The 70,805-nt window shown below is 46.1% G+C and overlaps 4 protein-coding genes and 1 long non-coding RNA gene across 5 annotated transcripts in view; all 5 read right to left on the bottom strand.

Moving 5' to 3' along the window:
- Positions 1–11,195, bottom strand: part of wnt10a (wingless-type MMTV integration site family, member 10a) — a 21,326-nt gene extending 10,131 nt beyond the window's left edge. The window contains exons 1-3 of the mRNA XM_052082641.1: positions 10,593–11,195; positions 7,589–7,854; positions 1,083–1,456 (exon numbers count right to left, since the gene is read on the bottom strand). Coding sequence (XP_051938601.1) covers positions 1,083–1,456; positions 7,589–7,854; positions 10,593–10,654 — 702 coding nt within the window. The 5' untranslated portion in view covers positions 10,655–11,195. The remainder of the gene's footprint in view (positions 1–1,082; positions 1,457–7,588; positions 7,855–10,592) is intronic.
- A 9,880-nt stretch (positions 11,196–21,075) lies between these two features.
- Positions 21,076–23,017, bottom strand: LOC127611880 (uncharacterized). Its single transcript, XR_007965495.1, has 2 exons — positions 22,619–23,017; positions 21,076–21,379 (listed from the first exon to the last, which is right to left on the bottom strand). It is a non-coding gene; the product is annotated as an uncharacterized LOC127611880 (long non-coding RNA).
- A 429-nt stretch (positions 23,018–23,446) lies between these two features.
- Positions 23,447–46,802, bottom strand: wnt6b (wingless-type MMTV integration site family, member 6b). Its single transcript, XM_052082643.1, is given in 5 exon segments — positions 23,447–23,863; positions 23,865–24,146; positions 26,581–26,900; positions 35,866–36,086; positions 45,983–46,802. Coding segments are annotated over 5 exon segments (1,083 nt in total). The 5' UTR covers positions 46,063–46,802; the 3' UTR covers positions 23,447–23,683.
- A 3,635-nt stretch (positions 46,803–50,437) lies between these two features.
- Positions 50,438–66,968, bottom strand: cfap65 (cilia and flagella associated protein 65). Its single transcript, XM_052082616.1, has 34 exons — positions 66,819–66,968; positions 66,217–66,299; positions 65,929–66,101; positions 65,735–65,837; positions 64,962–65,128; positions 64,671–64,879; positions 64,433–64,569; positions 63,342–63,567; positions 62,987–63,255; positions 62,707–62,883; positions 62,382–62,620; positions 62,142–62,295; positions 60,588–60,719; positions 59,762–60,019; positions 59,517–59,656; positions 59,336–59,420; positions 59,099–59,245; positions 58,840–59,005; positions 58,214–58,342; positions 57,935–58,148; positions 57,697–57,825; positions 55,947–56,037; positions 55,778–55,857; positions 55,118–55,184; positions 54,889–54,999; positions 54,201–54,392; positions 53,934–54,077; positions 53,675–53,800; positions 53,391–53,507; positions 52,371–52,505; positions 52,051–52,289; positions 51,697–51,825; positions 51,077–51,421; positions 50,438–50,782 (listed from the first exon to the last, which is right to left on the bottom strand). The coding sequence occupies exons 2-34, from the start codon at positions 66,295–66,297 to the stop codon at positions 50,668–50,670; spliced, it is 5,226 nt and encodes a 1,741-aa protein (XP_051938576.1). The 5' UTR covers positions 66,298–66,299; positions 66,819–66,968; the 3' UTR covers positions 50,438–50,667.
- A 664-nt stretch (positions 66,969–67,632) lies between these two features.
- On the bottom strand, positions 67,633–70,322 carry LOC127611856 (motor neuron and pancreas homeobox protein 1-like). Its single transcript, XM_052082647.1, has 3 exons — positions 69,749–70,322; positions 68,726–68,886; positions 67,633–68,091 (listed from the first exon to the last, which is right to left on the bottom strand). The coding sequence occupies exons 1-3, from the start codon at positions 70,212–70,214 to the stop codon at positions 67,780–67,782; spliced, it is 939 nt and encodes a 312-aa protein (XP_051938607.1). The 5' UTR covers positions 70,215–70,322; the 3' UTR covers positions 67,633–67,779.
- Positions 70,323–70,805: the final 483 nt, after the last annotated feature.

Here is a 70,805-nt window from a genome sequence, read left to right as displayed (position 1 = left end):
ACCCAACATGACAGATGAAGCCTGGGGCGCCGCATTTCAAGCGGAATGAATGACAGCGGAATCGTGGAGAATTCCCTCGGCTTTTTTTGTGGTCTCATTTGCACAGCGCACTATGCACGGATAACTTTTCCGCAACGGCATACAATGAATGAATTACAGGGGCTCGCCAGCCTAAGCTTTATGTACACACGCGCAGCCTAAATAAACTTTTTTTTTTTTTTTTTTTTGGTGGCGCTTCATTTGTTAATTTTGCGTTTTTCCAATGATTGGTGCTGCTAAACGCTGCTGACAGCATGTAAATAAATCACACAAGTGAAGTTGCGCTTACCTTTCCCTTCTCCTATTGCTTCATCATTTTAGGGAAGTATTAGTATTCTATATTGAGTGACAATAAAGACTCTGCCGATAGTTGAGGTTATGCAGCATTTAAAAACAAAAACAAAAACATATATTTTAGGACTCAAGGGTTCGGACTCTTTGGGGATGCATGGGAAACAGGCGTGCAACGCCGAGGAGTGGCACCGTTCGATGGAAGTCTGAGTTTAAGTTCCCCAAGTTCAAGTTCCATTTTAAGGAGCTTTGGATGGGAGGGGTCGGGAGTTGGGGGGGCCTGGGGGGGTCTCAATCCAAGATCTTTACATGGCCATCAAGCACCTTAGCTTCCTAGCACCCACTAAGGCTGAATACCGCACATTCAGACTCATGTTTTCCTCATGGATTTTTGGTCTGGGGGGGGGGGGCACATGTGGCTAATGCCAACCTGTGGCAGTTTTTTTTTTTAAATTTCCGGACCTGGATTTGACACGTCTGCTTTCTAGAAAAAGAAATCTAGAAATGTCATCTGTGCTGTATGTTACACATACGTACAGCACATTTGACAATAAAGTTGTATTCAATTCAATTCAAATCAAATGTGTTTGTTTTTTTTTTTTCACTATTAATGATAATTATGGCCAACAAGTATGCAGGCGCAATTATGGATGACGCCAATCTTGTAGCGATGGGGCGTGTGACTCAACGACGCTTGCACGACTTTCGACGCCAAAGACGCGTCCGGCCGTCAGGCGCCACCGGTGACCCACCTGTCTGCCGACGCGGTTGTTATGAAGCCTCATCCGCGCGTGGATGTCCCGGTAGGTCTCGCGGGCGTCCAGGAAGTCCCGCGAGAATTTCTCCCCAAACTCCACATCGGGACTACAGCCGCCCCACTCCCAGGAGTCCTGCGGTCCCGGCAGCTCTGCGGGGAAGTGCTCCATCACGCCGTGTACCATCCCCTTTCCTCGATTGATGGCCTCCAGTTGCAAGCGGTGCAGTTTGATACGAAAGGCCTCCTCGTCGCCGCGCCGCTTCTCGTCGCAGCTGCAGGCCTTCAGTTTGCCCAGGGAGCAGGCGTTGGCCACCGCGTGCACCACGCCCGCCGCCGCGATGGCGTAGGCGAAGGCGCTCTCTCGGAAACCTTTGAGGGTGGGGGGGGGGGTAGATGGGGGGAGGGTGCGGAAACAAAATTTGTTGAGTCAGCCAGCCTCAGACGGATGTAAGGCATCTTGAAATCATGTCAACAGAAGATATGTTTTGATAGGCTGCCTGATTGGAGGTGCGTATTTAATATTGTACAATAAATAATTGTGTAATAATTGTGTAATAATTGTGTATGTTCCATTTGCCCTTCAATGTTCAATTGGCATATTTCATGACTTAATAGAAATAATTGTCATAATCATTTTATCCGCGTTAGAAGGTTTCTTTGACCTAACAATTTGTTGTGATGTCACGCGACTGGCGAATGAGGACAGTGTGGAGAAGGAGGGAGCCAGCCGGCTCAAGCCCAGAAGCGATTTTTGACCAAACAAACAAATCGAGAAATAACGAGAACCATTTTTTTGTAAACCTTATTTTTTAATAAACTGAAAATACAAAGAAGTTTACGTTCAAGACTCGTCGTTACACCGGCCTCCAAGGTGCATCGGAATAGCACTGACACTGATGTGTTTTTTTTGCGGGGGGGGAGGGGCGGGGGGGTTCCCCTCAGCACGTAGCTCAAGTCGCCTCATATGGTGAGTTTTTCACTTTATGAGGCAAAAAATACCAAACCTGAAAATCATCCGCACGACAGGAAGCTATCTGCAGACTGACTTTTGGCTCATCTGACAGCTCGTCAGTGCGGCACTTGTTTAAGTAGCATGTTTACCACATTGGAGGGACACGGGTCAATGGAACCTAATCCCTGCTAATTTAGGATCAATCTCAGCACCGCCACATTGAGGCAGATACCTGACGACCCCCCCCACCCCCCCGGCCCCCACCTCCCTCGCCCCTTACATGTGTCATTACAAGTGTTACACGTGTAAAGGCTTACGCAGATTCTTACCTAATGATCCAAAGCAAACTAACCTTCCTCTTGTTTGGCTAAGGAGACACAGATGATTTGATTTGCCCATTAGCTCGAAAATCAACACGCGCAAAAAAACAGGAAAACATCTGGGACAAGAGCAATTAAGTGTTGCTTTGTCCCCTGAAGAGCAGCTGAGCTTGAAGCGACCTCCGCCGACGCCACTCCCACCAGAGGGACACGCAGAAGAAACACACATTGTTCCGTCCGGGTATCCTTTTCATTACGCGCAGGATATGCAGTCACCAAAAACAACTGCTTCGATGTGCTTTTAGAGGTCAATGTTGACTAACAATCAATTCCTTGATTTTTTTTTTTTCCAAAAAAAATTCTCTGACGTGAGTCACATTTTGGGAGGTTTCAAACAGAAACCAAAACTTTGCACACATGTTGGGCATGGCAACAAAATTTTTTTTTTAATTGTCATACACGCCCTCGCCCCAAAATGGCGTTCTATCCCGGAACATTTGACCTCGGGCTACCGAGATTGCGAAACATGAGTAGCACCCTGGAACGTAGAAAAAAAAAGTCTGCAAAAAAAATGCGCAGGAACTGAGCTGCGAGCATTCGAATGTACAATTTTAGCTCGTTTTGACACATTGTAAGTGAAAGTGACGCCATTTTATTTTTCTCGCTTTGGCGATGCAATGTGACACCTGACAAGAGTTTGATCATTTGATCTTTTTTTTCTGTCCATCAGTTCAAACATTTCAGACGACGCTCGAGTTCAACAACCAAAATCTGCACGCGAAGAGCCGATTGAGTTTTGATGCTGATGTGGGAAATGTTCATTTTCACTTTGCTGTTGCGCTTCACTTTCACTGAAGTGCCGATCCGGCAGTTGCGGCCCAGTTAGAAAAAAAAAAAATGATGAGAAGCCGTCAAGATTTGTGCAAATCAAAACAGTCCGACGAACATGTTGAGCTTTGTTTGACTTTGGCCTCGACATTCTAGTTTTGTTGACTTTTGGGTGATCCATATTTTTCCAATTCTGATTGAAATCAAATCACTGATAAAAAAAAAAAACGCTTATAATGGAGCGGCCCGGTAGCCAAGTGGTTAGCACGTCGGCTTCACAGTGCAGAGGTACCGGGTTCGATTCCAGCTCCGGCCTCCCTGTGTGGAGTTTGCATGTTCTCCCCGAGCCTGCGTGGGTTTTCTCCGGGTGCTCCGGTTTCCTCCCACATTCCAAAAACATGCATGGCAGGCTGATTGAACACTCTAAATTGTCCCTAGGTGTGAGTGTGAGCGTGGATGGTTGTTCGTTTCTGTGTGCCCTGCGATTGGCTGGCAACCGATTCTGGGTGTCCCCCCGCCTACTGCCAGAAGACAGCTGGGATAGGCTCCTGCACCCCCCGCGACCCTAGTGAGGATCAAGCGGCTCGGAAGATGAATGAAATGAACTTATAATGGAGAATACATATAAAAATGTTTCGGGGCACCTCCCCCCCCCCAAAAAAGTGAGTTTTGTGATACAGTATTTGACAAATTGTTGTATTCAGTCATTCCCACTGTACACCCCCCCTCCCCCCCCCACCCGCCGCCGCCCCTATGAGATTTGGATAGCACTTAGGCTCTGCCTCCCTACACAGAAACCCAGTTTTAGGTCTTTACCCGCAATGAGCCAGGCCGGCTGTAATGCAGGCCCCCAGAAGACGGGGAGGGGATGGGGGGGGGGGGGAGGACAAATCAATCTAACAAATAATTCACCGGCCCGCGGCATGCCCGGCTGAACTGATGGCAGAGGAAGTGGCAAAATGAATGAAAGATTAAAGGGAAACTGTCACTTTGCGTTGCGGAAACCGACGGGGGCCGCTTTACGCTTTTGCCGCCGAGAGTTGGGAAAGTGCTGAGAGGAAATTCAGGAGCACTCGCACCTGGCGAGGGAAGTAAAAAAAGGCATTAGAAAGCGCGGGCCCGGCCTGCCTGCGGGAAGACGCGAGCGGGAAGAGTCGAGAGAATGAGAGGTATTCCCCTATTTCTGTCTCTTCATGCCTGGCCTCTCCGGGCGGCTTTTGATGCGAGATAAATACCGGTGTGGGGGGAATATGGCCTCGTAAATTTCATCCAATCTATTAAGACAGCCGTACGCGGCGGAGGATCTGAGCCTCTCTCGGTCGGCCTTCGAGTGGCGTCCGATGAACTCTCTCAGATTTGACCCCATCTGAGCAGCTCCACCGAGAATGAAATCGGTCTTGATGATCTCCTCTCCGGAGGGATCGAAAGGCCGTCCGTCTTTTTGATGGGCGGCGGCAAACGGCAGCGGCCGGGCCGCGAGCGTGCGGCTGTCGCCTGTTAACTTGAGCCCCTTTGTAGCTTTGTGCAGCGGGACGGACTAAGTCAACATGGATCCTATGAATCATCCGTTTTCAAAGGTTTTTGTTTATGATCGGCGTTTGGAGTTTTTCGGCACCCGGGGGCAAGGCAGCGATTTCGAACAAGCGAGCGTCTCTTCTAATGGTGACAAACAACTTTGAAATGAGTTTCTGGTTCGGGAAAGTAGGGTGAAAGGTGAGGCTGACGCAGTGAAGTGGCAACTCACTCATGAAGTTTCAACTTAGCCTCATTGCATAATTTTCGGAGTCAATTTAATTTACGGTCGAAATATCAATATGGCGGGGTGGCCCGGTAGTCCAGTGGTTAGCACGTCGGCTTCACTGTGCAGAGGTACCGGGTTCGATTCCAGCTGCGGCCTCCCTGTGTGGAGTTTGCATGTTCTCCCCGGGCCTGCGTGGGTTTTCTCCGGGTGCCCCGGTTTCCTCCCACATTCCAAAAACATGCGTGGCAGGCTGATTGAACACTCTAAATTGTCCCTAGGTGTGAGTGTGAGCGTGGATGGTTGTTCGTTTCTGTGTGCCCTGCGATTGGCTGGCAACCGATTCAGGGTGTCCCCCTCCTACTGCCCGAAGACAGCTGGGATAGGCTCCAGCACCCCCCGCGACCATAGTGAGGATCAAGCAGTACGGAAGATGAATGAATGAATGAATATTAATATGGCGCAGGCAAGAAAGAAAATGACCCCGACGGCTATCAGACCGGATCGAGTCAATCTGCGTATTTAAGTGCTCGCAACCCAAAGACTTCCCGCGAGAAGCTGCCCCGCCAACGCCGTCACCAAATTCAATGGCAAAATGGCGCCACTGTCGACGAACTGCGGGCGTGATGTCGTTACCGCAAGCAGGTCACACTCACTTGAGGTGTGTCCCAATACTTTTGCTCACTTGCAACAACGTGCGGATTCAGACAAAGCGAGCTACAATTCCGAGTTTGCATCAGAAAATAAATCATTCCCCCATCGACCCCATCGGGGTCCAAAATTTCAGTTATCGATGGGCCAGTCACAAGAAGGAGTCATGCCAGATCAACAAATCGCCAAATTCCTTCCGTTTCCTTGCCAACGGGGGTCATTTCAGCCCACAAAAGATTTCAGAAAAATTGCTGCTCGTTAGGCGAAAGTCATTTCACTCAAACGACGAGTACGTATCCCAAGCGCCCCGCTCGACAGATTCGCTTTCCAGCCGCTAATTTCGGGTTACAACCCGATAGGTCCTCTTTCATCCTTTGCAGCCAACTTGTAACGCTCGCAACACTTCAACGACGCCCGAGGAAACTGATCTGCGCCAAGTTTGCTAATCTGCAGGTGGCCAACTTTTGAACTCGGCTCATCTTTTTGGTGCGAAGCACTGACGGTGCGGCGGCGGCGGCGTCGGCGTCGGCCGGGTGGTTCCAAAGTAGGAAGAAGCCGGCGGATGTAACCATGTGTATAATTTGGTCTTGTGCGCTCGCAGTCAGAAACAAGCGAAAACATGATCCCCCCCCCGCCCCCCCCCCCCGCCCCCCCCCCCCCCCCCCCCCCCCCCCCCCCCCCCCCCCCCCCCCCCGTCCGCAGCTTATCTGTCCGACGAGCGTCTCATTTGGTGGAATTGCGCCAATGTGAAGTTGAGTGTGAAAACCGCAACCTGTTTGAACATCAAACCTTGGATTGATGCCTCCATACTTTCCCCTCGTGTGTGTGTGTGTGTGTGTGTGTGGTGTTCAAGCTCACTTTCGCGCACGACATGTTTCACATGACGGCTTTTCACGGAAGCAATGCAAGCATGAAAATATAAATACATTCAAGGACCACACGTGTCCCCGCAATGTTTCTTTCCAACTTTTGACTATTTTGCCACAAAAAAAGCCCATTCTCACTTTCGTTTTTCTTGTTTTATAGTTTGTGGTTTCCTAAAATCAAAAAGTATTCATCACATTTCTGTTTGGCATCTATTCCCCCAACCGCCCACCCCCCAAAATTGCTGTTTTTTCCTGCTTTTTGGTCACAAACTGGCATTTTTTTTTGATGAAATCAACCCATTTTCTAATGTCGCTTACAAAAGACTGAAAAAGCCAAAAATAGCTTTTTTTGGGGGGGGGGGGCGGGGGGGGGAATAAAAGAAGAAAGTCTACTCAGTACTGGAGCGAACTTGAAATGTTTGACTTTAAATTTGCGTTTTTCGTGATCGCTGATATCTTTGGACAAATCATAACTACATTTATTGGTTCTGGATGTCACGGTACGAAAGTTAATCAGCGTCGGGGCGGGAGGGTGGTCATCGTGCGGTTCGGAAAAAAATCATCACAATTTCCCGATATTCCCGATTGGCCGGCGTGACTCTCTGCATCAGGGGTGTGAAACTGACTTTTGTCGTGGGCCGCATTTTACCGACTGTTTCCCTTGGGGGGCCGTTATGACTGGAACCGCATAAAAAAGTCAATAATAATTCAATTATTGTTTTAAGTTGCTGTCTTGACGGGGTTTGGTCACAAGAAAATGCTGACAATATATGAGAACTTTAAATTTTGCTTCAGATTTGAGCAAGCGTCATGGAAGTTGACATCTTTTATATGCTTTCGCGGGCCGCATAAAATGACGTGACGGGCCACATCTGGCCCGCGGGCCTTGAGTTTGACACCAGTGCTCTCAATGATCATTTTTGGTCGCGCTTAACGACATCTTGTGGAAAACAAAAGCCGTTGTCAAGTGTCCCTGCAATCGCTTTGTCACATTCTGCCATCGTCTGTCACGCGAACCGGACGGAAACGCGGAAGATGGGCTGCAAGGTAAGCCCAAATTTCACAGAACACAAGATTCCGCGGTTCTCAAAAGCTCCGTCCAAACGGGCGAAACGTCGCTTTGAAAACCTCGTTTATGAGTCTAACCTCTTTTGAAGACGATGCTGTCATACGGTATTTTGTTCCTGGTCTCCAGGCTGGAACAGTTCCAGCGGTGCCCTCGGAACTGATGCTGGCACTCGTGGATGGCGATCTGGATTCCCTGGATGGCCGAGGCCGTCACGTCCGGGTTGCGCATGCACACCTCCAGCTGGCGCCGGGTCAAGCCAGGTAGCGTCAGGCACACCGTGTTGGCGTTCAGGATCGGGTCGATGTTGGGCAGCTTAAGGCCCAAGATTTCATTGGAGTCTACCCTGCATGGGAAACGGGGGTCATTAAACCCTTAAACTTAGAACCCAATTTTATTGAGCCAGGATTGATCATTTCTAGGGGTGCTGGAGCCTATCCCAGCCGTCTCCGGGCAGTAGGCGGGGGACACCCTGAACCGGTTGCCAGCCAATCGCAGGGCACACAGAAACGAACAACCATTCGCATTCACACTCACACCTAGGGACAATTTAGAGTGTTCAATCAGCCTGCCACGCATGTTTTTGGAACGTGGGAGGAAACCGGAGCACCCGGAGAAAACCCACGCAGGCCCGGGGAGAACATGCAAACTCCACACAGGGAGGCCGGAGCTGGAATCGAACCCGGTACCTCTGCGCTGTGAAGCCGACGTGCTAACCACTGGACTACCGGGCCGCGTGTCAAAATATATTTTTTTTAATAATTATACAAGAGATAACTAATTTGCATACGCCCAAAGAACAAGTTAAGAGGCTTTTACAGTCACGGACGGTGTCAAAAACTGTTTTTTGTGCTGACGCAAGCCTCGAGGAGCTTGTTTGGAAATTGGGGGGTCAGGTCTCCAAGCCACGTTCCGATCCTGGCACACCTGCCGATTTGTTGTCCGATTGTCCACTAAACTTGACACCTTCATTGAACGCATGATTAGGATCTATTTTTAATATCGTGCCTCGATGGTGACGGTCGTGTCACACACACACAAATGACCTCCAAGTGCCTTCATCACAGATCTCCCTTAGCAACTTTAGATCATCCTCCAGGTCCTTATAAACATTCTTTGTGCGCCTCGACCTGCCGCGGAAGACGAATCAAATCAGTTTCTTCTTCCGCCAGCTCCTCTCACGCACCGCATTTAAAAGGAATGAGAGGAGCCGCGTCGATTGGCAGCGACTCAACGTCGGCTCTGTTCACACCCACAACGGCGCTAGCACAAGTCTGCAAACACATATCGAATCCGGCTCACCTCATCCTGCACAGATTTCCACCTCGCCTCGCGGGAAATTAAAAAAAAGAAATTGCACCGGGCAGGAGAATAGAGCTCAAAGTGTAGGTTGGCGCATCGACATCAACTGTTGCAGATCAATCATGCCAAGCACAGTCATTGAGCTGACAGCGGCTAAAGAGAGAGCATCTTTTTTTTTCTCCACATCACAGACAAACCGTAAAAAAGCGTAACAGGGAAAACACAGGCTGCCCATGTGATGAGAGAGAAAGTGCCCCGGCGTTTTTTTTTTTCACCGTGTGGCCTGGACACCCGACCTGCGGCGTGGCTGCAGGCGCACACGCACATCTGTACATGCTTGACTGTGACTTGACATGCCGGCTGGAAGTTTTGCACACGTTCTCTCCATATTTCATCACCGCGTGTTTGCACGTGTGTGCGAGCGAGCCAATTAAGAGAACAAACGTATTTTGTGTTTTCTGGGAAATTTAAAAAAAAAGCAACATTGGACACGAATCAAAGAGCGTTAGATGTCGATCATTAGTGACGGTGGCATTGCTTTTTGATTGCGCGCCCTCAGCTGTAATTCCATTTGGGCGTCTGTTACTACCTGTTGCGTTTCCTGCTTTGAGCGGGGGGGGCCTGTTCCAACAGCTCTCTTTCCCAAAGCGCAACGTCTAATTAAGAAGAAACATTGTTTGCGAAGGAGGGAGGGCCGCATGGCCAACCGTGTAATTAAATTGGCCGAAGGTGATCAACGCCAGTGGAAACAGACGTAATGATTATTTCATAATTTCGTCCTCGTAAAATTTTCAGGTTGAGTGCACACATCAAGTCTGGTCCCGTTGGTTGTTTTCCAGTCACGCCAAGTGATACAGTAGCGTCTCATCAGGATGTTATGAAAAAAAAAAATGACGTGGATACGTTTTAGGGCCTAAATGACACCCCATCAACAGTAACGACTTTAGTGCAGGGAGACTTAAAGTGTGATGCGACGCAAATGATTTTTTGTTTTTAACTTCTTAGTACTGTTCAAAAGATTTGCATGAAATCATATGGCAATTTGCTCTTCAAAGTGTGGGTCAAAAAAAAAACAAACCAGGACCGTGGACCGACCCCCTAGGGGTCAATTTGACCCAAGTTGTTTTGAGCAAATCAACCCAATTTTTTTTTTGTGTACAAAACTGCCCCAAAATTGTTTTTTTGGTGCAGAACAAGGCAAAGTTGGTGCAACTTTTGACCCAATTTTTCTGATTATTTTTTTGAATGATACAATCAACATGAATGGTTCTACTGCAGTGGTTGCCCTTCTAGAGGTGCGCAAAATTAAATCTATATCACATTAACATTTGAAACATGAGAAACAGTCAATGATGCTTGGGGGTGTCCACACTTTTTTTTTTTTTTTTTTTTTACTTTCCATGTCGAGTCCCTGAAAAATGCTGTGTTGAATTTACCCCATTTTATTTTGTAAGAGATTGCACACAATAGAATCCTCTGGAATTATTATTTTTTAATTAGATGTATATTTTTAAAAAAAATTAGCTGGAGCCAGATACTTTTCTTGCATGCAACGATTTGATCAATTTAGGAAAAAAAAAAAGCAACACGTCATTTTTTAAAGATGTTCCAGTGGCTTTTTTTAAGCATACATTTGAGGAATAAAAGCCCCCGGCTGCCTCGTCTTTAATAAACTCTTAGACCTACTACGCTACTGTATACAGTTGTTGGTCATTCCAGGGAAACTCGAGGTAGCGCTTGTAAAAAAAAAATAAAATATAAAAAAAAAGTTTGCGAACTCACCTTTTGTCAAGCAGGCAGAAAATCACCAAGATGCACGTGACTCTGATGAATGAGCGCTCCATCACGTTTGTCTTTCGAGACTACAAAGTAAATTTTCAACCAAAAAAAAAAAAAAAAACGTGACGACGCAGAAATAAAAAGGCTGTCCCGATATTCCGAGCGCAAAGTTGAGTTAAGTCACAGACAAGAGTGGTCCTGCGCTCCACGCACGGCGGGGGAGTCATCAATTCTCTGACGTGTTAGAAGAAGGGAGGTGGGGGGGTGAAGGGGGGGGAGAGAAAAAAAAGTCTCTGCATGTCACACTTGCGTGCACGCACACGCGCCAGTCCCAAAAGAAAAAAAAAAAAAAAGAGTTGTCACGCACGTAACATCCCACTGAGAGCGACAGCACGCACCGCGAAAAAGACGCTGGGCGCCACTTAGGATGTTCGCTCCAAACTGCTGCACTTCGCCCTCCGCCGGCCCACTTTTTCTTCTTCGTCTTCTTCTTTTCTTTTTTTTTTTTGTTCTTTACGTCACTCTTGCAGAAAGCGATCGTCGAGGAAGGTCAAGTGTCTCGTTCAAGCAGGATCGAGATCCGACGGAGATGAAGAGGAGCGCAACAATGCCCAAGTTCGCCTGCAGCGCTGCCCGCACAATTTTTTCTCTTGGAGTGTGTGTGTGTGTGGGGGGGGGGGGGGGGGCAATGTTAGAAAAAGTCCAACAACATCAACGCATGGCACACTTTTTTTTTTTAGTCATCATGACAGCGGTGAAAGATCCAAAAGCTTTGTGAAACTTGAGAAGCATATTCTTCATATTCTCTGGGGGGGGGGGGGGGGGGGGGACTTGAGAAGGTCTACCGGAGTGGCTTTTAACTTGCTGTCGGGTCAATATGAATGCAGATTGTGTGAACATTTTTTTAGGCTTTAACGACAGCTGCTTTTAAGAGCTGGGATATGAGGCTGTTATCCCCCCCCCCAAAAAAAAAAATAAACAAACAAACAAATAAATAAATAAAAAGGATGCAAAACTCGCCCTTAGAAACAGTACTCCATGCCTTTGTCACATATCGGCTGGATTCTTTCATTTTCAAGTTAAACAGTCCTCCATCAAGCATTTCCAGTTGCTCCAAAATGGCGCTGATTTGCCTTCTCAGTGAGCTCATACACTGCAACTCCCAATTGTGGCCCACCTTCATTGGCAGCCTGTACATTTTCAAGTTCAATTTAAGATTCTTTGATTAAACGTGAAGTAAACTCCCCCCCAAAAAAATTTTATCGGTTGGCTTTTGACTCAACACAAGACTCGGCACGGTTTGAGTATTTGATTGTTTTTACTGTTGGTATATTATGACTTGAGTGTTAGAGCGGTCTTTGTTTTCAGTTGTCTGATTTTTACTTGATGGGCATTTGTGGTTATTTTTCAATTGTTGTGTGTCCCCCACCCCCAATTTTTTTTTTTGGCAAAAATCATATCTTACTATAAAAGCGCTAAAATTACGCTAATCGGTTCGACTCGAGTCCTGTTTGTTTGTTTTTTTTTTAAATACGTAGACTTCACAATTGGGTAATTTCCTGATGGACTCTCTCCGTGCTTTGAGGACCTGAGCTAACGTTTCCATTGCTTCAAAACTCTCCATTTGACTTTCATCTTTGTTATTTAACTGAAGTGTTCCCTTGTTGCTGAAGACCACACTTCATCACAGCTTTTTTAATGAACAACTTAGAATAAAGCTACAGGAAGTTTACCCCCCCCCTCCCACCACCACCTCACAGCGAAGGGAAGCAGCAAATACGCAGCCGTGAAAAATCCCCACAGTCATAAATCCCTCAAGTCAACTCCTTGTTCCGATGCAATTAAGTTGCCACGCGCAAATTTACTGTGCGAGGTCACCGAACAGTCGAAAAGTTCTCTCTGATGTTTTCATCACAGCAGCTCATTTGTGGATTGAGCAACAAAAAAAAAAAAAATGCAATTGTGGCGTCCAATTCCTCTACTTCCGTATCAACAAAGCAAAGTCCGCCGGCAGATTTTGTGGCTTCGGAAATTTCCGCCCAAACTGTTTTGCTCTCATCCAAATGGGAAGCATCCAAATCCAGACTGGCAGCTGTTATTCGATGTGAAATTCCTCAGCCCTCAACATGCATCGGTGGCATTTTGGGTTAGGAACACATTTTTTTTCCTCATCTCTGACCTGTCTAACATCGAGCCAGAAGGTGCCTGGATAACCAAAAACTGAATTTAACTGAATTTGGCTGGATTACTGTAACGCACTTGACTTTGGAGTCAGCCGATCCTCCATCAAGCATCTCCAGTTGGTCCAAAATGCCGCCGCTTGCTTCTTGACTGCTGCTCGTAGGAGGGAGCACATGGCCCCTACTCTGGCATCCGTTGGCAATTTAGAGTTCTTTTTCAAGAACTATTATTCATTCATTCATTCATCTTCCGAGCCGCTTAATCCTCACTAGGGTCGCGGGGGGTGCTGGAGCCCATCCCAGCTGTCTTCGGGCAGTAGGCGGGGGACACCCTGAATCGGTTGCCAACCAATCGCAGGGCACACAGAGACAAACAACCATTCGCACTCACACTCACACCGAGGGACAATTCAGAGTGTTCAATCAGCCTGCCACGCATATTTTTGGAATGTGGGAGGAAACCGGAGCACCCGGAGAAAACCCACGCAGGCCCGGTGAGAACATGCAAACTCCACACAGGGAGGCCGGAGCTGGAATCGAACCCGGTACCTCTGCACTGTGAAGCCCACGTGCTAACCACTGGGCTACCGGGCCGCCCTAAGAACTATTATTTTGTTTTCAAATCTTGAAATGGCCTCACCGCGCCTCACCTCTCGGAGCTCCTGCGCAGCCCGCACGGTGGCCGACGTCTGCGGATCGGATGCTATTTAAAGCAAGACTGGGCAACTCCGGTTCCGGGTTTTAGGTCCCTTCCTACTCCAGCGCACCTGATTGAAACGATCAGCTCATCAGCAAGCTCCGTCGAGGGCCTGAACAATTGAATCGGGCGTGTTGGAGTAGGGAAGGAGCGAAAACAGGCAGGAACAGGCTCTCGAGGAACTGGAGTTCCCTACCCCTGATTTAGAGGTACCGAGAACCAAGGCCAAGGCTCAGATGGGATGGAGCCTTTTCCGTTGCCGCTTCCTCGCTTCGGAATGAACGTTGGGTAAGCCCCCAGCGCAGCCCATATTTAAAACTCGTTTTTTTGTTCTTTTCGCTTTCGACCGAGCATGAGACTTGATTTTGCTTTTGACTGTTTTGCGGCTTTCTACTGTCTTTGTAATGAATGATTTTGTTTTATTATTTGTTGTTGTACGAATTATTTTGATGCATGTGCACCCGCTTTGTCTACAGCACAGCGGTGGTTGTTTTAAAGGGCTCGAGAAATACGCTTGAGTTGAGTTGAGTTGAGTTGAGTTGAGTTGAGTTGAGTTGAGTTGAGTTGAGTTGAGTACTGTTACTTGAGAATAATACGACCCAAGTCAAAGTAAGACGTCATCCTTCAAATGTGTTTTTTTTTTTTCTCATCCAAATGACTTATTTTTTCTTTTCAAATTTCACATCCGCCTCCAAATATTGTCATCAGCCCCTTTCCTAATTGTCAAAACTAACCCGATCGTCGTCAGAGGCCCAATTTCCTCCAATTTGAATTTGACGGACATGCTCCCAAGCCCACATTAGCGATTTCTTTTTTTCTTTTTGGTTTTTGACACACGTTGTAGACGTGCTGCAATGCAACATCTGGACTGGCGCATGTTGCCAAAATGTCTGTCGTTTCTGATTCGATTTCTTTGCTCACTCCACACACACACACACTCATGCGCACGTTTCATTGCTTCCCGGTCTGCACTGCTAAGTGTGTTGCCGTTCCGTGACATTCATTCAAATGTGGGAAAGCTGTCGGTTTGCAGTCTCAGCTGAACTCGACGGCCGCGTCGAGAGACGTGAGAACCTTTGAATCGGAAAAGCCAGCCAGGTTAACATCATACTTTGTCATTATTGGCTGGAAAGTATTTTTTTTTAGTATATTCTTTTTTTTTTTTTTTTGGTCATGTCGCCATTTTATCTTGCACGGCTCACTTTCTCCGCTATGTGAAACATGAAGCCGCTCGACATCTAATTGAATAATAAACGAAAACAACGGCAGTATTCCCGGTGGTACTTTTTTTAGAATTGACAAATTTGGTTGAATAGCAATCTAATTGTCCTGTGGGGGGGGACAGACACGCCCGAGCTAAGTTTTCCCAGTCTGGTTGCGAGTGCCTTGTAAACAGTTTAGGTCATGCAGTTTTAGTCTTGTGCGAACCGAGGGGGTGAATGTTTCTTTTGGTTGTGCCTGGTGAGAGATTTCTAAAAGTCAATCCATAGACTGGATGAACTGACTCGGGTAGGAGGTCCAACTGATCCCAAAAGTGAAACGCGGGTATACACATAGCGGGGGTTTTCACTTCCTAAATAATTTTTAACACGTGATGGACCCCCACACGGGGCGGCCCGGCGCAGAGGTATCGGGTTCGATCCCGGCTCGGGCCTCCGTGTGGAGTTTGCCTGTTCTTCCTGGGTCTGCGTGGCTTTTCTCCGGGTATATATACATATATATATTATAATTGATCACAAGTGAACGTAAATCCATCCCCCGTATGCTTGTACACCCCGATAGAGTGACAGTCACGGCGCATTTGTCAGCCTGTTATTTTTCCCGTGTGATGTTGCTCAAAGTCCAAAATGTGACCTTTAACCGCCGCTTCCTTGAACACCCGGGATCGGATATCCTTCCAACCAAGAGAAATTGGCTCACTCTGACAAAGAGAAATAATCCCTGAGAGATCCGTTGAGAACTGTGACCGGGAGAAAGGAGCGTGTACGGGTTGAACCTTTGACCTCGGTTGACTCAGTCGTCAGGTGTTGGCGAGCCCGCTAAGTCATTCTTATTGTGCTTCGCAGCATTAAACAGTCCATAGAGGAAAGATGACAAGGAAAGAAAAATACAATAAAAGAGAAATTGGACAGACATTTATCATATTGATGAGCCAGCATTCACTTTCTGTCCGGCTTTCCTGCGGGTGTGTATGGATGTGTTCAGAACGGAGAGAGATTCGTTTTTTTTATTGAAATACTATATTTAGGGTTTCATAAGGGTTCACTTCACATTCAAAGAATTCGTTCCCTCAAATGCCAACACCCGAATTGCTCCACATTGATGTTTTATTTGCTAAATTTACAATCCCATTGTCTTACATGAGTTTTTAATGTAGTAGGAGCCAGATGAGGTGGCTTGGGCATCTGATTCGGATGCCTCCTGAGCGCCTCCCCGGTGAGGTGTTCCGGTCATGTCCCACCGGGAGGAGACCCCGAGGAAGACCCAGGACACGCTGGAGAGACTATGTCACCCAGCTTGCCTGGGAACGACTCGGGATCCCCCGGGGAGAGCTGGACGAAGTAACTAGGGAGAGGGAAGTCTGGGCTTCCCTGCTAAAGCTGTTGCCCCCGCGACCTGGCGGTAGATGATGGATGGATGAATGGAGTTTTTAATGTGTCCACTACAGGTTTTATAGATGTCCAATATCTGTATTTTAAAGTATACATTTCTATTCTATTCTCCTGTGGCTAAAAAAAAGCGAAATGTGAAGAGTCCCCGTACCAAATATCTCAAGCCTCGCGCCCATTCCCTCTTTTTGTATTATTATCATACAATGGAGCAGGCAGGGCATTCTGTTTCATCTTTGACATTTGCGTCATGTTTTTTAGGGTTACATTTTTTAAAACGGTCCCTCAAAATGTTTCTGATTGGCTACAAATTGTGGGCGAGGATCAATTGCCTGCCGTGTGAGTCACCAACTGTATTCTATTCATTTTTTTTTCGTTGCGATTGTCCGGATCATTCGAGTGACGCGACTCCGCGAGGAGGATTCCAAAATGCCGGCCCATTGAAGGGTCACTGAAGATCTTTCTTGGGTTGAACGGCAAATCCCCGTACACGCCCGTTGTAAAAAAACAGCAACGGGAGTATCACGGGCGCATCCGTGCAGCGAGCCTTCGGAACTCTTTGCCGAAAGCAAAGCGCAGATTTCAAGGTTCGTGTTTCACTCAGACTTTTGGGGGAATATCAGATGACTCAAACGTGTCCCCCACCCGTTGCTGACCTTTCACGGGGGCCAGCGACATTGTGTTCTTACGTTATGTGGTGTTTTCAGAGAAGCAGTCGCACCCTTGCTTGATGTGCCTCCCCGAGAAAGGAGTTCAAGCAAAGTTCATTTATTTTTTCTGGTGGATTCTGCCATTACAAACGAGCTGAGAAGAAGCGAGTGTGACCAAGCAGGGAGGAGTTAATTACAAGGCTCCGCTCTTGTAACAAATGACTTTGTTTGCCACTGTTTGTGTTGACGCGTGTGCAGGAGATGGACAGGCAGTATATCAGGCTACCGGAAACCTAACCCTAATCTGACCTCTAACTGTAGCCCTGACCCCTAACCCTGAACCCTAACCCCTAGCCAAACCCTAACCCAACTACACTAATGCGGACCCTAAACAGAACCCAAAACCTCACCCTAAACCCTAACTGTAAGCTTAACCCCTAACCCTAACTTAACCCTAAACACTAACTCTAAACCTAACCCAAACCCCTCACCCTAACCATAACCCCTAACCCTTACCCTCCAACTCTCACTCCCTAACCACCTCACCCTTAACCATGAACTCTAACGCCCTAACCAGTCACCCCCAACCCTAATGCCCTCACCCTAACCCCGTAACCCTAACCCCTAGCCAAACCCTAACCCAACTACACTAACGCCGACCCTAAACAGAACCCAAAACCTCACCCTAAACCCTAACTGTGAGCTTAACCCCTAACCCTAACTTAACCCTAAACACTAACTCTAAACCTAACCCAAACCTCTCACCCTAACCGTAACCCCTAACCCTTACCCTCCAACTCTAACTCCCTAACCGCCTCACCCTTAACCATGAACTCTAACGCCCTAACCAGTCACCCCCAACCTTAATGCCCTCACCCTAACCCTAAACCATAAACCACAAACCCTGACCCCCTAAACCTAACCCCTAACTCTAAACTCTATTCCTGTATTATTATTATTAATACTGCTACTACTACTACTACTACTACTAATAGTAACTACCGGTACTTTGTTTAGAGTATCTCGGCGTATTTCTTCTCTGTTCTCATTCCTCATCTTCATGAGCCAATGTCATTTGAGGCAGAGTTTTCTTTGACGAGGTCGCCCCCTTGTGGTTAAACACCAAATCGACGCGCAAACAAGAGCACACAGCAGCTGCTTCTCAACTTCCAGTCAGCAACCGGAGCCCCTCAAACTGGTTTCTGACCCTCGTAGGGACTCTTAAAAACAATTATAGGAGTGCTGACCACATGCGCTCACACACACTCGAGTTGCTCATCTTCCTGTCAAATAACTCCATGACGCCTGGAGTCCAAACAGACCATTTTTGTTGTTGTTGTTTTTGTTTTTTTTTGTTCTCCGGAGCAAAGAGAAGACGTGACCTTGAGCCAAGGCAGCCGTCCCGGATAGCAGCCCCTCGCTTGGCCTCAACACCAGCCTCCGGCAGCCATGTTTTTGCAAACCACAGATAACAAAGAAATGAAGAGGCTTCTTGTTTTATTTTTTTTTAATATATGGTGTGTTTGTCGAGCGCAAGATAAAACAAAAGGTCACTAACTATCGTGTAATGCTAAATTTTGGCTAGATTTTGTTGTTGTTGTGAGTTTGGTTTTGTCCCCACCGTTGGTCCTCTTGCACTCTTGTGTTTGTTCTAAGGAGGGCTGAAAGTGCGCCAAAATCTATTTTTCCAATTAAAGTGCATCGCTTCACTTTATCTGGACGGCAATTCATCTGCTTTAGCACTGAGCTCACCCCAAAGAGAAGCAACACCCTTGCGTTCCGGATGATTCACGGCAGGTCGGCGCCATGAGTTTCGCACGCTAATTCGTAGCAAACGTCGCATAAAAGGTTGCTGTGCAACAGTCGGAGATGGACTTGCTGGATCCTGGGTGCACTTGCGGCCTCGTTGGGTGGCCCCGTGGCAGTGAGCTGAGACGTCACCTCCGGGCACCTCCTTCTGCATGAACTCATAAATATCAGCGTCTCCTCCAAACGCACTCAGCCAAAAGAGCAGGTCATGAGCTCATGTGAACGCGCGCGGACGGGAAAGTGTCGAAAAAGCATGCAGATTTATCATTTGACAAGTCTTTCTTAATCGTGACCGAGCAAAGTATATGCGCTTTAAGAGAACAAGCTGCATTCAAGCGATTCCACGAAACTAAACATGCAAAGTAAAAGAAAGTGGACCAACATTTTTAGCCGAAAAAAACGACCATGTATAGTAAGGCATTTTTAGCCGAAAAAAACGACCATGTATAGTAAGGCGTTTTTAGCCGAAAAAAAAGACCATGTATAGTAAGGCGTTTTTAGCCGAAAAAACGACCATGTATAGTAAGGCGTTTTTAGCCGAAAAAAAAACGACCATGTATAGTAAGGCGTTTTTAGCCGAAAAAAACGACCATGTATAGTAAGGCGTTTTTAGCCGAAAAAAACGACCATGTATAGTAAAGCGTTTTTAGACGAAAAAAACGACCATGTATAGTAAGGCGTTTTTACACACAAAAAAACGACCATGTATAGTAAGGCGTTTTTAGCCGAAAAAAACGACCATGTATAGTAAGGCATTTTTAGCCGAAAAAAAACGACCATGTATAGTAAGGCGTTTTTAGCCGAAAAAACGACCATGTATAGTAAGGCGTTTTTAGCCGAAAAAAAAACGACCATGTATAGTAAGGCGTTTTTAGCCGAAAAAAAAGACCATGTATAGTAAGGCGTTTTTAGCCGAAAAAAACGACCATGTATAGTAAGGCGTTTTTACACACAAAAAAACGACCATGTATAGTAAGGCGATTTTAGCGCCCCCAAAAACGACCATATATAGTAAGGCGTTTTTAGCCGAAAAAAACGACCATGTATAGTAAGCCGTTTTTAGCCGAAAAAAGGGACCATGTATAGTAAGGTGTTTTTAGCCGGAAAAAACGACCATGTATAGTAAGGCGTTTTTAGACGAAAAAAAATGACCATGTATAGTAAGGCGTTTTTAGCCGAAAAAAAAACGACTATGGATGGTAAGGCGTTTTTACACACAAATAAACGACCATGTATAGTTTTTAGTTGTGTGTAAAAACGCCTTACTATACATGGTCGTTTTTTTCGGCTAAAAACACCTTACTATACATGGTCCCTTTTTTCGTCTAAAAACGCCTTACTAACCATGGTCGTTTTTTTCAACTAAAACTGCATTCATATACATGGTTGTTTTTTTCGGCTAAAAATGCCTTACTATACATGGTCGCTTTTTTCGTCTAAAAACGCCTTACTGTACATGGTCGTTTTTTTCGTCTAAAAACACCTTACTAAACATCAGGGGTATATAACATACGGCCGGAAGCGGCCCGCAAGGAGGTTTGATCAGGCCCGCAGGATAATTTAAAAGTGAAAAAATGCACAAAAGACACGAAATGAATATTTTTAATAAGGTGCAATTCGTGGAAAATCCACTGTTTGGACTCCAAACAATAAACAAGCAACACAATTTTTAAAGGCTCCAAACTTTGGAGCCTCGACTTGAAACATATTTCATGCTGGTACTGTGAATGAATGATTCTTTGGCGTACCGCTCGAGGAAGCCCACATCCCACCTGTGGAGTTCCAGTTCAAACTCTGGAGAGGTCCTTCTGTTTCCGCGCACATCTTCCCCGCCATATTGCTACACGATTGGAGAAAAGTTCACACGAATGGACGAGCATGATGGTGTCAGGTTACTTCTTCGGGGTCCTCTTAGTGTCTCGCTCACTCGTGTTATCTTTCCAGCCGCCTCTCCCTTGTTGTTGCCTTTTTCCCCTCCATTCATTTCGTCGCCCCCTCCCTTGTTACTCATTTCCCCTCATCTGGCCCTCTCATTTCTCATTTTTATGTAATCTAATGTCTTCTGTCTTTGCTCTGGTCTTCTTTATTTTTCATGTGAGCGCGTATTTACAGTAAATGTGAGCTAAATAACAAAAATGGACCACCTAGTATCCCGTGTAGGAGGTAGGAAGGAGAATAATAGCAGATTGATTTCTGCAATTGATCACGTGCAGATCCATTGACTGCGGTGACCCTTTGTTCATGCTGAGTGAGGGCGTGGATTTTTGTTTGTGTACAAGAGATTTAAAAAAAGGAAGAAAAGATGAACGGTGCACCTCTCCATTTCATTGTCTGACCTCTTTGTGCCTGAAACAAAACTGCCCGAATGCCACGCGCCACTGCGCAACAAATTCCTGAAAAAATTACAACTTGTGTCAACTTGTTGACGGCAAACTAATACGAGTCTGGCTTTTCTCTTGCTCACTTGTCTTTTCATTTCCAGACAGTTAAATACATGTGAAAACTTTTTGGGAGAGGGTCGGTGGGGGCGGGATACATGCGTTTTTAAAAATGGCTTTTTAATGTTTCTTTTTGTCAAGGTCTGTGAAAACGAGCAACAGCAGCATTTTATCTACGAATCTATTTTTACACAAAAGCTTCCTGTTGTGTCATTAAAACATCATTTTCCAAACACTTCTGGAATTCGTTGATAGATCAAATTCGAAATCTGGAGCGAGACAAATCGAGAACAATTAAAGCACACGAGTGTGACACAAGTTGAGCACAAATGCAAGGCATGTAGTATGCATCTGTGTTCTGTAGGTGGCAGCATGTGGTTCCCCGACACACGGCGGAAGTTTCTCACCTGATGGATGAAATGTGATTGATTAGAACCGCTCAGTTCACAGACATGCACACTATTTACATACTTTTTAAAAAGCTAACCACCAAAAATGCATCTTAGAATTAGCCCTGCACATCATCATCGCGTGTTTTCTTCAAACAAGGTTGGACCAGTCGAGTTTGGGTTGCAAACCAACTGCCAGACCTGTGAAACTCTTTCAGTCCATCGCAGCGATACTGAAAGTGCTTTTGAGAGGGATCGAAGTGAGTCGTCTTGTCATGATTTCACCCCCCCGCTATAAATAACTCACTGCCGGTCAGGGGAGCCCACAGCTGCACTGACGGTGCTGACCTATGAACTTAGGGAGAGAGAAGCAAAGTTTTTCCTTGACAGGGCAACAGGGATGGCAATGGCTAGTGATGGAAAAAAAGCAAAAAGGGGCGTGGCCTGGACGGGGCAACCAATCACAACAAGTGCGACATCATACACGTCCAATCGCAGGGCTGTTTACAATCGGAAGATGGAAAGACTGATCGGGAGAGCTCGTGAAAACTCGACGATAAGGTACCTGAACCCCCCCCCCCCTCCTAAAATTTATTCAAACGGATTTAGACGATTCACAAAAACAATTTAAGAAATAAAACGGCGGAAAATTGCCACCCCTGGGTTAATGAACCCACTATCACATGACTTGGGGACAGATATCAGCAGCTCTTTTCGGGATTGAGCAGCAACCCCCCCCCCCCCCCCAAAAAAAGAATGACATTTGAAAGAAAATTTCAGATTTGATTCGGTTTTCATCCATCACTTCATTTGACTTGTCCCGACTCACTTCCCACCGCTATGCTACATGCTAGCCCTCCATTCATCATGTTAGTCTTCTCTGCAAAATGTATTCAATGGATAGCCCCTTATTGATGAACACCAGCCAGATTAGAGCTTTTTTTCTGCCTCAACAGATGGTGTGAAAAATATTGACAGTCTTAAACGTTTCATGGCAATTCAGTGCCTTTTTACGCTTGCCGTCTGCAGCGTCCAGGATGTGGAGATAAAATGGAATGTGAACCATTTAAGACCCCTGGGGCATCAGTGTTGTTGGTAAATAAGCACTTTCAAAATCAAGCTTGAAAATTAATCGGTAAATTCAGAGTGCAGTTCATTTCAAGTGCTGCGGCTTGATTTCAGGTCTGTTAGAAAAAAAAAATCCAGAATTGCGAACACCAAAGAGATATTCCAAACACAAACTTTTTGAGTTTTCACCTTCATCGCGGTTCAGACGATCAACCAGCGCGTCTACAACGTGATCCTGCGGCGTTGGCAAGCACCGAGTGGTGTGTGCCATGACAGCATGCCGCAGCATCTGACGGTTCCCGACCGAGCAGAACGTCGGCGTGCTGCGGCAAGTTGACTTCTCACCCGACGTGGCTCCATCAGACGTTCTTCTCTTTCAAAGGGTCATCAAGAGGGCGCCGGTTTATCACGACGGAGCTGCGGAGGATCCTGGAAGAATCCCTGCGGATTACTGTCGTGGAAAACTCATAGTTTGGATTTGAAATAAAGCTTTTTTTGTGCCACCGGAGCTTTTCCGACACACCTTGTCAAAAAAAATGTTTCGGTAAGATTTCACTTTAGATTTAGAAGGCAAAAGTTTACGTGGGCGGCCCGGTAGTCCAGTGGTTAGCACGTCGGCTTCAAAGTGCAGAGGTACCGGGTTCGATTCCAGCTCCGGCCTCCCTGTGTGGAGTTTGCACGTTCTCCCGGGGCCTGCGTGGGTTTTCTCCGGGTGCTCCGGTTTCCTCCCACATTCAAAAAATATGCGTGGCAGGCTGATTGAACACTCTAAATTGTCCCTAGGTGTGAGTGTGAGTGCGACTGGTTGTTCGTTTCTGTGTGCCCTGCGATTGGCTGGCAACAGAGTCAGGGTGTCCCCCGCCTACTGCCCGAAGACTGCTGGGATAGGCTCCAGCACCCCCCGCGACCCTAGATGAATGAAAAAAGTTTACGTTTGGTGTCGCTGTAAAACAAATTTTTTTGGGGTGGGAAATTCGGTAGTTTGGTGGGGGGTGGGGGTGTGATTGACTAGAGATTTTCTCGTCAGCGTTCATCAGAAATCATGAGAATCAATAACAGTGCCAGATTAATGCAGATTTCTTAAGGAATGGCATCAAATGGAAAACAACACAGTCAGGATCTTACTTTACAGCGGCCAAAAACCAATGCAAAAGAAAAAAATGCTCAATATATATATTAAAAAAAGTCATTAGCGGTACCAAAAAAAAATTAATAATAATAATAATAATAATGAGGGGAATCAGTTCCAGTTCATCAGTGACACAGACTAAGGGTCTTTTGGATGGAGCACTTTTTGCACTGGACCACACAGCACCAGTGGAAGCGACACAGACAGTTCTCCTCAAACACCAACGTTTCCTGGCGGTAGCCGCGCTGGCAGCACAGCAGGTCGCAGCCGCTGATGTCCATGGCGGTGCTGTTGCACATGCGCCCCCCGCGTGCCCAGCGAACCCGTTTTACGGTTGGCCAGACAGAAGTCGGGCGATTCGTCCGAGTAGATCAGATCCTGCCTGTCCGGCGGCTTGATGTTCTGTCCGACGGGGATCAGAGTCTTGCCGTCGTTGCCGCCCATCACTTTGGAAGCGCCGTTGAATCGCTCCAGGAGGCGCTCGCCCACCTCGCGGAAATGGGGCATCTTCTTCCAGCAGGTGCGTAACGTGCACGAGCTGGACAGTCCGTGGCACTTGCACTCTGTCCGCATGTAGAGCTTCACTGCCTTTTTTTTGAGGGGTGGGGAGGGCAACATGTGAAGTTTGGGGAGTGGAAACAAAAAAGAAGAGACAAAGAAGATCAGTCAAACGTACGTAGTGCTGAGTAGTGGTGCCAAACCACGAAACTTAACATCTCACAATATACATCATTACTGATGCCCGGAGATGCAGTTCTGTAGGTGTAAAATTCAGGATCCAAGAGGTTCTGACATTCGATAATCTTAGACTGAGCTGAATGACTTCCTGTTTTCATTCAAATTCACACCGAGCCAAACAACATAGCATGCCAACCATATACGGGGGAGTGGCTAACTTTTTGTTTAATTGGCCATCTATGAGGGGGAGGTCCTTGGAAAAATCTCTCTCTCTCTCCCTGGGCCTGAAAAGTTTGAGAAAGATCGGAATATAGTTTTTGAAACAACGCAAAACTACTTCATCGCACTTGTAAACACAGGTAGCTAGCTAGCTACAGCTAGCTAGGCAGCATAAAAGCAGATGCTCTTCAGAAGGAATTCAACTCTCCAACCCCCCCCCCCCCCACCCCTCACCCTTCATTTTGCCTGTGGCCTTCCTACATCTAACAAGCCTTGACAACAGATCATTCACTTATACTGCACATAATTAACCCATCACACACGCGCGCACACACACATAGTTTCGAAACGCCTATGCGCACACGCATGACTGCACGCAAACAGACGTTTACACGCATGGCGGCGCACTTATTTCACAACCTCTGGGCGTTCGAGTGTATGCGCGCGCGCGGACCTCCGCTTAACGTTCAAAACGGTTTCTTCGCTAATGCTACAATTGGAAAACATCCCAAAACCCGCGCCTGCTCTTCTTCTACCTGTCTGTGACCCCGGCCGCAGTCGACCGTAATTTACGTCCTTCGCTTGTATCGTTGCTACAAAAGTGCATGTACCCAAAGGTGCGCCAACGACTAAAAAGGCCGATGTTAGTTTGGGGATGATAAAAGCCGCGCGTTAAATCAACATCGCGAACCGATCTAAAAAGCTCGCTGCTTCAAACCCAGTCTTTAGGATGCATTATGACTCCATAATTCACGGGGTGATCGTGCGGGCGACAATCAGGAACTTTGCGGAGTCGGAGGCGACCTGCCTGGGAGGTTGGAAAATAAAATGTGTGGCACGCTCTTGTTTTTGGTGTTTGAGAAACCCGATTCTTGTTAGAAGATCGGTTTACGGCGCTACACGAACACGGCCGGGGGGCGATGTGTTTCTTCTCCTTTGAATGTTGGCGGAATGATGGAACATTCCACAGGGCAAGCGGTGCCTTGGGAGTGAATCTCTTGAAACGTCGAACCTGCGCGAGCAATTTAAATGAGGCGGATCAGAACACTCCAGGTGGTACACCTGTATTCTGGAATGTGATCCAAACAGGCCAGAACTGTATCAAAAATTGAGCCTTTTTAAGAAATCGGACCTGATTTATGTTAATTGTTGCACAGCGTGGACACATTTTATGAATGGTCGACCGTTAGCTTATCGCTAACACATAATGGGAAACACCATAGACAGGCTAAAAAGTAGCATCTGCATCTTTTGAAGTACAAACTGTGACACAAAACTGGTAATGTTACCATACTCGCAGGCATATGTTATTTATCTTCTGCGAAGAACAACTATTACACTCCTGAACATGAATAGAGAAAATCTCTGACTAATTGTTGGCCATTATAATTGTGTAAATAAACGAATATCCATCCATCCATCCATCCATCCATCCATCCATCCATCCATCCATAAATAAACGAATAAATAGACCTAATCCTTTTGCGATTTAGTTATGTTATGCTCGAATGCGTCCTAAAATAAATGTAAAAATGTTGTGTTTTTTGGGGGGGCAGGGGCTGAAACAGATGAATGGTCGACCGTTAGCTTATCGCTAACACATAATGGGAAACACCATAGACGGGCTAAAAAGTAGCATCTGCATCTTTTGAAGCACAAACTGTGACACAAAACAGGTAATGTTACCATACTCACAGGCATATGTTATTTATCTTCTGCGAAGAACAACTATTACACTCCTGAACATGAATAGAGAAAATCTCTGAATTATTGTTGGCCATTATAATTGTGTAAATAAACGAATAAATAGACCTAATTCTTTTGCGATTTAGTTATGTTATGCTGGAATGCTTCCTAAAATAAATGTAAAAATGTTTTTTTTGGGGGGGGGCTGAAACAGATGAATGACATTTCCATTCATTCTATGGCAAAAGATGTTTTGAGATACATAGTGTTTTGAGTCACAAGCATTGTCAAGGAACAAATGAAACTTGTGTCTCAAGGCATCACTGTATTAGAAATACGCTTCCGTTTTTTTTTAAAAGGCGGAAAGTTTGTGACAGACGGGCCTCACATTGGACACCATTCGCACGTGTATGCGTGTGTAAGCTTTTTTTTTTTTTACCAGTCGGCCAGCCTCGTTGTTGTGCAGGTCAACGAGTGTCCTGATGTCGCTTTTGCCTCGTCTCCTCTTGGCATCCATGAACTGCTTAGACTTCTCATAACCAAACTCCACGTCGTCTCCGCAACCGCCCCACTCCCACTTGGACCCGTCAACGGAGGAGGACGACGACGACGACGACGACGAGAGAGGTTTGGGCGGGGCTCTGTTCCTGGTGGCCTCGCAGCCGCACTGCAGCAGGTCCCCCATACTGCAGGCCTGGGTCACCGCGTGGCTCACGCCGGCTGCCGTGATGGCGTACACGAACGCCGTCTCCCGGATATCTGCAACGGAGAAGAGCCTCATGTGAAGTTCCACTTGCGCGCGGTCACCGGGGTGCAGGTGCTATTGTTGTCCACTTGGGGTCAGCGTGAGTGACTTTGCGCTTTTATTTTGAAGTGTAAAATGATCCCAACTTTGGGTGATTCTGTCTTTTTTTTACGCCATTTTGTCCTGCACTGCCCTCTGCTGTCAAATAAAATGAACACCCAAGTGCTCTCGGGCCCACATTGTGAACGTCACCAGACCGAACGGGGTAAACTGGGCAACGCGAGCCAGAGGGAAGTTGTGGCATCCAATGTTCCTTCTGACGGAGATGACTGTGATTTTATTTTCTGCGGTCCTTCATGAAAAAAGACAAAAGATCCACGCATTCATTCTCCCGAGCACCTGTTCCTGCACCCGTTCACAATCAACGTACTGCACATAGCACAGGCAATGGATCAAAGACCCTTCCACACAATCATTACTACATTCTCCAACGTCATTTGGATTTGCAGTGCTGAGAGGATTCCACACACACACACACACACACACGCACACACACACTTTGCAGACCACAGCTGCTGATTTATTTCTGGTTCAGAGCTCGACGGTCTCGGCTAAAGGCAAGTCCGTCCGCAACTGCAAATTGCCGTCTGTCCTCGTGCCCCCCTTGCCTATCATCAACACGCCGTTATCTCCACTCATTTCTCTTGACATGGAAGAGCTAGGAAAGAATCCGACAACTGGACGAATGCGATTTCAATTTAAAGTTCCATTCCGCATTGGTGGAATATTCTGGTTTTGCCCAACGTTTCCTCACAGGAGTTTGGAGGGGGGTGGGGGGGGGGGCAAATGGACCCACAGTATGTGCTGAGAAGGACAAGGCAATATCTGTGCACTATGAGGTGTAAAGGTCGCTTCTCTTCAGGCACGTGCATACACATTTTGCGGGGGGGGGGGGGGGGGGGGGGGGAGGTGCTCAAGCTGCACCCATCATCAATTGTTTCCATCAACACTCATGATTAATCAATAAATTGCATGACAAGAAGTTATAGCCGGGATAAAAAGTCTACACCCCCCCCTCCCTTTGGTGGTAGTTTTTTGTTGTTGTTGTTGTACATGAAAATAACACCCAAATAAATCTCTGAAAGCTTTTTAGTTAACTTCTACCGTGTAAAACTCAATTGGGGGGGGGGGGGTGGAAGTAAAAACTTAGATGACATTGTTGGGGGGGGGGGGGTCAGGTGCTCAAGCTGCACCCATCATCAATTGTTTCCATCAACACTCATGATTAGTCAGTAAATTGCATGACAAGAAGTTATAGCCGGGATAAAAAGTCTACACCCCCCCTCGCTTTGGTGGTAGTTTTTTGTTGTTGTTGTACATGAAAATAACACCTAAATAAATCTGAAAGCTTTTTAGTTAATTTCTACCGTGTAAAACTCAATTGTGGGGGGGGGGGGGGGGGGTGAAAACTTAGATGACATTGTTGCATGCGAGCAACCCCCCCCCCAAAAAAAGAGGACAAAGGGAACTTTTTCATCCAGGGCTAAAGGGCAGGTGCTTGAGCACCACTTGGGGCTGATGTGTGCACGTGCCTGCTTGTCTTCAAGACTTTTTTGTTTCTGTACACTAGGCAAAAAAAAAAAAAATTCAAGCATTGATGTCCACATTTTTTTTCTTCGATTTGCTGAATTGGCCAATATGCCCCCCCGCCCCAAAAAAAATCCGTACGCTTCCCTTCTCGTCCCAGAAACGCCACAGTGCCAAAGGAACATCATTCCTCCAGTTCCTCAGATTCCTCCTTGATCATGTCAACACTTGCTCAGCCGACATTGTGCCGCACATCAAACCTTCATCCAGTCATCTTTGTTCTCATTCCACTTCGAGTTGTTCAGATAAGTGATGGAAGAACTGGCCCCAGTTCTGACATGGGCCCTTTCGTCTTGGTTTCCCTAAGAGGAAGCGAAAATAGCACGCTGTCCGGCGAACCGGCCTGCTTCCTTTCAGATTAAGGTCCTCTGAAAAAGACTTAGCGAAGACGCTTTGCTTTTGTGCTACGTGCGTGTTTGTATCTGCGCACGAGCGAGACAAAGAGAGCGAGTGACTTTTATGTCTTAAAAGCTGGAAGCGGGCGAGCGTACAGTCACCACCGTCTCCCCCCTGCCAACTCCGTTATCTCATGATTCGGAGAATGGGATTCATTAGGAAGGGCAACGCAACGCACGCCCGTACGCGACCAGACCGCCGCACACCAACAAAAACTAGCGATATCAATTCCAGCTGTGCGCCGCCGCGCAAGGCGGCGCGATACCGTTGCGGCGTGTGCCGAGCGCCTCGGTGTATACATTAGCGACGCATCGTTTCAGTTGGGCTTGTAACGCTGCCATCTGCTGGGGCGGGACGATGCGGTATGTGGCAGAGAGCGCGATGATGTCACGTTGAAAGAGCATCGCGACAAGTTTTTGCCATTGCTATAACGAGGGATTATTTTGTTCAAGATCTTCTTCGGCACGTATTTTGCGACGTAAAACACAAGTCAGATGACAACGAGAATGCTAACAAACTTGCGGCTTTTCTACTTCGACTCATGAAGCTTCGTGAAACAATGAGACCTCAACGGTTGCACTTGCTCAGCACTGAATTTACCCTCTATTAATAAATACGGAAAATATACACGGACTGTATCTATAAAACATAGACGGTGAAAAATATGACTTTTTTTCTGCCAATATTTGAAAATAAATGCTTTTTTTTTGTCTTTGTTTGTTGTATTTTTGCCCTCCAACTTTTTTTTTTGGTGATGTTTTTTTGTCTTGCTCGAGTCCTAATTATCCTGTCAGAATTTAGCTTGCGGCAAAGCTACGACCAGCTTTTTTTTCTCCCTCCTTCTTGGTTACAAGGGGGGAAAAAGGCTTCTAAATTTAACACACAGTGTTGTTAACAACCCCACCGAATGATGGAAAAAAAATTTAACAAAGCTTTTTCACGCGGTGACAACAAGGCACTCTAAAGCGACCGTGTCAACACGAAGACGCTATCTACATGCTGGTTGTTGAGTCTGACGGGGTTTTTTTTTGTTTGTTTGTGTCCAGAAAAGATTTCCCTTTGTTTTGCCAAGTTAGCAAAACAAAAAATATCACAAAAACTCAAAATTTTAGTTTTACTTTAGTCATGGAGTTGAACCACATCATCTTCTTTTATGGGCAAGTACCAATACCAGATATCGGTACCGGACTGCTACCGGCTTTATTTGAAAGATTTGGAGACTCATGACACATTGGCAAATCCTTGTCTGCATCAGACTTCACAATTTTTAGTCCTTGCGTTCAATGAAAATGTACAAGATCAAAAGGTCTGAGCGGTATCGTTTCTCTGTATCGGTAATCAATACTCTTGCGGATATCGGAATGATAAAAAAGTGGTCTCGAACATCCCATACGATTACTTTTCGTACCTTTCCGAATCTTCGTCAAACATGATTGGTTATTCCGTCTCTGTATTTATCCGCAAGCAGTAGGAAACGATCCCACGAGTAACAATGAAACATTTGGCTGTCAGAGCTTGTTGCGCTCGGTGGAAGCCATCGAAAAAATTGGAAGATACAAAGCGCCTTGTTTCATATTTTCCTTGGAGACATGAATTCCAAACAAATTCTCTGCCACAGCGGGTGTCTGGGCCTGTCCACGTCTGCTTCTAATTCCACAGGGCCCTTCTGCAGGAATTAGCCGCATATTCTTTCAATCCTTTGACTTTTTGGGCAACGATACCGGGAGGTCTGGGATGTCAAAACATGAATTACGGTGGCTGACATAATACCAATGTGTTAACTGTAATTTTTTTTTTGCTTTGGCGAATTATTCGGTGACACGCGGTGGGTGGCAGACACCCGTCATCCAACACAAAGCGAGAGGACAATCCGTTTCGATGGTTTCCAAGACAATGCCTACTTTTCTTGGATCGGGTTTTGAGATCATCGCGTGTGGAAATTGCGGCGGCTCGTTTTAGCCTCAGGTATATTGATTCGTCATACGCTCGCGATTATTTTTTTTGCTTTTCCAACCCCGTCTGATTTATTTCCCCGAAACAGCTGCGCCTAATATTTTTCTGATGAAAGTAACCGATGACAAATGAAACTTTTCCCCATCGCGACTGGATATGCTCACGTCGATACCCACCGCGCGCATCTCCGGCATGCCAAATTCAAATGATATCAACATGGGAAAGGCATTGATCTCCCGCTGCAGATGTTTTTCGAACATGATATATCGCCTGAATCATATTTGCTCATTCTGTTGTGTTGGATGATGTCAGTCAAACGAGTGTGTGTGTGAGGGGAAGGGGGCGGGGGGGTTGTAAAAGAAAGAATGTTTTCACAACTACCGATCAGTATGTTCCGTTTCTGGATGAATTTGACATTTTCTGTGCATTTTGGTTTTAAATAATCATTACCTTGACCATTTTTTTTCCAGTATTGAGTAATAATAAATAACTCCAATCTGGTAATCAAATTAAAGATAGTTTATTAGGACAATATTACGAGTTTTGCAAAACTGCCTCTTCCTCAGCCTGCGCGAGCCGTGCAGCATGACGTTGCCTCAAGAGTGAAAGTCAAGATGTTTCTTTTGCCGGTTTTTGTTTAAAATGGATCACTGTAATGCTTTGGTGCAGAAGGAAGTGGTCAGCAACCAAGGTGAATAGCATACGGATTCATTCATGGCAAAGAAACTGTAAAGTCTGCTCACTGTTTTATTTCCTGCACCAGCAAGTCCTCTGACAAAGAGTTAGCGAAGATGCTTTGCTTTTGTGAAGTATTTCAAAACAATGGCAACGTAATAAAATCACCAATTTTCCTTTTTTGGCATTTTAAATAGCGAACGATGCCGTGTTTGGTAAGTTAAGCCAGAGGGCGTTTTTCATTTCCTGGAAAGCAGTCCGTTTGAGCATCGACCCGACAGCAACTATACGACCTTTTTTTTTTTAATTGCTGTATAATTTTATTTTAAACCAGCCATGGTGTGAAAAGGTGTTGTCAGACCAGCAAGAGGGTGGCTTTGAGGGCAGTTAATAGGAATATTTCTTTCAAGAAGAAACATAAAAAAGCCGTAAAAGGTTTCTAAAGGTTTTATGTCGAGAGGAGACCACATTGAGTGGCATCAATGTTGTGAAATCAATTAAAACTGTCGTTCTTGCAAATACACGCCTTACCCACACGACTGCACGCTCACACACACACAGAGAGCTTGTTGGCACGTGGTCAAAATGTCGAACGCTACCCGAGGTTTATAAGATAGCCCGCGGATATTTCTGCAGAGTGAGATTAGAGTGATGTTTCAATCATTCATCTCCGTGTAAGCCTCCAAACAGCGCACGAATTAGCGCAAAAGCAAAACAGTCCGCGCACCGTGCCAAATGTTTGCACGGTAGAATTTGTTCACACACACACACACACACATTGCTAAACGGCTCAATAATAGTTATAAAAACACAACGACTGGCAAACGGAGTGTGAGAGTTTTTTTTGGACTTCAGTGCGGTGAAACGGCAGTTACTCTAGCAGCGACCCAAACTCAAGTGGAAGAAGCAAAGCGCGAAAGGGGGAACAGAAGGAAAACGTCAATAAACAAGTTGAGTGCGATTTTCACTGCGGGATAACAGTTGAGACTTGGTCTACCGATTTTTGAAGCCGCCTACTTTTCAAGGGAGCAAAAGTATTGGGACGCGTGTGAAGTAGGTTCACCCCTACGGCCCAAAACGAAGAAAATGAAGAAAAGCAAGCGATGAGAGTCCACGGCCAGCATTCGATGTCGCCCCCCCCCCCTACCCCCAGTCCACAACGCGTCCTGGTAGTCCTCGGCAACTTCGTACTCCGCGCAGGCCTTACTTGTGGCGTTAGCTTGTCGCTAGCGGCGTAGCAATGTCCTCGTTAGCCTCTGTTAGCGGCTAATTCCGCCAGTAGAAGTTTTCCGTTGAAGAGCCCATTCAAACTGACCGATTCGTATCACCGTCAAAACGTTTCTAAAAAGACTCCCTGTCGAACACTTTGGCTAACAATTATTAATAGTCCACTTTTCTTGGACGCTCCAACAAAACGTTCTTCCACGTATCCCGTGTGGTGTCTTTCTCGATCCTTCCACCGCTCCACTTCCGGTCCTCTGATTTCGGATTTGTTGATTCGCTCACTTACGTAAGAAAGAAATAAAATAATTTACAATACACATTACAGGTCGATCATTTTTGTTTCTTTTTTCTTGGGCTATCGCGCCAAACACATTTCAACAGAAATTATTATATAACAAACAACTTGTTAGATATTTGAAAACATTATTCAAGCTTCCCATATTGAGAAACCTCATAACCTTATTGCTGGTTTATACTGTATATTTTTACGTCAAACCACATTTTTATTTTTATAATTTGGTTTAGTCTAAAATTTATTAGACTATGAACTTATGAAACCACGTTCAACGCTTAAGTATTTTGATAAACTCGGTGACACGTGACCGATGAGTGTTTCAACTCGCTGGGAATGTTGCCTTTCAAAATGAATCTTTAAACATTAGACCGTGCTTTTCTTTTTTTTGTCGTTGCTCTGGGTTTCACCTGTGAAAACTACACTTGCTGTTAAGCAAACACGAACACCAGAGAGCTGCCTATGGCAGAAAAGCAACCATTTGGAACGTCCCGAAAAAGAACGACGCTACCGGTATACCGAGCAACAGACAGCGAACGAGCGGGCCAAGGATATCATCAGCAGTTGATGACAGAAACAACGTGAGAGCTGTGAAGAAGCACCCGAAGGCAACGGTCCGTGACATCACTGCCAACCTCCACGGAGGGCAGGGGGTGAATCACAATCCGCTGCTCCAAAAAGACCTCCGGAGAAGACAATCAGGCCACGCCACAAGATGCAAAATGATCAATCGTAAGGCCAGATTGGAATTCGAAAAGATGTACAGAGATGGGGCCACACAAGTTTTGGAACTCAGTTTTATGGATTGTTTGACACCAAGATGAAACGCTAGCAAAGTGATCTGCTGAGCATCCAAAAGAATGGTGGAGGTCACGCCTGGGCGTGGGCTTGCACGGCTGCTTCTGGAACGGGTTCACTAGTCTTTATTCATGATGTCACTCAATGAATTCTGAAGCCGACAAAACCAGAGTCAACCTAACCCGATCGAGCACGCGTTCCGACTCCTGACACTGAAGCGAAAAATCCCCCTGCACAAAACCAAGAACTGAAAGTGGCTGCAGTCCTGACCTGGAAAAGTCTTTCAAATGACAACCGCGACACAAATTGATATCTCAATTGAGCGATACCATCCCCCCCCCCCCGGAGACTATCCAGTATAGAACCCTATTACACGGGTCGGGGTGAGATGTCATCAGCCCTCCTACTCCAATGAGGGGGGGTGGGGGGGTGCGAGCTATTGGCAAGCTTTTGCTGCAATTTTAACGGAAGCAGAACAGAACGCAAGCTCACTATTTGGCAAGCGCAAAATCACTCCTGAGCCCTTATCGCACGGGCGAATCGCATCGAAATCTTTGGAGGCGTCGACAACCCGTTTGATGCCGCGTTTGTAAACGTTTTTTTATCACGTGTTGACGAGCGTGCCTTGTTTCTAAGTAGTAGAACATTCTAACGAGGAGGAAGACTTGTTTGAATGCGTACAACAGTCCTTTACAAGTAGATGCAGGTCACCGGGTGCCGCGAAACAAAGGCGCAATTTGGCCTTTCTTATCGACAGGTAGGAATGTGTGATTAATTGCCCGTCTGTCTTCTGCCAGTACATTCCTGCCCTCTCTTTCTGTCTGATTCATTTATAAAATAATAATAATAATAATAAATTATCTCCCGTACGATCACAGCCAAGACTCAAAACTCAAATGATGGAATATTACTCGATCTAAAACGCTTAAACGCTGCCAACTTTGAAGTAGATGAGACCGCAATGGACTCAACTCTCGCGTCGGTAATGAACATTCCTTGCGCCCGTCGATTTAGCGCACAAATAAAGGCCGCGCGGTGCCACTCGATGACCTCAATCTGAACGTTAATCACAGGAGAGGTAAAGCAGCAACCGTCGGCGGCGGCAACGGCGACCGTATCGCCGACATCAAAGAGCCGCAGCCAGATGCTGACGGATGCTATAAGAGCCGATATTAGCCGATCATTTCAAGCATGCCCGGTCGGACGAATGAGTAGAAGCAGTCGCTTGTGACTTGCTCGGCTCTCCGAGACAAAAGCCGCTCTTGTCTCGGTGAGCGACATTAGACAGGCATCTGACCTGCGAGTTGGCACGCCGATGTCTGCTGAGGTCAGAGGTTACAAACCCTCGCAACCTCGGAGTGGAAAACCTGCACTTGGCATTATTAACATCCAAGCATCCATTTTCCTTCATCATTTTTTTAAAAATATACAATACTGACCTTTTCATTCATTCATTCATCTTCCGAGCCGCTTGATCCTCACTAGGGTCGCGGGAGGTGCTGGAGCCTATCCCAGCTGTCTTCGGGCAGTAGGCGGGGGACACCCTGAATCGGTTGCCAGCCAATCGCAGGGCACACAGAGACGAACAACCATTCGCGCTCACACTCACACCTAGGGACAATTTAGAGTGTTCAATCAGCCTGCCATGCATATTTTTGGAATGTGGGAGGAAACCGGAGCACCCGGAGAAAACCCACGCAGGCCCGGGGAGAACATGTAAACTCCACACAGGGAGGCCGGAGCTGGAATCGAACCCGGTACCTCTGCACTGTGAAGCCGACATGCTAACCACTGGACTACCGGGCCGCCCTCAATACTGACCTCTCTAATTATTTTTAAGGAACCACAAAAACATGGTGCGATTGTCAAGAGGGGCTTCAGTCAAGACTAAAACGGCTCTTTTGCCATTAAAACAAAAACAATCACAATCCAAAAGGTCAAATGTGAGTTTTCCCAGTGAAAGAAAAGGACAAATTGCACGAATGACGACTCACCTTGCTGTAGAATTTTGCCAAAGTACTTGTTGTGGCTGGTGCAGTTCCACCGGCGGTACTTGAACTGGTACTGGCACTCCCTGATGCCCAGCCTGGCCCCTTTGGCCACCTCGCTGATGATCTCCGGCTGAGTCTGGCACAGCTCCGCCTGCTTCCCCACCAGGCGCTTCGCCTTCCTGCAGATGCTGTTCGGATCCATCAGCAGCGGACTGCCCACCGCCCTGCGGAGGATCAAACGATATTTGGAAGGAAGTCCGCTAGGTGACTTTTGTGCACGCTCAAAGGCCACTTTCGGCATTGTCACGTGATTGGGCGACGGTCGGTCGTGGGCGGCGGGTTAGGGGGTTAAGGGGACGTTGCCTGACCAGGACGAGACCTGAGGAACACCCGTCCCTCCCTTGCTCGGATCAAAGTCGGTTAAAGAACACGAAATAAATTATACTGGTAACATTGCGAAACACATTTTTGAAAAATTTAATAAAATAAAAAGGAGTGTTTTTTGTAAACAAGAACCAAAACTAAAACTACGCATAAAACTAAATATATATAAATATAAAAAATATAAACATGTATAAAAAATAAAAGCATAAAAAATATATACATGTATTTTCGTATTATTATGCCCTAAACTGTTGCTTGGGAATACTTATATTATTATTATTATTTTATATTATATTATATTATATTATATTATATTATATTATATTATATTATATTATATTATATTATATTATATTATATTATTATATTATATTATATTATATTATATTATATTACTGTACTATATTATACAGTAATTAGTAATATAATTACTAGATTATATATATATAAAAATAAAACGAATCAAAAAAAGAAGCCCAAAAAAATCAAAACTTTCGAAAAAAATAATACTAAGTAGCAACTAACAGAACTACTCTAATTTATCAATCAATCAATAATAAAAACGGACAGAACTTGAAAACCAACATTCAAATCCAATCCATTATATTTATATTAGATATATAGTCCATTATAACCCTGACCCATGTCGGAGGAGGGGGCGTGGTGGGAGGGGGGGGGGGTGTTAGAGCTGTGCTCTGTGAACTGTAGACTTGTGAAACCCTTTCGAGACTCTTTTGGGACAAATGATTTGAGCGACGCGTGTTTGGAGAGCCCATCACGGGCTCACTGCGGTCAAAAGGCAAACTGCCCTCCGGATTGGTTGCCTGCACCATCAATCATCACCCCCCCCCCCCTCACTATCCCCTCCAGTCAACCTCCACCTCGACTTTTCCCTGCATCCCAACAGATGGGCTCCATATCAGCAGGCATGGGGCGTGGAAAACCCAACATCAGCCAGAAGCGGATTTTCACACACTTGCGCCTTGTCTCCGCGCATCGCCGACACCTGAAATCATTCTTCAGCCCCTTGAGTTTGTTTGCAGAAAGGTAGAACAAACAATCTCGCCAGGGAGGAACCGAGAACGAGATGCGCACATCTGACGAGAACCTCAAGTCTGCACCAAGACAAATCTGCACGATCTATAGATTTACCAAACGATCGCTCCGCATTGCATGTGTCATATAAATGGATACACGTCATAAACGTATGCGAGTGCCTGTGTAGCCTGTGTGTGTGTGTGTGTGTGTGTGTGTGTGTGTGTGTGTGTGTGTGTGTGTGTGTGTGTGTGTGTTTGGGCCTTTGTTGAGGACAAAAAAAAAAGAAGAAAAGGTGTGTGAGGTCGCGAAACAGAATCCTGGACAATAGCGGAAGACGCGGGTAAATAGTGGACGTGGCAATGCGGAAATGCTGAATGGGAAAAAAAAAACAATCCGGATGGATGCGGAATTCTATTGAATGAAATTTTGAAGTCGGTTGGCATTTTTGGAAAATGGAGGTGAAAGCGTAAAAAAACAAAAAAAAAGGGGGTGAGGGGGTGATTTTGGAATGTGAACGGTTCACATGATGGCTCCCAATGAGCCTGATGATTGAATTTCGAATGGGAAGCGCGTGAATGCTCCGAATGTCTCACTGGGCATGAACGGCCATTTTTGGAGCAAAAAGATAAAGAAAGAAGTGGTTTGTGAAAAAAAAAATTAAAAAGCCTGAATGTTGTGCTTTTTGGTAAAATGTTGAAATTGGATTTGTATGGATGGGATGAAAAACATGGAAGTAACGGTAGTTCCTCACCACAATCAAAACTCGACGCAGGGTGTTGGGATCACACCTTCAATTGAGCACTTGACTTGCAAATTCTTTCCAACTATCCTCTTAATCCCCCAAAGAGCCAGTTTGATTTTTTTTTTTTTTTTGTGACGGGCAAACAAGACAGAAGAGCAAATCTGAAAAAAAAAAAAAAAACGGAGCGAAGAAGGGTGAAGGAGTTCATTGCTGGAGGGAGATGTAACCAAAAATGGGGGTGCATCAGTCGGCTCATGCCATGAGTGTGGGCCAAGCATTTTTGCCCTTGTTTGGAGACGGGTACTCCGCGTCAAAGCAAGGTGAGACTCAATTCAACGTTAAATTAAAAATAATAATAATAATAATCCTAGGGCGGCCCGGTAGTCCAGTGGTTAGCACGTGGGCTTCACAGTGCAGAGGTACCGGGTTCGATTCCAGCTGCGGCCTCCCTGTGTGGAGTTTGCATGTTCTCCCCGGGCCTGCGTGGGTTTTCTCCGGGTGCTCCGGTTTCCTCCCACATTCCAAAAAACATGCATGGCAGGCTGATTGGACACTCTAAATTGTCCCTAGGTGTGAGCGTGGATGGTTGTTCGTCTCTGTGTGCCCTGCGATTGGCTGGCAACCGATTCAGGGTGTCCCCCGCCTACTGCCCGGAGACAGCTGGGATAGGCTCCAGCACCCCCCGCGACCCTAGTGAGGATCAAGCGGCTCGGAAGATGAATGAAATGAATGAATGAATAATAATCCTGTCGTCATAAAACTTTGTAGTTGTCAATTCAAACAAACGGATGTGCCGTGTGCAGCTGATGTTCCCGCACTCGACGGGCATTCCATTGATGACTTCTAAATGCGTTTGGTTTCATTCATACTTGAGGAGAACACAGTTCATTATTTGAGGACATTGTCTAAAAAGTCTACACACCCCTTCTCAAAAACTCATCTCAAACCCACACGGCTGCTGCCATTGAAAGAGCCCAAATCAAGTTCAGCTGTTCAAGCCAGCCTTTCCTGATGTTTGCTTTCCAGCAGAAGCCCGAGGCTTTTGCGCTCGCGCTGACGCACCCGCAAAATAACATGACATGATTTTATTTTTAATGAAAAAAATATAATAATAATAAATAATAAAAATAATAAATAATAAAATAAAATATAATAATAATGATAATAGGGCGGCCCGGTAGTCCAGTGGTTAGCATGTCGGCTTCACATTGCAGAGGTACCGGGTTCGATTCCAGCTCCGGCCTCCCTGTGTGGAGTTTGCATGTTCTCCCCGGGCCTGCGTGGGTTTTCTCCGGGTGCTCCGGTTTCCTCCCACATTCCAAAAACATGCGTGACAGGCTGATTGAACACTCTAAATTGTCCCTACGGAGTGAGTGTGAGTGCAAATGGTTCTTCGTCTCTGTGTGCCCTGCGATTGGTTGGCAACCGATTCAGGGTGTCCCCCGCCTACTGCCCGGAGACGGCTGGAATGGGCTCCAGCACCCCCCGCGACCCTAGTGAGGATCAAGCGGTACGGAAGATGAATGGATGAATGAATAATGATAATAATAATAAAAATTAAAAAATGGCCAACCTTAACCGAGTCCTTATGGAAACACCATCCAATCAAAAAAAAAATCACAAAATTACCCACAATGAAGACTCACAAGTAGCACACCCCCAAAACTCGCGGACAAAATCTTGGATAAGCCAGCAAAATCTACGCAGGTGCAAGCCAACGCACACAACGCAGTTAAAAGCTTGCATTCACTCGTTGGCCACCCCCTCGGATCCCAAACGATACAAAGTGCCAGTGTTCCTCCGAGTGTCATTTCTGACAATCCTCCTACGCACACAATGAAACGACCGCGAGGAATTTACAGGAGCTGAAATTAAGGGCTCACGAGTGAAATCCGTCTCCGCGTGACGGTAAAACGAGAAAGAAAGAGAGAATGAAACCCACACAAGTCAGCCCTCGACAGTGGGAGTTCAAAAACGGGCTCTCGTGGAACATTTGGGGAATGTCCTTTGATATCTTTTACGATTTGCGGCTGCCGCTCACAGCGAAAGGTGTTTGCTCCGCTCGTATAACCGCCCGCGAGCGCAAAGTCGTGAACTTCCAAAAAATCGCGATTAAACGCCTTCCCTGCCTAAATCCTTCAAGTATGCTGCCGATGAAGACGGCGGTCACGGCGGGATCATGACACTTGCGTGAGCTACATGGTTCCCTGCGGAGGTGATCCAATTCATCACATATTATTTGTTTGGTGCCGCTGCTTTTTGATCATTTTTGTTGGAAAGCAAACAAGATAAAGAGCAAACTAGCACCAAAAATTAAACCAAACACTGTCAAGTTTCTAGGCTAGTAAATGTCAACTTGCGGCAATCACATCTGCGGTCACATTAGTCGCAAGTATTGTCTGTCTACATGTGTTGCTCAACTACGTGTGGTCAAGCGTGAGCAGAGATGATTTTTTTTCTTTTTTTTTAGACAGCACTGTAAATATTTCACGCCTGTCTTCAGATGAATCATTTTGATCAAGACTTGGACCTCATATCAGACTTAAGGGCCCTTTTGAGTCATTTTCCGTCTGCGGCCTCATGGAACGGTTTTACTGGCAAAGTGTTCCATGAGTGGAAAAAAAAAAAACAATAAAGATTTGTGATGGGCCCACTGTGTTCTGTCAAAGGTGATTTGTTTGTTTAAAAAAAAAAAGAAGCAAAACCAGATCCCATTTTTCTTATCCACCCAATTAGAGACTCTTGAAAGCCAGAAACGCCAAAGTCCAATTGGCCTGCGTTGACGCGTCTGATTTGCCAAATTGTCAAGACAACCACGTTGGCCCTTCTCTCGAAATTTCAATATTCTTGGCTCATTTTCTGGCAACGAGGACATTTGAAAGCCGATTTAAAAAAAAAAAAAATGGCAGGCGGGCCCGCCGACAAGCACAGACACACACGCGTCACAGTTCACGTTAACACCTGATGCCAAACCCGCATGAGCCGTCATTTAATCTTTATCGGTTTCCATCTCTCGCCCTCTGATTAGTTATCAGGATTTTCAAGACGAGCAGTGGACAAGATAAGATCTGCTCCACTCACCTCGCTTCTGAATGCAAAGCGTGCGTGTGCATGCGCATGCGTGCGTATGTGTGTGTGTGAGATGACACGGTATTGACACGTGTTTCAGCCGCAGAAAAAGATCTGCCCAAAGCCTCATCATGAGGTTTTTCCACACCGCAACAACAAGGCACTCGCGTCGAAAGCAGCCACGTGATCCGCTCCACACGCCAGCTCTCATGTTGGACATTTCGCAGTCTGATTTTGACTCGTTCTTTTGCTTTCTCGACATCACGTGGGCACACTCAGGACCAACAAGAAGGCGCTCTGAAATGGCCGTGCCGGCATGAAGGCCCGCTTCGCATGCTGGTTGCCAAAACGGATTTGTCGCCTCTCCTCGCCATTTCCGCCTTTATCTTATTTCTGTGATGAGCAAGCACCCGTGGCAGACAATGAGGCGCTCTAAAATGGCTACACTGGCAGACTATCAGAAAGGAAGATTTTTTATTTTTTTTTCTCAGAAGCTAGCGAGCTAACTGCACCTTGCAAACAAAGGCATTCAAGTCATTTTACAGGAGGGGTAAAACTCATGCGCCAGCCAATGTTCCTCACGAAAGAACATTTTAACCGAGTCTCCAAAATGAGGAAATGGTGAAAAACAGTCGACACTAAACCACAATCAATCGTGAGGTTCAGGTCAGGGGGTCTGGCTATTTCGTGTATTTTTTTTTTCAGTGCAGTTTTTCAACTGGGTTTTATTCTGACTTTATTTCGAGGGTAATTCCACTTACGGCCACTATGTGGTGACACACCTTTGTTTTACACTGTGTAAATTTGAAAGAAGAAGAGTGAAAATAGGAAGTAGGCCTCTTTCAAGATCAGCCAATTTATATACTGTTCAATCCTCTATCATCCTGCTTTTTATGACTACAATAAGTGACGGTTCTTGGTTCATTTGATCATGTTTACTTAAGGGCCTGCTTATTGTGATATGATAATTTTGTTTGAGGGGGAAAAAAAGGAATTTGTGCGTCATACAAAGCACCGGTACACAATATGCACCATTGAGACAAATTTTGCTCTTCCTCTCTCTCACTATATGTTTTTAAATATTTGTATTATTCTAAAAGTCTGTTCAATAAGTATTGTAAATTGCTCTGAGAACTTTAAAAGTTGGCCCTGTTAGGCCCATGCGGCAGCCACAAGTAGTAGGAGAGAGCAAAGGCATTCCTCCTGCATGCGAGCTGTGCCGTCTGCTCTCCAGCCAAATGATTAGAGCGCCGTAATCAGCGAGAGGCTCTGAAAGGACGGCGAGCTATCTCGCAACGTTTTCATCCCTCTTCCAGTCTCTCCCTGCGCTCAGAGTATTTACGTCACAGGCATTTCCCTACGAGGCAGGCGAGACAAAGAGAGACTTGAGAGAGGAGCGAGCGAGAAAAGCGCCGCAAGAAGTGTACGATAGGTCGCCCGGCGCTTTTCAAACAGAGCACATCATTGTCCCGGGAGAGATGCACAGGTGTGCTTTCGCCCTCGCTGCGGACGAGTGAAAGAAGATGACAATATATGTCAGTGGGGATGAAAAGGAAATAGATGGTATCGCTGTTGATTGCTTTAATCCAGGGGTCACCAACATAGTGCCCGTGGGCACCGCGCGGTCCCCAAGGGGCCGCATCATTAGCCCGTTTGGACCCGCTCGCAAATTCCGGCCAGTGAGATGCGTCAACTTTGAGTGCTGCTTTTCTCTTTTTAAACGTTTTTAAACACTCAGTAAGTTGCAGTAACGCGAGTTGTTTTTGATGAGGATAAAGAATATGTGATATTTTCTCTCACGTGTCGCTACACTGTTGCTTATAGGATTCTAACAACTCGCAATTGCTTTCTCTTGTTGGCATATGGTCAACTTTACAATGACTTTATGCCGTCCTGCATGTTCACACTAACACAAAACTGCCAACGAACCTCCTTTGGCGTTGGCCATTTTGGAAAGGAATTTATCTCAGCTTCATGAAGCATTCCAGAAATAACTTCAGGTACATTGACGTTCTGTCTTGGTGCCATGGCGACTCACGTTGCGCAGTCGGGAACATCGACAACACAAACCAACACGTTCATTCAACATGTAGTCACCGTGCTCGGTAGCCAAAGTCGAGAATGTGGAGAAATGATCATCATTGCACACTGAGAAAAACAAAAAATGGAACGAGGAGATACAAAGCATCTTGGCATGAACTGATCTCCCTCACTCCTTTGCCCTCAAGTGTTTATTTTGTGTGTGTGTGTGTATAGACTATTTCACAAGGGTATCAGTGATGATGAATATAATGGCGATGATTTAAAAAAAAACCAACAACAATAATGAAAGGAACATATCGCCAAAAGCGGTACACACCGAATATAAGTTTTACTGCTGTTACTTTGTGTTTACATGACAATAAAGTATGAGCAGCTGTTATTTAAGACTGCAGGGATCAGGGCTGGGCAATTCATTGATGCTTCTTTGTTATTGCCATTTAGACCCCCCACGGTGGTTAAAAGTGATCAGCGCAGAAAAACGATTGTGCGTGTCCGAGTTCCCATGTTACAAAAGCACCTGGAGTTACCTGCAGTTCGGCGTGTGTCGAATGTTATTCTGCCCTGCGTGCTTTCAGATGTTTATTGACACGAACCGCACAACAAAAAGAACAACACGCATCATATGCGCTATTTAAATACAACACAAGCTTGGCTTTCGTTGTTTATGAATGGATGGCGCTACGATAAGAAACGGCAAAAGGGGAGCTGGACTCCGTTTGAACGCAGGTTTACTTCCAAACATTTGCACCGCGGTGCGATCGAAAACACACTTTCTCGGCAACTGAATCACTTCCTGCTTTGCTTTTTATCAGCCAATCAGAAGCTATCAACATAAAACCATGTCAAAGCATTTTTTTAAACAACAAAACGTCATTTAGGTTATCGTAACATGAAATAATATGATGTTCAAACATAAAATGATAAACAATTAATAATATAACGTACATCAATGTCAATCGCAACTTCTCTGGCAAGAGAAAGAAAAACAATTAGGGCTCTCTACTCGATCCAGTTCAGAACATCCAGAGAGATTCAAGTTCAAGCTGCAATGGGTTATGTCGCCCCCTCTGTCGGAATATTGCATTACACCACGAGAACCGTCGCTTTACTATGACGTCACCTATACCTTCACGTCAATTATTTCAACACGAGAAAGCACAACACCAGCAAATTTGGTTTTGATAATTGTCAGACAAAAGCAAAGACGGACGGCAGGCCCAAAACACACAACAATCAAGGCCAAATGTGCCCACTCCCCGGTTTGTGCTCAATGTGCCTCATCGGCACACTCAACAGATTCCATTCGGGCCGGCAACGCTCTCATCGACATTGTTGTGACTTCCCAGCGAGTTGATTACAACGCGTTCTCATCGCTTTCCAATACACTGATGAGAAAAGTCATGCTAAGGAGTGCAAGTTGGCTTTCACTCATGACAGGACTAAACACGAGTGCCAGGGCGGGCGGGCGGGCGGCCGTGCGCAGTGCATTCGCACCCTCTTGGACGCCACCGCCCACGCTGACCTTGACCGAGATGGTCAAGTGGGAGGATTGGCTGCAAACGAATCCCAAAAGATTGCGCGCCCGTCTCTTGAGTGCGTGTGTGTGTGTGTTCAAGCCGCAAATGAAGACAAACGACGTGTTCCGAAGGGAAGCAAAGACAAAGGCAGATGGACACAAACTATGCTGTCTGTCCATCTGTCTGTCTGTCACACACCTTGCCGAACTGAGCCTGCGTGGATTGTTTTATGATGACATATCCACTGCGCCCTGAAGGCCCACCTGACATTCCTAACTCTGACCCCAAACACACACACACACACACACACATGCACACACGCACGCACGACTGCAGGCAATGAGACGACAGCTATCACCGCCCACTTTCTTTCTTTCTTATTTCCTATTCTCCAAATGCTCAAGTTCTCCATAAACAAAGCCTTTTCCCAGCTTTAAATCAGCAGAAGACAGACAGACAAACAGATAGACGGACAGAAATATCAAGTTCTAAGAATCATGTATAAAAAATTACACCCAAAATACATGACAAATTCCAGGTTTATACTTACCCAATAATAATTTTAAAAAAACTAGTTTGTCCAAATAAATCCTGACAAATTCCAGTCATCCCGCCAATTAATAACAATTTGAAACATTTCTTTAAATAAATTCAATAAATTTAAGTTTAAAAAAACTATTAATTTTGTGCCAAACTCATTAAGTAAATTCCAGTTTTCTAAAATAAAAAAAAATCTCACACACACACACACACCACACAAAACATTCAGTGCTGCTAAAAAATGTCTTAGCAACAAAAAAAGCAACCAGCTACATTCTGCAAATTCAAACATGACAAACTTAATCAAACCACAGACAATTATTTTTTTCAGACCCACAAAAATCATGACAAAATGTCCCAAGACAGAAGCCAGTTTAAGAATTAGCAAAAAATAAATAACTTGACATTCAAAGTGTCTTGTTTAAAAAAAAACAGAATAAGTTAAATGTCGTTATCATTATTAAGCTTAAAATGTGCTCTCCATAGATAGATAGATAGATAGATAGATAGATAGATAGATAGATAGATAGATAGATAGATAGATAGATAGATAGATAGATAGATAGATAGATAGATAGATAGATAGATAGATAGATAGATAGATAGATAGATAGATAGATAGATAGATAGATAGATGGATAGATAGATTGCAACTCTTGTCTAGTTGCGCGTAGCGCCACAAAACTGCGCCACGCATGTGCGCGCAAAACTCAAAAAGTCGTTGCGTCGCGGCCATCAAATATTCAAATATTCGTCAATTGACATGCAGTATATCGATTTGACTTACCACCACAATCCGATGATGTTGACCGGGCAAAGCAAGATAAAGAACAGAGCCAGTTGGGGTCGAGACAGGCGAACCGACATGTTTGTTCGTCTTCCAGCTAATTTTTGGATATCCAAAAAACAAACAAACAAAAAAAAACTCGGAATCCTCCTCTTGTTTTTTTTTTTTTTTTTTGGTGTGTGCAGGAAAGTGTCAAGTCAATCAAAGTTCATCATCCAGCTCCCCTCCTGTCGGCCGCATCTTAATCATGCGCGGCGAAGTCGGTCAAGAGGTGACACAGACGAGGTCCGAAGGGACGCTTAAACTCTCCATAGTCGCTCCGGTTCGGTCCCGGTACAAGTTCCCCGACGTGGTGAGCCCAAAATGCGATCCAAACGTGGCTTCTCCGGAACCGCCAACGGAGTTTCATCAAACATCACCCCCCCCCCTTTAAAAAAAAATCCAAAAGAAGACGTCCGATGATGAGGAGGGAGGCACAGCGGGTGGATCGTTGGTTCCGTTCGGTTGCTCCGGCTCGTCTTTTGCGCTTTGGAAATGACTCACAGGAGGTCTTGCAAAGGAGGAGGAAGAGGAGGACCACGGTGTGTGTCAGTGTGTTTTCTTTGGATGATGAAGGGAGGAAAAATGCGGCCGTCTTCTTCTCGCACCTTCGTGTGACGTCGCTCCAGGCGTGGCGGAGCGAGCAAGAGAGAGACGAGACGCCAACCGGGAGAGCTGAGACGCTGCAATTAGCCGCGGCGGAGATCCGCCTAAAAAAAAAAAAAGAAGGGCAGCAAGAGGCCAAAACACACACACACGATCAGCGTAAACACGACTACAATGAGACTTGATGTTTATGGTGGAGCCTGCTGGAATGGGCTGACGTCATCGCAGGTGTGGGGGGTACACCTTTGATATTTCCGCAGCCCTCACCTGGATGGGCGCCTGCGGGGGGGTGGGGGGTCTGCTTCCACCTCGCAAGGTTCCCGGTTCCAATATTCGTACTTGGCTCTCTTCCCCATTTCATAAACAAGAATTAATTCACAGACGGGCTCCCACCAATTGAAATCAACGACTTACTTTTTTGCCATCAAGCAACACAAATTTGGTCCTGCATGTGTGCCGCTACTCACTCGCCGATTTTTTTTTTTTCATACTTGGCCGAGGCTTTACGGACAATAAAGATCTGATTTCAAAGTCCAGCAGGGTTGTTGGGCCTGGGGTCTTGGCTCACAGCTTTAGTTGCCTGCTGGGAGGAGGAGAAACGACACGAGCCCTAACCAGATGGCCATCATCAGCATACGTCCGGAAGATCCGCGCGGTACATCGTGTATACGGATCGAATTCTACGTACATAAGGCGTCCGCAACGTCGTATTTCACCTTGTTAGCCGAGTTGCATGCTTGCTTTTATTATTTTTTATTTTTTTGCGTTTCTGCTGTGAGGGTCAAGAAATGACAATGGGCGTTTGGCGGCCATTTTGGACCGGTCACAATCGGCGTCCGTGCAACAAGCCGCATCATGCAAGTTGAGACTATTTGTCAAGTGGAATGCGACGTGTTCCTGCCATCCGTGCAAACCTTTGGGTCAAGTGTTTTTTTTTTTTTTTTTTTTTCAATGAAGAGAGGGTCTTTCCGGATGAGTCATGATGCTCTAATTGTGCTTTGAGAACAGCTGGCGGCAAATGAGTTAAGTCCATAGTCTGTACTTAGGGTACACCAGTATGCGTAATTGTACTAAAATACAGACTTTGGAGTACTTTGGCCACCTGCGCCGTGCATCCATCGTGCCAAAGTCAATAAATGACCTGCTAAAGCGTACAACGCCAGATCCTGACCGCAAGTGCGCAACGTGCTCCATAGGATAACCCCCCCGTTGCGAGCAGGTGGACGCGCTGGTTCTCGATTTTGGAAGGAATGTCCAAAACCACTCTTTTTGCTTTCTTTTCCCCCGAAAGCGTACGGCTCACTTGCCTACTTTCCAATTACCCCCCCCCCCCCCGTTACTCACGGCGTGACGTTTCCGTCACCGCCATCGTTATCACCGCAGAGCCGAGAGGCGTTCCAAGATGTCCCGCGAATTTGCGGGGGGTGAGTTTTGTGATTGGGTGTCCCAGCTGGCAATGGTTACCGTGTGCCGAGAATTGCAAGCTCATTTTGCGGCATAATATTCCAAATACATTTGCGATACTTCCCAAATAATCTTTTCCCATTGCAATGAATGGGAAGACAAGAAATCCGTTCCAGTTTCCCGAACAAAAGCACAAAATGTTCGGAAATGTTGTGGTTTAAAAAAAAAAAAATTACAAAATTTGGGGAAATAGCAATCTCAAATATTATAATTTGTAAAATTTTGTTTTTGAATGAATTCAATGGACACTGTAGCTGCAGTCAAGCCACTTCTAAAATGGAGAATGCAGGCTGTCTACGTGAAAGCAAATTCTAGATGCATCTCAAAGCTTCCTTTCTTCAACTCAACCATTTCTTGAACTCAAATGGATTTTTTTGATCAATTCCCATCCCAGACAGAAGTCTTACACAGGGCAAGTGACGGTGCTGGTCTGATTGGATCTCAGCGCTGCGATCGGCACATTGGATCTTAGCATACTGTTGAACAGGTTGGAAACTTGAGTGGGATGTAAAGGAACAGTCCTAAAATTAGCCACATCCTACTTGGAGGAAAGGAGCTATTTGGTGACCGTTGGAAGTTTAGAATTTGAGCAATTGGCCATGACGCGGAGTCCCTCAAGGGTCAATCCTTGGACCCCTCTTGTTCAGTCTGTATATGCTACCCCATGGGTTAAATTCTTCAGAATGCCAACGTTGGTTATCATCGGCATTTCGCTCCAAAGACAGCTCGCATCTTGAAGAAGTCACACGTCGGCTCAGTCACGTGTCAGGGCACGGCTGTATCCTTGTTTGCCGTCATGACGACACAAACTCCAACACCCTTTTTTTTTGCATGCTTGATCATCTCCAAGGAGAGAGTCGCCCTCTTTCATTCTCCTCCAGGGTTCTCTCCATCATTTCTCACACTAACCATGACAAAGGGAGAAAGGCTCAGAGGTCAAGTACATCTTGGAAATGTATGATTTCTAATATCGAGCTGTACAAACAATATCGTCCGCGCTGACCTCATATGTCCGGACAGAAATCATCAGGATAAATAACGACGTGCAATAATGTGCTGCGTGGTCTCGCTGGAGTGGGGGAGCATCAGGCCCGGGTGATGAAGGGGGTCCCCTCCCTCCTTACGCAAATGCTGACATAACCGTGTCCTACCACACCTATCGCACACATACCTGACACACATCCGCCCAGCCCCCCCTTTTTACTTTGCTTTCATTTGGGCGTGACATGGATCCCCTACTGTCAGCCAGAACGCACAACCTACATTATCTTTTCATTGTAATTCCCCTCCACACTATTTTTCTCTTTACTACACATGTGCCTCTTTGCTTCCCACAAAACGGTCATTTATTTATGTCAAATATATCGTTGGGGCATCAATCTCTGCCAGTGCCATATATTGACAGGCAAGACAGTGTTATTAACCTGTGTATAGACACCTGTTGACATTCACACAAAGCAGAAGAAAAGCTTTGAGGGCAATGACATGAGCCAACGTTTTTCTCACGGGTCAGGATTTTTGAGAGTCCATTCACACGGGATCGTCATTCTGTGATTTTTTTTTACGAGTTGGTGTGCCCAGAGATCTTTGCAATGTAAAATATGTGTCGCGGTCTGATAAAGGCTGTGAAACACTGGCCTCCTCGATTAGATTATGGGGCAGGTGCGCTTAGAGAACCGATACAAATGTTGCCAAGTAAGCATGCCTGACTGAATGACTCGGGTCCTTGCCTGCCGGACTCCAGCATGCAAAACTGTACTGAGATTGCCGAGAGTTCGGTTCCATCGCAATTCGGTCATACGAGGGTTCCTTGCTAGTTATTAATGAAAACTGCCGCCATGACACCGTCGAAAGAAACGGAATGACAAGAAATAATCCACAAAATCGGGAAATTTTCAGTCTGGCGTCGTGGACCAAAGCAACGGAAAGAAAAGTACCTGGAGTGGCACTCAAGATGATTGTTTGCATTGCGCGCCATCTAGTGGATTTAAGTGGACACTTCAAATTGTTGCCCTGCCGTCGTCACGCCCATTAAATTCGACTTGATGAGCATTCCGCTATAATCTACACTCTGCCACCTGCTATCGTTACGAATAAGTATTGAGCGGACATTTTTTAATAGGATTTCATCATGTTAATGAGTTTAAAATGGAGGACGCCTGGACCGCACATTACAGTAATGACAAGTCTGACTGAATCGCTCCAAGGTGGCCACTAGATGGCACCATTACCCCTGACACACAGATCCAAATGTGTGTAATCAACAATGTAAAATGCGCCATTCAAATGAAAGCGTTTTATTTTTACGACATGTACAATGATTACAATTTAAATGTGCAGATCATGAAATGTGCAATGTGCGCTTTATTATTTTCCCATTTGAAAATCAGCCTCAACTGTCTCACGTGGTTTCTCTTGGGCAGTTTGAATAACTTATATGACTGAAATATGAATATCATCGTACCTGAATGCATTTTAAGACTTGTGGAAAGGAGCTAGCGCTTGGGTACATTGAGTGCACGTTAGGTGCCACGCTCACCGCCGACTGTCGAATATGAGACGGCGTTATACAGATATCATATTGAACTTGTTTCTGTGTGATGTTCTGACGATAGCTCGGCATGTGTTGGTTTGTTTTGGGGTGTCTCCTTGTCATCCTTCTTGCCTTTGGCATTGGGGTACCTCCTGGATCTGAAGGAAGAAACATCAGCTGAACAGATTTGCTTCTAAGAGGTTTTCATTTAAAGGGGACATTTTATTGAAAAAGTATATAGCTATATTTTTTAATAGTTTGTACTCAAATATTTGTGTCCAGTCAAATGTGGCAGTGGTAACCTTGCGCAAGCGCCATTCATTTGCAGTCTGTGCACAAAGGGGTGAAAGACGACACCCCAGCCAACCATGAAAATAACCGCGATCCATTTTAAGTTGTGAAAGGTGGTCTCTCCTTTAATTGCGATGAATATACGAGGAAGGTGTCTTTACCTGATAGAGACATTTGGCGAGGACACTCTGTGGTGCTCGATGAGGTCCAGATCTCCTCTGGCTGCCTCCATCATCACGTTCTGGAGGGTGTTGAGTAATATATCGTTGAACACGCCTACCGGTATGTGTTCAGGGCGCGGCGCTATTTTCGGCCTCGTCCCGTAGCCTCCCGCCGTTCCCGAGCTGTCAGAGCGAACGTGAAGATCGGGATTGGTCTCGTCCAAGCCGATAAGCGGTTGTGGGATCGGCGGCGTAGTGGAGAAGATGACTTTGGGCTTGTAGAAAAGGGGCTTGGATGCCAAAGTAAGCAGAGACTGGGAAAAGGCGACGTCATCCAATATGCTCCTAGGGAGAAAGAAGGAATATGAAATCATGCTAAAAGTACAACAGAGTTTTTTTTAGTTGTTTATTTTTAAAGTTTTGAGAACCACTGCCCTGGTAAACTGAGTGTGAAAGCTGAGGCAAAATCAAGAAAAATCTGAACTATGAAGAAGTACACCTGAAACAAGGCGCACGAGTCAATATTGATTCTGAATGGCAAGGCTCAATCATCATGATGGAGTCCATTGATAACCAAGGAGCTTTCTTGCGCTCGTCTTGTCTTCAAAGGACGACATTACCTGATCAGAGACGTGATGACATGCTCGAGGAAGTGTCGCTCGGGCCCCAGCGTCTGCAACGGGCGCCCCTCTTGAAGTAGCGTGTCCGACAATATTTTAGGCCTCAAAGGCTTGATCTGTTGGAAACACCTGTCGGCAGAAAGCAGACTGCCATGATGCTCGGAAAGTAAGAGACGCTTAGAAAATGCTTAAAAAAAAAAAAAAAAAAAAAAACACGGTAGTTGTGATTTAGTTTTTTTCCCTGTTAGCCGTTTGCTAGCTGCTCTCATCCAAATACATTAAAAACAAAGAATCAGGAAAGAGTTGTGACAACACAAGTTTTGGAATCACTTCTTGAAAGGTTCAACGGTTTACCTGAAGCGATTATTGAAGTGGTTGGGAAAATATCGCCGATATTCCTGCGACTGATAGGAGCGCGCCGTCACCTCCACGTGAAGCAGCGTAGGCTGAGGCGCTGTCGGGCGTTTCCACACTTTTACGGCTTCGGACTGAGCCCGCTGCTCGGCTCGTGCTACCCGGCTACAAATAGGCGGTAGGGTGACCTTATGTTTGCCCGCGGGCGGCTCTTTAGCTTGAGCGGCAGCCGCGCAGCCCTGTGGCGAACAAGAGGACAAAAAAAGTGGCGCATGGTCACGGGCGTGTCTTTTGAAGAGGTGTTATGTCTGCGCTCAGACCTGAGCGACCGGAACCTTGCGGTTTTCCGCTAGGTCCCGCTCCGTGATGGTGAATTCGTTTTGCTGCTGTTCTCGTTCCTGCTCCCAACGCCGCAGAGAATCAGAATATTGCGCCAGTGCGGCCTGCTCAGTCAGCTGGAAGGTGACGAGAGGAGAAACAGAATAGGGAGCATGAATAATAAGAACGATAATGAGAAGAATACAAATGGTAATAAATGGCACCCTGCAAAATAGGACTTAAAGAAAACCACGAGTTAAGAAAAAAATAATCACAGAGGCCAAATTGAGTGGAACAAAAGAATAGAGTGATATAAATAAACTCTAGGTAATGATAATCAATCTTTTAATCACAATCACTGATCAGAACAGGGCGGCCCGGTAGTCCAGTGGTTAGCACGTCGGCTTCACAGTGCAGAGGTACCAGGTTCGATTCCAGCTCCGGCCTCCCTGTGTGGAGTTTGCATGTTCTCCCCGGGCCTGCGTGGGTTTTCTCCGGGTGCTCCGGTTTCCTCCCACATTCCAAAAACATGCATGGCAGGCTGATTGAACACTCTAAATTGTCCCTAGGTGTGAGTGTGAGTGCGAATGGTTGTTCGTTTCTGTGTGCCCTGCAATTGGCTGGCAACCGATTCAGGGTGTCCCCCCCGCCTACTGCCCGAAGACAGCTGGGATAGGCTCCGGCACCCCCCGCGACCCTAGTGAGGATCAAGCGGCTTGGAAGATGAATGAATGATCAGAACAAACCTAAAAAATACAAAATTCAAATTGTAGCAGGAAAAAAAATCTAAATATAGCCAAACAAGAGGTATGAACTGAATAGAATTGTTCGTAAATGCTTTCCAAAAATTCCCAAATTCCCCAAAAAAGTAATTAACCCCCCCCCAAAAAAAATCACAAAAGTCACAGTAAAGAATATACAAAAATAAAAATATGAACTAAATGACAGTCCAATTATTGTAGAAACATCTACATAAATGCAATAATAATAATAAATACTACTCCTCATAATGCGGGCGATACCTGACATATGATGTCGAGATGATAAATCATGGGGAAGTCGCTTGCCATGAAGGTCATTACACAAATGATGCTCTCGCCCGGACGGAGGAGGCCTTGTTTAGGCTGGATCCGGATCACCTTACACCGATACAAAACAGAACCCATCAGTCTTTGTCAGCCGGCACGTTGAAAACCCTCGATCCAACGAAGAGAAGAAAAAAAAAAAGCTCCAAAACGGAATAATTGGTTGCGCTGCTCAAATTTGTCCTGTGACGCAGCTCTTTTTGCAGCTGCGTGACGCTCACCTGAGTCAAACACCATTTGTAGAGGATTTCCTTTAAGGACACGTTGGTGAGGAAGAAGACTCTGGAAGAGTGCGAGCACACCGGGATCTCACCCAGAGAGATGCTGTCCGTGGAAAGAAACCCACTCTGCACATACAGACGGACATTTTCAAATGTGCAATGTGTTCTCAGGAGAATTTCAAAAGGAAGTCGTGGTTTTGTACACATTACGTTCAAATTGGATTCTTTTGAACACAAGTGTATACTTCTCCGATCTGACCTGCCCGGGGAGGGGAATCTTCCGTACGGGGGGTGCAGGTTTGGTCTCAATGAGTGGGAACACATCTCTTAGCGTATCGAAGCCGGAGCCATCGAACCTCACCACAGTGGTTTCTCCATGTCGGACGTGAATAGGAATGTCCATCTGGAAATGGACGATTCATACAAGACAGACAGTCATTGGAAGCTGACAGACAATTCCCGAACGACCTGACGTCACGATCGGTCAAAAGGGAAAGCTGAGGAGCGTCTCCGACTTGACGCGTACGGTGTACATCTTGGCCTCCAGCGGAGAGAAAATGAACTCCAGCTTGGCCATCTTCCCCGGTAGGACGACTCCCTCCGGGTTGAGGCAACACAGCAGCGGCTGATTAAAGTTGCTCTCCTGGAGCTGCGACAGCACGCCGGCGTCCACTTCGTAACGGACAGGAACATCGCCGCCGTTGTAAAGGTCGTACGTCTAACGGCACAAAGGCAAATACAGTGAAACTCCTCTACAACTAAATCATGTTTGCGGCAAGAAACGTTTCACGACAGGGGACTTTTCACTGTCGCAAATGTACACAAAAACGTACAGTATATGTGTACAAATGTACAAAAAAAATTATATGTGTAGTTTTTATTTTTATTCCATAGGGCAAAAGTATGAGCATACACTTATTTGACACTTCATGGAATAGGGGGACTTTTTGTTGTAGGGGGAGCAGAAAAGTTTTTTCACACTAGGGGGTATTTTCGCCCATTTAGGTTTCGCTGTAGAGGGGTTTCACTGTAGCGGCAGAAGACGTACACAAAATACTCGACGTATTGCGGCGTACGGGTACGTATACGCGTGTGCCTTGAAGAGGCGTGGCCTGGTAGGGTGGCGTATGATGTGACATCAGCTGGGGCGCAGGACCACGGTATGAATAAGCTCACGCGATGGGGCATAAGGTTGCCAACGTTTCGAGTCCCACCTGCAACGGAGGGGTCAGACCGCCGATCATGATCGGGGTGAAAACATGATGCCTGGATAAAAAGTACAGATGCGGTCTGTCTTGCTCCACTGTCACCCCTTGGAAGTTCAGCTGTCGGAACAAACCGGCAACTGGTTAGCTCAACTCACATTTCCTCGGACATTTGCAGCAATATCGGAAGAGGTCATGATAAGCAAAACAACTCCAATCTTTTGGAGCAGTAACTTACCAAGATCTCTCTGCCGTGTGAGATTTTCAATATGATTGGCAACTGATGCGTCCCAGCAACGACGTGGCTGTAAAAGGCATTGGTCATTCGCAGGTCAATATATGGCAATGGACTTCTGACAGGAGACCCCCCCCCCCCCCCCCCCAGGACAGTTTAACCGGAGAAGATAATCACAGTGGTGGAGGTCTTATTTAGCGGACAGAATTTTTTGGTTGCTCTGTGACGAACTGCTTCACTGTTGTGTGGTGTTCCACAGGCCTCAATTCTGGGGCCTCTGCTGTTCTCACTGTATCTGTTCCCTTTGGGCTCCATCTTAAAGAAACATTCAAACCTTCATGTTTATCCTGTCTAGATGAAATCAAGACCTGGTTGGGACAACATTTCTTGAATTTCAATGAAAAAAAGACAAATGCGATGGTGTTTGGCTGCAGTGGCCCTTGTATATCTCAACCTGCGGACTTGGACCCCCTGGCTCCTTATTGTAAGCCAAACGTCACGAACTTGGGTCTTAAACTGGTTTGAAATTAGACCTGCAAACTGTTGCCGTTGTTGAATCCGGCTTCTTTCATCTTAGGCAGCTGGCTAAAGTCAAGCCTCTCCTTTCTCAAGAGAACAGTAAACCATTTTGAGACGCCCTGCCCTCTGTGATCACCATCTGACCTGTAGCTGAACTGTACTGCTTTCTGCTGTCCAGAAAGCATAGTTCCGGACAGTGGAGAAACACTGAAAAGCTCCACAACCTGCAAATATCCGGAAAATACATTGACATTAAAAGCCGTCACCCAAAATCTATTGATGTCACATGTGACGAAGAAGGATTATGACATGCCTGCATCTGCTCGAACTCGTTGTGACATAACTCTTCTCGCTGACTCCAGTGCTTGAATTCTACCTGTTGGTCGTCTGGAAACAAGAATGTCCTAAATTTCAAGAGGAAGCAATTCAGTAAATCGGTACAAAATAAGCTTGACACATTACCCGATGTGTGCGTGCATATATCTGTGACGTGCTTCCATCAAGATACCCCACGGATGAAGAATGATTGTAACAATTTTCACCCCACTTTTTGGATCTTCAACTTTCATATCCAGTTGAAAACAGAACAATTTAAAAAATGGCCCCCACTTGTCGAAAGATTGTATTCTGATGAACAATGCGTTTGTGAAATATGAACTAAAAATTTTTTTTCCCAAGATGGCGCCCGAGTAGGCAGCCTTCGGCAAGTGCTCTTCAAGAGCCTTGCTTTTTTGTTCTTTTTTGCTGTTTTTGTCTTTTGTTTTGTCACATGTTGTTTGTTGTTTCATTGTGTGGACCTGATATGGACTGTTTTCAGCGCTTTTTGGCCACGACATTCGTCAAAGGAGCAGTATCTGTGCTTGGTGGTTGCGCCTTCTCGGCAGCACGCCTGTACCAGCACAGATTTTGATTGGGAGGAATGTCGGCGCCATTGACTGTCGGTGCTGGACAGACCTGGGGCGCTTGTGTTTTTTGCGCCAGTAATGGGCAGCATTTTTCACAACCCCGGTTTGTTCAGTGGCTATGTCAGCGCTGTTGGACAGTCGGCGTCGGTGCGGCTGGATGGATGGCCGCTGAAGTTTTCGGATGAGGAGCGTTGGCGAAGAGCGCCGATGCGTATTTGGAACCGTGAGTCGCCGCTTGGAATTGAAATGGATTTCCATGGGACAGGAGAAGTGAACCAATGTCTTTTTTCGTCAATGGATGCTACAGCTTCTTGTTGACTTTGAAACTTAGCTTGTAGCCGACGTGTGCACATTTTGAGCATGACGTCTCTGATCCACTGGTTAAAGGACATTTTGATTCTCTCCTCTTTCATCTCAAACCGCTTCAAACAACAAAGCGTGTGGCGGAAAAGTGGTTAGGACTGCACGACTGTCCGTGTTCTATGTTATGTGTTGTGTTTATTATTTTACTTTATGTTAACTGTTTTGTAAAGCGCTTTGTTACAGCTGCCGCTGTTGTGAAAGCGCTATATAAATCAGCATGTATTGTATTGTATGTATTGTAAAAATCAAGCTGTTTGAATCTAACTTTTGTTTGAATCCACTGAACATTCGGCAAGCCTCCTCGCTGCCCATCTTTAAATCCCTCCTCAAAACTCACTTGTATTCTTTGGCGTTTGACTCAGCATGACTTAGATTTGCTATTGTTTTTACTGCTTGGTGCTTTCTACCGCCTTATTACTTATTACTTATTACTGATTCGTCTTACTGTTTATTGTATATGTTAAATCGCTCCATGTACAGCACTTTGTATGCAGCGATGGCTGTTTGAAAGTGCTCTATAAATACTGTTGACTTGACTTGACTTGACTTGACTAACTCAGGGGGCGGCCATTTTGTCTTGTACTGCCACTTGCTGTGGACTGAAAATGACATCATAGTGGCCAAGGGCTCCGGCAACGACCACTCACGGCGCACGGGTTATCTGAGTTTGGTCATGTGACGTTCGCGAACGCAGCTCAGAGATTTCAAAAACAAACTCTTAAAATGAACTCGAAAGCCAGTGGACGGGAGGCGGCATTTGAAGCGGGCCGTGGACACATTATCTTAACAACTTACCACTCGACAGGGATGCTGCCAGGGTTGTAGAAGACCAACGCAAAAGTGGAGGGTTCAGAATTCAGGGGAGCCGCACTGAAGTTAACATCCAGCATGGCTTTAATCAAGAGGGCCGGGTACTTGGCCATTCTACAAAGACAAGCAACCACAGTGTGACGGTGCCACAATCGTTCCGATTTTGGGAAAAAAAACCCAGCAAAATCCATTGATACTTCAAGAATCCTCCCGTGCGCTTCACCTGTGGCTTCTGGGGCTTCTGTACGCGTGCTCCACAGGGGAGGGGATGGAGAGCAGCTGCGTGTTGAGGCGGTCCACCGAGAGGAGTTCCCACACGTACGACTTGCTGAGCCAAGCCGCGCCGCCGCCGCTGCACACGTCGCTCACCTGCATGGTGGGGAACACGCCCTTGCCGCGCACTTCGCACACCGCTTGCGGAGGGCACAACAGCGCGCCTGGGGAGGAGCAACGAGATGAAACCAGTGTCGTTCTTTCAAGCGCGTGTGTTTTCTGTCTGTACCGCTGCAACTCAGTGTCTGGTAGCTGATGGTCCACCTGTAGTGGGCTTGACGATCTGGCCGAAATGTGGCTCGCAGCATAAAGGTAGAGTGCGAGGCCACGGTTCCCCCTTCGCAGTCAAGTTGCAGGGCTGGGAAAGATCAAGCGCGACTCAGTACGTTTCAGATTGGACTTATTAAAGACACAGAGACAGACGAGGATGAACAGCAAAAGTACAAGAGCAGGGATTCTCAAACACTGTGCCACAGGAAACTATCCAAACGATCCACTTTCACTTGATTTCCACGTAAATTATTTGGAAATAATAAGTTCAAAACTTCATCCATCCCACACAGGGAGACCAGAGCCGGAATCGAACCCCGCACCTCTGCACCGTGAGGCCGACGTGCTGACCAGTCGTGCTGCCCGGAATAAAACATTTTTGAAGAAAACTCCGGGCTGTATTTTTGTGACCGGCATAAATTCGGCACACCGTTTGGCATAACTGTGTGCGGCGGCAAGTCGCTGCGCCGTTGTGGGAGTGGTCACAAAATAAAAAACTCAATCGTGGTCAATCCAAGGGTTTTTCTTATGCAAAATGTACATAGGCTCACTAAAGGTTGGGAAAAGGTGCACTGCAAGATATACCAATGGCCGCAGGTGGAAGGTCCGGATGAAATTGCTCATCTTGTAGCGTCTGCTCAACGGAAACACTGAAGGAGATTGAGCAGGTACTGTTGTTCACCAGGGGAACATCAATTGACTGAGCACGTCCGACCATCGTATCTCCCAATTCCAAGACTTCTTTAATCGCCTGAGCAGGGAATGCAAATCCACATTTGTGCTCATTGGCCCGCCCGATACTTGTAATCAAGCAAGACGGATGGATACGTAAATAGCCGTGTACCTGTATGAAGCCTTTGGCGCCTTTTCCCGTGACTTTGAGGGTAAGGATGGACTTGTTATAATTGGGGTTTTGAATCGGCCAGATGATGAGAACCGGTTCAAGGACATAGGTTTTCTCTTCCTTTGGATTAAAGGACCATTTCTGCTGCTGTGATGTCCAAATGGCCCCCCAAAAGGCATTTTTTTTTAAAAAGCTCTTTGGATGATTTCAGATGGTACGAACAGACCCGTCTCTTACCGCAAACTCGTTGGCTTGCAGTTCACCGGCTTCCGGTTGAACGGAGATGAGATGCCGGTCTGAGTAATGGATGTTCCATTGGAAGCTATCACGCCATCATCAGAGAAGATCCGATTTAGGATGTGCTGATTTCCAAAGAAGAGGGACCGTTCGTTTCCCCACATGACAGAAAGAAACTCACCCCAGAGGAATGTGGCAGATGTTTCTGATGATGTGAGTCTGGTGGGTCGGGGAGCCCACGAACGTATCTTGGAAATATAAAGTACCCTCTCCGCTCAGTGACACGTTCATCTTTTCCAGGATGCTGAAAACTCTAATTTCCTAATGCAAGGTCATTCAAAAAGGTGCATTAAAATAAAGATACAAGAAGCTCTGGGGGGTGAGGAACGTTGATGCCCCCCGGCCGGGGGCCCGTCGGTGTTGCACCTTTGTGTAATTGCTGCAATTGAACTGGAGGCGCAGCTCGATTCCCTCGGCGGGAGAATCTTCTTTGGGAGTAGTTATGACGGTGAGGATTTGGTGGGCCCCAGGCGGGATCAAGCCGCACCTCGGCACCACTGACACCGACGCTTCCAAGTGGGGGTCGAAGCTCTCGTTGAGGTTGCGACAGAAGGTGAGGGGCCGCTCGCAATGGTTGCGGAGGAGTAAGGTCTGATAGGATCGAACGTCAAGGCCTGTGAATACCTACAACAAGTGAAGCGCAAAAGAGTTGATGCGCAGGGATACCGTTACAGAGGCGGCAGATACAGTGGATATAAAAAAAAATTTAATTAAAAAAAAAATATCGACATTCCCACATGAAAATGAGCCCACAATGAATCTTTTGAAACCATTTTCAAGCATTCGTGTAACGTACACCACAAAACACGTTCTGCACTTAAAACAAAATCTCCCAAAACACACGTGGAAATGTTTTGGCATAACGCAAAAAATGTCTGCGAAAGCCGCCCGGCAACGCTGAAATGTATTTGGGGTTCATGAGAAGCATTTTCAACGGCGTGCTGACTCCCATTGAATGGGACTGGTTGATTCTGAACACAGCCACTTCCCTTTTACAAGAAATAGGGTGTGCAGACTTATGCAACCACATTACTGCAATTCTCTATTTTTTTAAAAATTCCCCTCTCTCCATTTTTTTTCCTTTTTGAATTTTATTGAGTTGTACAGGTCATGAATTTCGAAACCGCATCTCGGTCTCTCTATTACGTACCATCGATTGTATTTTTCCGTAGCTGTCGGGTGCCACGCTTACCACTTTATTTGGCTCAAGAGAGAAGTGTGGGGAGAAATGCTCTTTGCCGCGCTCAAAGGAGTGTCCAATGACTCGGACGATGACGCACCAGGGGGGACTTATCTCTTCCTCGTTCTTCCAAGACGGACGATGCTGCATCACGGCAGAAAAAGGGGAGATGAAGAGAATACATCACTTCATATCCTGCATGTGGCGCGTCAGGATAAAGAAGAATCCAAAGTGCTACCAAATAGAAAAAATATTTAAATTGGGGGTGGCCCGGTGGTCCAGTGCTTAGCGCGTCGACCTCAAAGCGCAGAGGTTGTGGGTTCAATCTGTGTGGAGTTTGCATGTTCTCCCTGGGCCCGCGTGGGTTTTCTCCGGGTACTCGGGTTTCCTCCCACATTCCAAAAAGTCCATCCATTTTCCGAACCGCTTGATCCTCACTAGGGTCGCGGGGGGTGCTGGAGCCTATCCCAGCTGTCTCCGGGCAGTAGGCGGGGGACACCCTGAATCGGTTGCCAGCTAAACGCAGGGCACACAGAGACGAACAACCATCCAACGCCCACACTCGCACCTAGGGACAATTTAGAGCAGGGGTGTCCAAACTTTTTGCCAAGGGGGCCAGATTTTATGTGGTAAAATGTCGGGGGGCCGACCTTGGCTGACATTCTTTACATTGAACAACAATATTGTTCAACAAATTTTAGTAAGCCAGTCTGTTTCACATTTCCATTTTTATTTTTATTTCAACAATCTTAAGAATTTCTTTTGGTTCATTTGAAACAGGAATTTGAAATATGACATATCAGTCAATATAAACACAGAGTGATGTCTTGTTAACTCGTGAGTGATGCCCCCTAGTGTCTAAATGCTATTACTCATTTAGTGAATGCTATTACTCATTTAGCCACTAGAGGGAAGCAGTACTCTATGAAACATCACTCACCAGTCTACGAGACCTCAGTCAATGCAACACGTGTTCCATTGCGCCCAACCTGCTGGCCAGACGGCACTGATTTTATGACAGGGGCCGAGGGTCGGATGAAATTTGACCGCGGGCCGGATTTGGCCCGCGGGCCGGACTTTGGACATGTCTGATTTAGAGCGTCCAATCAGCCTGCCATGCATGTTTTTTTTTGGAATGTGGAAGGAAACCGGAGCACCCGGAGAAAACCCACGCAGGCCCGGGGAGAACATGCAAACTCCACACAGGGAGGCCAGAGCTGGAATCGAACCCGGTACCTGTGCACTGTGAAGCCGACGTGCTAACCACTTGACTACCGGGCCGCCCCGTTCCAAAAAGTGAAAACTCTAAATTGTCCCGAGGTGCGAGTGCGAGCGCGAATGGTTGTTTGTCTCCTGTGTGCCCTGCGATTGGCTGGCAACCGCTTCAGGGTGTCCTCCGCCCACCGCGACCGTTGTGAGGATAAAGCGGATCGGAAAATGGATGGATGGATGGATATTATTATATATTATGGAATTATTCACACGGAAAGGAAAAAAAATCAAAAGAATATATGACCACAGTCTTGAAAGAAAGTGACCCAAAAGTTTTCAAGAAGTCCCCCTTACTTGCCGAGCGAGGCACTCCAGTTGAGCTGCGTGAAACGTGTTCACTTCCTTCGGACTGTAAGTCACTCTGAATGAGGTGCACTTCAGTGGCGACAGCTCGCGTGTGGAGGGTGAGACAGAGAAGGGAGAGTCCGGGGCGTTGGTCCACATCAGGCTGCAAGAGAAAGCCCTGGCGTCAAATCAAATTTTTTTTTTTTGGGGGGGGGGGGGGGCAAAATATGAGGATGGAGACAACTTTACGTGACTTTCACAGCAGAGTTGTTGGTGATGGCCACCCCCTGAGAAGCCGCGGATGAAGTCGACCTGGACCAGGGTGATGTGACGTGATTGAACAGCAGCTCGCTGGGCACCGCCGATACGCGTGTGGACGGCGAGGACAAAGCGGACGAATCCGCTTCCGTCGAGCCGGGCCGGTCGGCGTCTTCCTTGGGAGTCATCGACCGGGCGATGGAGATGTTATCTGATTGTCGGCTCGCTTTCTGGAAAAGGACGGGGGTGGGGGGGAAAATGACCGGCTGGGGGAAAACGACCGAAACGTTATTTTGAGGGCGGGACCACAATTCACCTCATCCGCAGGTAAGCCGAACGCCTGCGGATCCAACTGCGTGCTATTGCTCGGCAGCAAGACGCTAACGATGTCCGAGCGATCCTCTGGACATTCGGCTAAATGTTCCGGTGTCAGTAAAGCTGGTTTCTCCAGATCAGAGTGACACGTGCCGATCAGGTCAAGGAACAACGGCGCCTATGAAAGAAAAGATGCACCTGAGGGTCTTGCCCTCAGTTTGAGTCTCGGTATTTGCGGTTGTACGAGTCAGAATGGCGTTATCGTAGCGCGAGTTCCTTACCCCGTGCAGTACGAAACACGGCACGCTTCTGTGATGGGCAAAAGGCACGGTGGGGCGGTAGCAGACGGTCAGCGTTAAACAGCTCTTGGCGGCTAAGGTGCCGCTTTGAGGCTGGATGCTGAACACGCTGTGTCCGGCGCAGTCGAGGTCCCATTGGTAGGTGGTCTGAACGCACGAAGAATTCGTCATCTCGATGATCCGTGACGCCGTGGTTCCTAGTTCAATGCAGCCAAAGTCAACCAGGGATGACGAAAAAGACAGCTTGGGGCCTGGTAATAAAAAAACAAAACAACGAGGCGCGTACGGCGATGCGTTTCTGTCTCGCTACGATCGCAAAGACATTTGTGCGTCATACCCGTCGAGTTGCCGATGAGCTTGAGCACCGTTTGGTTGAGCGCCCCTTTGCATTCGACCGTCAAGTACTCCACAGAGACCGAATCGGCAACGGTTGGAACAAAGGTGACTTTCGCCGTTATGCTTCCACCTGGAGCGACCCGATTGCTGCCGACTTCACAGACGAATTGGCACCCCAACAGGGGGACGCCTCCGGAAAGTCGGGCGAGGGAAAAAAACGCAGTGACCTGGAAGACGGCGGCGACGCGCAGATGGAAAACAACCCCCCCCAAAACAAAACACATCGAATTAGAGCTTTTTCAAAGGAGGATAAATATCTGATTCCAAGTTCAGAATTCATTCATTCATTCATCTTCCTAACCGCTTGATCCTCACTAGGGTCGCGGGGGGTGCTGGAGCCTATCCCAGCTGTCTCCGGGCAGTAGGCGGGGGACACCCTGAATCGGTTGCCAGCCAATTGCAGGGCACACAGAAACGAACAACCATTCGCATTCACACTCACACCTAGGGACAATTTAGAGTGTTCAATCAGCCATGCATGTTTTTTGGAATGTGGGAGGAAACCGGAGCACCCGGAGAAAACCCACGCAGGCCCTGGGAGAACATGCAAACTCCACACAGGGAGGCCGGAGCTGGAATCGAACCCGGTACCTCTGCACTGTGAAGCCAACGTTCTAGCCACTGGACTACCGGGCCGCCCCTCAAGTTCAGAATTTGAATCGAAAATAACAAATTACGAAATGGCTAAGTTTAATGGAAATGGCTATTTCTGGGCAAAACAAAAAAATGGAGAAAAAGAGCTTTACAAAAAGCTTTTTAAGCATGGATTTCAATCACGTGAGGCACTACTGCCACCTACTGGTCACTTTTTTTTACATGCTTTACAATGCAAATGGCTTATTCTCATTCACAGATTGCATCAGACCTCCTCCTCTGTATGACACACACAAAAAAAAAAAAAAGAAAAGACTTAGACGTACAAGTTCGTCCTTGGTAGGCGGGGGCCTAATTTTAAAAAGACGACTTGTGGAATGAAAGAGTTAAAAAAAAAAATCAGAATTTTCGGCCCTTTTAGAATCCAGCCATACTCACATGTGAGGGATTACAGATGTCAAAACATTTCTGCACGCTTTGTCCGACCGCGACAGAACCAAAGTTTAGCACGGGACCGCCATGTTGTTGATCAGCTTTCGAACTGGGGCTTCTCAACTGAAGACACGGGTACTTGGCTTTCACCGGGAGAGCAAAGCAGATAAGAGGCGAATGATTCCACATGCAGCCTTCACGTGTTCACACACTTTGGAAGTGTGTTGGTCGAGAATGACAGTACCCACTCCCTGAAGACGCACGGCGACGCAGCAGTCGGCTTTTTCCCCTTCCTCCCCGAAACGGCAAGCGGCCATTTTGTTGTACAAGAGCGCCAGCTGAGGTTGGAACACAACCGTGAGCTGAATCTCCTGGCTGGGCTTCAGCACGCCTTCCTCCGGACTCACTTGAAAAGGTTCCGAACACTCCCAGTGGAAGTACGTGTGCAGTTTGCTGCGTGACCGACGCATGACGGAAAAGTTAAGAGGCCAACAGGGACATTTTTTTTTAGGTCAAGGTTGGGATGATATGATACCTGAGATTCTTCAGCAGAAAAGGAGCACAAGCGGTTTGATGCACCGCACAGAGTGGAAGGAGCACAGTGTCGGGAACTTCGAGGGCCGGATAGGGAACCACAGCCTGAAGCGATACTTGGAAGCTGCCATCTTTGCCCTGAAACTCGATGCTGTCCTCATACTTGCACTGTCCAACACATGGGATAGGGACCACGTCAAACAGTCGCGTGCGCTCACGTGCGCTCGATAGTCTAAACCGGGCATATCCAAGTTCCGGCCCGGGGGCCAAATCCGGCCCGCGGTCGAATTTCATCCGGCCCTCGGCCCCTGTCATAAAATCAGTGCCGTCTGGCCCGCAGGTTGGGCGCAATGGAACACGTGTTGCATTGACTGAGGTCTCGTAGACTGGTGAGTGATGTTTCAGAGTACTGCTTCCCTCTAGTGGCTAAATGAGTAATTGCATGCACTAAATGAGTAATAGCATTTAGACACTAGAGGGCATCACTCACGAGTTAACAGGACATCACTCCGTGTTTATATTGACTGATATGTCATATTTCAAATTCCTGTTTCAAATGAACCAAAAGAAATTCTTAAGATTGTTGAAATTAAAATAAAAATGGAAATGTGAAACAGACTGGCTTACTAAAATTTGTTGAACAATATTGTTGTTCAATGTAAAGAATGTCAGCCAAGGTCGGCCCCCCGACATTTTACCACATAAAATCTGGCCCCCTTGCCAAAAAGTTTGGACACCCCTGGTCTAAACCAATCTATGACGAGCAATATGTACCTTCTCTTCAGGTTTAAAAGTGACCGGTATGGACAAAGTCGTCCCTGGGCTCACGGCGACGTTGCGGGAACTGGAGATGCTGAAGAATTTGGTCACCGGAGGTCTGAGGGGGATCCAAGATGGGATACTCATGCGGATAGATCCAATTCTTACTTGTGTGTTGTCTTTAAAAAAAAAAAAAAAACGTTGCAAACCTTAACTGAAGTTTCTGGAGCTTGAGGCCGATGTTCTTTAACGTAAGAGACTTGGTGAATTCTCCGCCCTCATCCCAGTCCTCCCATAGCAGCTCGGGTTTGGTTTCCAGGCCCAGGAAGCAGCTTCTTTGAATGGGCGCACGCCGCTTGTGCTGGTGCCGAGTTACTGGATGCTGCCAGGGGAGGAAAAAGAGAAAAATGATGGAAGAACTATGCAATGAAAAGAAGGTTGCCATGTATGTTCTCGCCGTGCTTTTGTATTCAGCACAATATAAAATAAAAACTTACTTTGGTATTGTTCACAATAATGGAGGACTTCCACAGTGCTTCTGACCCAATTGGTTTTGGACCCTCAGACTCAGCTAACATGACTACAGAAAAGGAAAACGTGAGCGACGTGTTTCCTTATGTTCATATTTACATGGCAATCTAAATAACCTGAACACAAATATGTATTTTCTGAACAGCATTTTGAGAACAGGAAAGACAGCCTATGCGTCACCGTTCACGAAAAAACAGCGCCAACAACAACAACAAAAATAGCCAGACAATATTGAAATGGTGACGGAATATGTTCATCGTGTTTGCATTCGAGAACAAAAATCAATGAAATAAATTCGATACATTTCAAATAGTTGCGCGTTAAATGCTTGCGGGTTTAAGTACTAGCTAAGTAACCGCTTAGCACTTTCGCTAGCTCTTATCTTTACACGCTAAATTATTATTACATTACTTGTACATTTATGTCCTTAACATAGAAGGCTTTGTCTTACAATACATATCAATAAAGTCATACAAACTTCCATTTTACACTCTTGACACCGACACATTAAAACGTAAGCGTTGAACTGTTGTAAACATATGTTAATCGGAGCCAAACACACGCTTACCTGCTTCAAGTAGGACAACTTTGCGACAGCAACAACTTATTCTATTTGTGTTGTATGCTTAGAATTAAAAAAAAAAAAAAACAATAAAAAATACATCAACAACCGTGTAGAGGAATTTTGAGTTTACAGTGAGTGCTTGACATGTTGTATGTTGCCGTGGTAACTACGGAAGCCGATGGAGGACGACAAAGCGAAGCAGTATTATGGGGGGGGGGGGGGGGGTAAGCACAAAACGAACACATCGCCTTGGCATATTTTGCCAACTACGTGTCCTAAAGACAAGTTGCATTGCTTTGCAATTTGTTCTTCATATGAACTTTATTATGTTCAGCAATGGTATTCCCCCTTAAGGCCCCCCCCCAATTTTTTTTAAATAAAACCCACAGTTGCAAAAACAGGATAATATATATTAATTATATCACTCTGAAAATATTAATCACACTCATTGAGAACATAATAAAAAACAAACGGAAAGAGGCTAACTAAGAGTAGAATTCCATCAAACAGGCTATGCTTTCATTTTCCTGCCATAGCAAATGAATTTCATTAACAGTTGTATCAATTTTATACTGGACCAAAAAAAAGATAACAAAACTTCAAAACATTGTAAGGCTTCCGAAAAAAATGTAATTTTTTTTTGGTCTATATTCACATGGCCCGTAAACCAAACCAGGAAGCACTAATAACAGCCACGCAACAATAAAAGTCTGAAGAGCTGGTGCAGTTCTGCTCGGCCATAGAGATGAAATAATTTAAAAATATATTCCATGACTATGTAAACAAACATCCTGCAGGTCTGTGTGGACTAACTAACTTAACGCTACGTGGAAAGATTCATTGCGGTTTGACACAACATTTCAACGACTGACTTGAGAGGAATCAAATCTGCGCACCTGCTACATTGTCCATTGGCCTCTCCGGAGCAATACACAAACACAAACAATGAAAACACATGTCACAACTATGGGAAAACCCCACTTCTTGAACTTCCCTCCTCCAGTTCCTCTTCCAAATAAGACCGGTAGTTCTCCGTGACTCCTCCGGCACGCCTCAAGAGGGAGCCCAGAGAACCCGGCAGCACACTTGGATCCTCATCCTCTTCCTCGCCTTCGAGCTCCTCTTCATCCTCCAGGCTGGAGCTCGGAGAGTCCACCTGGAGCTGGACACTGTCGGCCCTTTCGCAGTCGCTCAGCGGGGACGTCGGGTTCGCGTGCTCCTTCGCTTTACGGCTTCGCTTCCACTTCATTCGCCTGTTCTGGAACCAAATTTTAACCTGGGACAGAGTAGCGTAAGGCAAGGCACATTGGAACTCGACATTTGTATTTTCTGCTGAAATTGCATGTAAATGCGGAAATGCTGAATGTAAAAATAAGCATTTTTGTGGAACGATGCGTGATACAGAACGTGATACAGAAAGATATGGAATTACAGGTGTATTAAATGATATGGAATGATAATGATGACTTTTTTTGTGGGGTGTGAAAAATTTTGACATGTTGAAAATTGTTAGCAAGGTGAAATAAATGTGGTGAATAGTTTGCATTTTAATTAAATGGGAAGGGCAATGTTAATCTGTTGCTGAATGCGTCAATGGGCTAGAAAATATTTTTTTTGGTGGGCATTTTAGTGGTGAACATTTTGGTCAAATGAAAATTGTCCCAAAGGTGCATTAAATGAGTTGAATGATTTGGATTTCAAATGGAAACGATGTTGAATGTCACATTGCGAATGAATGGGGCGCTTTTAGTTGAAAATGTGGAATTAAGGCAAAAATGTGAATTTTTGGAGGAGAGAAAAATAATAGTCCGTAAGGTGAGTATTTTTGGAATAGTTTGACATTGGAACGACGTGTATGGGATGAATTATGTGGCCAACGCAGTGCAATGACAGTGGTCCGCAAACAGTACCTGGGTCTCAGTCAGCATGAGTGAGGTGGCCACCTCAAAACGTTTGGGTCTGGAAAGGTACTTGTTGACCTTGAACTGGTTTTCGAGTTCCAACAGCTGCTGGCTGGTGAACGCTGTCCTGGGCTTCCGACACTTCCCCAACAAACCGGCTTGAGGTGGCGCTGCCGAGGCACGCGGCGTGGTTTTTCAGATTAAAATAGAAATCGATTTCAATTGTGTTATTTGCACAGTAGTTGATGGTTTTGTTTAGCTATTGCTGTAAATATACTCGGGTTTTCATTGCTCGCTACAATAGCATTTACTCAATTGCTATGTTTATATTGTATTTGTATTATGCTTGCAGGTTCATTTAAGGTACGTGAAAGGAGAATCATAATAAAATTATTCAATTACATATTGCATTCGTAATCATCCATTTAAAAAATAAAATACTTCAGAATATTTTAAAACCTTGAAATATGCAGATTTCTATTGTTCAGGACTATCAGGGCCAGCTCTGCTTCCCCAAGATGATATTGCTTTGAAGGAGCAATAAAAACCCACATAGGTCCATTATCGAAATGAAAACACGGTAAACATTATCCATTGATGAAGTGCTTGCTCTAGTTCATCTCATTGAACAAGATAAATTATCCCGAACAGACAAGTTAAAAGACGCCCACACAGCCCCAAGTTTACTGTTTTGGATCTCGAAAGGGAGAGTAACAAAAGCATTTGTTATGGTAACTCAAACTGTTTTCGCATGGATTTGCAACAAAAGTGTATATAGAAAAAATACTGTATGATTTTTTTTTAAATTCCAGGGCTTTTATTTTGAAATGTAGTTATGATATAATTAACTTTATATTCATGAATAAACGTTACATTGACACACAACTACCAAACTAATACAGTAAGTCTATATTTCTCTGATATCAGTTTTTGTATATATATATATATATATATATATATATACAGTATGTACGTATTATTATTTTTTGTTGGGGGGGGGGGGGGGTTCTGACGTGACGTGGACGCACTGACCTCCATAGTCACCGAGTCTCGGGAACATCATCATCCCGGCTCTGATCCAGGGCTCCAGCGGGTGCACCCCGCCCACGCCGCTCGCCGTCAAGTGACCCGGGTACGGCTGGACCAGCTGCGGGAAGCCGGGATACGCGAAGGCGGGCGGCTGGGCGCCGACAGCCGCCAAGGGGTACACGGACCTCGGGTGCATCCCGAGGAAGCCCGCGACGTGCACGGCGCCGAACCCCGCCTGGGAGAAGTTGTAGCCGGCGGCGTCGGGCGTCATCGCCGGCCGGGCCTGGGTGGCGTCGGCGGGCCGAGGGGAGGGCGTCTCGGACCGCGGGCTGTGGACCGGGCTCCCGGTGCTGGCCGCCTGCGGGGAAGCGCCATCGCCGATCGCCGGCCTCTGGTCCACACGGTGAGCCAGGAGTGCCTCGATGCGGAAGTTTTTGGACTTCTCCAGGTGGGAGGCCGTTCTGTCCATCCCGAAAGTGTGTGATGCTTCCACGGGAGACTTGAAAGTGCTCTTCGAGTTCGACGCACTTGACGTGGCGGCCCCTGTGAGGAGACGTTTTCTTTTTGGGGACCTCTTTAAAAAAAAATGCTCACCCATTTCATCAGTGGGCTGAATAGGAAGAAGTCAGAGCCAGGAGCTATAAAGTTTGCTCCACTGTGATTGGGCAGGAGCCTTGGGGGGGGGGGGGGGGGGGGGTTGGGGGGCAAGTGGCTCGACAACAGAGGATTCACACACTCACTCGGCTCAAGTCCTCGACGGGAGAAGAACACTGCTGCCGCACCAGAAAAAAAAAAGTTCAATCATACATCATACAGACATAATCAATGAATTTCGCCCATTTGAATGAATTTTACATTAGAGGGTGAAAAATAAAATGTCCATACAGTGAGATCACGTTCTTGTTCTGCCAGTAAATTTATCTGCTTAAACATGATCAAGTGGTGACTTCTTCGATATTGTAAAAAAAAAATAAAATAAAATAAAATAAGGCCATGCGTGATATAATTAAATAACACAAAAGAATACCATAATTAAAATATTTCCTATTTAGAAAGATAA

Source organism: Hippocampus zosterae, chromosome 12 (genome assembly GCF_025434085.1).
Source record: "Hippocampus zosterae strain Florida chromosome 12, ASM2543408v3, whole genome shotgun sequence".
Lineage (NCBI taxonomy): Eukaryota > Metazoa > Chordata > Actinopteri > Syngnathiformes > Syngnathidae > Hippocampus > Hippocampus zosterae.
Note: the sequence above shows the minus strand (reverse complement) of the source record. Positions and strands in the feature narration are given on the sequence as shown.

What these genes read in the sequence shown, in the direction of transcription:
- cfap65 (XM_052082616.1), bottom strand. Translation starts at nt 66,297, where the DNA reads ATGTTAGCTGAGTCTGAGGGTCCAAAACCAATTGGGTCAGAAGCACTG. An exon ending in GTCTGACCCCTCCGTTGCAG is followed by an intron (nt 54,393 to 54,888) that starts GTGGGACTCGAA and finishes TTGTGCCGTTAG; the next exon opens with ACGTACGACCTTTACAACGG. An exon ending in CACTTCAATAATCGCTTCAG is followed by an intron (nt 51,826 to 52,050) that starts GTAAACCGTTGA and finishes TTCTGCCGACAG; the next exon opens with GTGTTTCCAACAGATCAAGC.
- LOC127611856 (XM_052082647.1), bottom strand. Translation starts at nt 70,214, where the DNA reads ATGGACAGAACGGCCTCCCACCTGGAGAAGTCCAAAAACTTCCGCATC. An exon ending in GAGACTCGGTGACTATGGAG is followed by an intron (nt 68,887 to 69,748) that starts GTCAGTGCGTCC and finishes GTGCCTCGGCAG; the next exon opens with CGCCACCTCAAGCCGGTTTG. An exon ending in TCATGCTGACTGAGACCCAG is followed by an intron (nt 68,092 to 68,725) that starts GTACTGTTTGCG and finishes ACTCTGTCCCAG; the next exon opens with GTTAAAATTTGGTTCCAGAA.